The sequence below is a fragment of the Hyla sarda genome, chromosome 9 (genome assembly GCF_029499605.1).
Source record: "Hyla sarda isolate aHylSar1 chromosome 9, aHylSar1.hap1, whole genome shotgun sequence".
Lineage (NCBI taxonomy): Eukaryota > Metazoa > Chordata > Amphibia > Anura > Hylidae > Hyla > Hyla sarda.
In genome coordinates this window covers 163289434-163361522 of record NC_079197.1, presented here as the reverse complement: position 1 = coordinate 163361522, position 72089 = coordinate 163289434, and the positions used below count along the sequence as shown (strand labels likewise).

General features: G+C 45.8%; 2 protein-coding genes and 1 pseudogene across 10 annotated transcripts in view; 2 read left to right on the top strand and 1 right to left on the bottom strand.

The window, feature by feature from the left end:
* The first annotated feature begins 13163 nt into the window (after positions 1–13163).
* LOC130290585 (heat shock 70 kDa protein-like) lies at positions 13164–15785 on the top strand (annotated as a pseudogene).
* An 11381-nt stretch (positions 15786–27166) lies between these two features.
* On the top strand, positions 27167–57366 carry LOC130291285 (neural proliferation differentiation and control protein 1-like). 9 transcript variants are annotated; one of them, XM_056539869.1, is made up of 10 exons: positions 30424–30869; positions 36613–36886; positions 45071–45202; positions 47557–47655; positions 48880–49089; positions 53018–53084; positions 53693–53771; positions 56766–56836; positions 56910–57003; positions 57088–57366. In XM_056539869.1, exons 1-10 carry the CDS (start codon positions 30816–30818, stop codon positions 57142–57144), a joined length of 1137 nt encoding a protein of 378 aa, XP_056395844.1. In that variant the 5' UTR covers positions 30424–30815; the 3' UTR covers positions 57145–57366. The 9 variants fall into 9 exon arrangements, with proteins under 9 accessions (XP_056395847.1, XP_056395844.1, XP_056395845.1 ...); XM_056539870.1 differs by having other exon boundaries at positions 30425–30869; positions 56913–57003; positions 57088–57365; XM_056539872.1 differs by lacking the exons at positions 30424–30869; positions 36613–36886 and adding an exon at positions 27167–27272 and having other exon boundaries at positions 57088–57362.
* Positions 57367–69510: 12144 nt separating this feature from the next.
* The window catches only part of TCF19 (transcription factor 19), a 12996-nt gene continuing 10417 nt past the window's right edge, over positions 69511–72089 (bottom strand). Inside the window, exon 3 of the mRNA XM_056541278.1 lies at positions 69511–70407. Within this exon, the coding sequence (XP_056397253.1) occupies positions 70185–70407 (223 nt within the window). The 3' untranslated portion in view covers positions 69511–70184. The remainder of the gene's footprint in view (positions 70408–72089) is intronic.

The following is a 72089-nucleotide window of genomic DNA, read 5'->3' as shown; positions in this document are numbered from 1 at the left end:
CCATCTTCTCGCTCTCTTGTTCCTGGGCAAGCAAGACCTGCACAGCAATTATCGCAGTGAGTTAGGCCCGAGCCTTGCGGTAACGGCTGTACAATCTAACTATAGAGTGTATCAATTCCCAGACACTCTGCAGCATCACCGGACCTAATAATTCCCCTAAATCCGGACAGATCTGCAAATCCCTCCCTAAATTCAGAGACTTTATATCTAGCTCAAGGTCCACTACAACTGCCAGTCACTAAGCAACCTAAGGACTGTTTGTATGAGACTGTTACTGTGCCGTGGATATTGCAAGCACTTCAGTAAAAAGTTGTTCAAGTTCAAGGTAAATCTCTTTGTGGACCTTCAGTTATTTTATGCACCTATCGTTACTGGGAAGGGTGGCGATAGGCCGGAACATTGATTCAGCATACCAGCCCTCAGCCTGGCGTCACAAACTCTAGGGTTAACATTAACCCCTTATATACCTATACCATACCACCACTACCATACACCCCCCAAGGGCTACCACAAAGCCTTTTTGGCGTTGCACGAACAGGATTCGGGTGTGTGCCTACTATTGCCACTAGTGAAAGTGTATTCCCCCCCCAGAAAGCGAACTTTATTCATGTGTTGCTGTGTACAAGAACGGTGCTTGTGGTGCACCATACAAGGGGGCCAAGAGAAAAGTAAGGGGGAGGCGAAGATTTGTCTACAGTTGAAATGTGTAAACTGCGTAATGAGCTCATGCTGCGATCTTCTGGTCCGGTCAGCACAGGCGGTGCCGAACTGTTGCCGGAAAAGCGCTCGAAGAAAGCCCGCGCCACGCACCTGGGCGTGGCGCCAAGTTGCTGTATCCCAGCTGAAAGGGAACTCAGAGATGCAGGAGTCGTTTCTGGAGGGACCGGAAGTCGGGGCTGCACCGATAGCGTCCTTCCTGCCCAACGCCATTTTGGAGAAGCCTACTATAAAAGATGCCATGCAAAACAACCTCTTCAGTCTGCAGAGAGAGCCGGAGAGAACAGACATGGCGGAGAGCAGCGTTCCACGTGGTCAAGTTGGCAAAATGGCGCCGGAAACATGTAAAGTTCTGGCAGTCGCAGCCCAATTTTTTCAAGAGCTTGCTGACCGTCTGCAGCGGTTGTTATTAGAAGAAGAGGGGGCCTGCAATCTTCCCCCACTGCCTGATGATGACGACGATTGGCCAGACAATGTTTGCCTCCAGCGAACAATGCAGGGACACCTGGAGGTGCATCATCGGTGAGATTGTCCCCTCACCATAGGACCTGGGGCTCATGGGCCGAGATCCCGTCGGAGGAATCTGCTGTGAGTACCCCGCCAGAGGCGGCCTATTCTTCCTCCTCCAGCCCTGAGGTCATTCCTCGATCAAGCTTGCCAAGTGCACAACCGTGCTCACCAAAACTGCCGCAATGGGTGTTCGCAGATGAGCCGGAGCTGATCGAGTACATGCACAGAGTACTTCAACCGTTACCTGGGAAGACACTCCCACCAATCCCAACTGCAGAAAGGGAAAGGGCCCATCAAGAAGCCGAGCTGGCCAAATTGATGGAAAAGTTAAAGGCCCGATACAAAGAACTGTACGCTCCAAAGCACGTACACTTGCCCTATGAAGAAAGAGTGCGGTATCAAGAAAATACCAAAGAAATGGAGGCATTGTACATCTGTAAATGGGATTACCCCCGAGAAGGGGAGGAGCCATTAGAAAGGAGAAGAGCAAATGTGGCCAAGTTCGACAAGGTCAGAGGTTATGGGACACTCCTTGACTGCCACACTGGGCACACCATCCTCGTAAACCGGCGAGCAATGCAAAGGCCATATCTCCATAAGAAATTCAACACCCTGGAGGTGGGTGAAATTGTGGAGTACACCCCGTCCATAGCCTTCGTGGAGAATGGGCTGCAGCGGTCACCAGACCAACAGCCCCAACATAGCTTCCTTTCAAATATTTCCCGTCAACGGATTGAGAGTCCGATCCCTTCAACTTGAGGCCGAAAGGTCTGCTCCTAAAGCCTCCACCAGCGTACCCAAGGAGGAGGAGCCTAAAGAGTCAACTTCATCATCTTCTATGTACGGCAAAGAGTCAAGTGCATCATCTTCTGCGTACAGCAAAGAACCAAGTTCTTCATCTTCTTTATACCATCGAGAGTCAAGTTCTACACAGGGTGAAGAAAATAGGCCAAAGTTGCGGCCACCCAAGTCGGTACCTAGACCCTCTCGGAGCAGTGAGAGTTTGTCAGTTCATAAGGTACCAACGAAAGGGTCATGGGTTGCTCCTAATTTGGAGATGGTGCTCAAGCCCTATTGCCCCACTGTGATCTCGGCTAGTAAACCTATAACCCCTTCTCAAGCTGCTTTCCACCACTCTATCCTCACCAATGTGGTGTGGCAAAGCTATGTCAAGTCTGATCCTGCCCCTGATGTTGGCAGATATAGGGGAACCAAGAGAGGCACTACAAGAGTAAAGAAGAACATCTTCTAAAGAGACTCTAAAGTAATGTCATATTGTTTTCTGTCTAACCATTTTGTTTTACAGTAACCAAGTTCAAGAAGAGTGCCTAGCAGGACTGTGCTAAGTTTGTTTCAGTTTAAAGTTCAGCAATGTAACCACTAAGCTTGTGCCTGACTATTAAGTAAAGAGACTCCTAGCCTGTAGGAGATTCATCAAGGACTGTACCCGGCTGAGTTGTGGTTAAGGCCGTGTTCACTTTTCAATTGAACTCCTAGTGTAGGTGGACTGCTGATCCTTACACGCCAGCTTGTATATAGTCTTGGACTCCTAGTGTAGGTGGACTGCTGATCCTTACACGCCTGCTTCATGTATATACCACCAGCTTCATAAGAACCCTTATGATAAATGCTGCACTTATCCGGTGAATGCACCTGAAATATGTTAGAGTGTTGATAAATGTATAGTAAATTTGTATATGGTTCCGTACACAGAAAGATGTCCTTGTGTCTGTGTACATAAATAGTAAGGTTTGTACATAGAAAATATAGTCCAATGTCTATGTACATAAAAAGATAACTCAGAGTTGTACATGGAAAATATCAACGTACTGCACATGTACACTCAACACTAAACATATATATAATTCTTGTACATACAAATGTATAATAAACTAAAGGTGTTTAGTAGTAACTCAATAGGGGACACCTTGGCTCCTCCGAGGGTAGTATTATTGCTGTCGCCCATCGCTAGCACCTGTCTCAACCAAAAATGATAGGGAGGATTCCCTTTCAAATAGTACTTGCACATAGTACCCTAGATTACTCACTTAATGTACTACCTCTAAATTTCTCTAGTACATACACAAAAACAAATAAATATCTCACTGAAGAAAACACTTAAGGAATTGTAGCATATTTATACCCAATTCCTGCCACTGTTAGGTACACTTCTTTTCTTTATTCATTGCGTGTGTGAGATGCTCAGCCTGACCAGTAGATGCTCTTGCTAATACAAAAATAAACATGTAATTCTAGAAATAACCTGGATAGGTTGTTTTGGAAGTGCTCTAGGGGTAAGTAGCGTGTAGTCGATATACCCTAGCAGCCACCCTTACTGTGACCTAGCTTCCGGCTAGCCAGTATACCTTTCGTGTACTAACTAACAGGTAACTTATTGTTGGCGCATAGAATGTGTGAGATAATACAAATGTCTAGTCAGCTTAAAGCTAACTGTATAGAAAGCTGTACTAATGTCTGGTTAGCCTTATGTATAGAAGTATGTGCTAATGTTCAGTTTAGCCTCATAAAAATGTATAGAGAACGAATAAAAATGTCTTAGGCAGCTATCTAATTGTCTAGAGAGACCTAATTGTCTAGTAAGCCTCATAATGTATCATAAGTTTTATAAAGTTATATAGGAAGCTAGAAACTAAAGGAGATATAGCTTCTTCAAATGTCTAGATAGCATTCAAATGTCTGGATTGTATTCAAATGACTAGATAGCATTCAAATGTCTAGATAGCATCCAAATGTGTTTAGTCTGTTCTAGTCCTAGTCCCTCTGTCTCAGGGGACAGACGTCGAGGCCGACTTATCTTTAGTAAGGGGGTTTGTGGTGTCCCAGTACCGCATTCTATACAGTACTTATTTATGTATGGGTCCCCATAGCCAGAGTCCCTAGGACGTAGGGATCCCTGTCATCCAGTCTACCCCTAGTCGCCTCTATTCTAGTGTATAAATCAAAGTTATTCACAGGTTAATGTAAATAGAATAATATATGTAAATAAATGGTTAATTACTTGTTTCCATAGCGTTGCAGGACCTGCGGGTCATGTGACTAGGTGAACTCTATGGTATTAAGCTTAAGGACCTTTGGAGGCCCTGTGACGTAAGCAATCCCATTACACCATGTAATGGTGAATGGCAGATGTTCGGACCAATCAGATTCGCCCCGCCCCCAGCCCATATAAGGGAGCAGCGGCCATCTTCTCGCTCTCTTGTTCCTGGGCAAGCAAGCAAGACCTGCGCAGCAATTATCGCAGTGAGTTGGGCCTGAGCCTTGCGGCAATGGCTGAACAATCTAACTATAGAGTGTATCAATTTCCAGACACTCTGCAGCATCACCGGACCTAATAATTCCCCTAAATCCGGACAGATCTGCAAATCTCTCCCTAAATTCTGAGACTTTATATCTAGCTCAAGGTCCGTTACAACTGCCAGTCACTAAGCAACCTAAGGACTGTTTGTATGAGACTGTTACTGTGCCGTGGATATTGCAAGCACTTCAGTAAAAAGTTGTTCAAGGTAAATCTCTTTGTGGACCTTCAGTTATTTTATGCACCTATCGTTACTGGGAAGGGCGGCGATAAGCCGGAACATTGATTCAGCATACCAGCCCTCAGCCTGGCGTCACGAACTCTAGGGTTAACATTAACCCCTTATATACCTATACCATACCACCACTACCATATACCCCCCAAGGGCTACTACAGTGGGTATAACAGAGACTTGGTTGGACTGTGACTGGGCGGTCAACAAACAGGGTTGTAGTCTATTCAGGAAGGATCGGACAAAATGGAAAGGGGGAGGAGTTTGTCTGTATGTAAAGTCCAGTCTGCAGGCCGCACTGCGGGAGGATATGTGGGAGTGAAATGATAATGTGGAGTCATTATGGGTAGAAATATATGGAGATAAAAATAAATCCTGATAGGGGTTTGCTATAAGCCACCAAACATAATGGAAGAGGCAGAAGATCAAGTAATGAGGCAAATAAACAAGGCAGCAAATCAGAATGAGGTGATAATAATGGAGACTATAACTATCCTGATATATACTGGGAGACTGAGACCTGTGAATCTCATAAAAGAAACAGGTTTCTGACTATAACTAAAGTCAATCAGCTGAGAGGACGGCGGGAGGGCAGTAACCTACCTCCTCGCCATCTGATCGATTCTCCAAGGCTCCAGTCAGCCTCAGCAGACGGAAGCAATGGAGCACCGATAACACTGATCAATGTTATGCTATGGTATAGCATTGAACAGTGTATGCAATCTAATGATTGCATGTAATAGCCCCCTATGGGGACTAAAAAATTGTTAATAAATGTGAATCACCCCTTTTCTCATTAAAAAAAAATATATGTAAACAAAAATAAACATATGTGGTATCGCTGCATGCGTAAATGTCTGAACTATAAAAATATAATGTTAATTAAACCGTACGGTCAATGGCATATGCATAAAAAAATACTAAAATCCAGAATTGCCTATTTTTTTGGCACTCTGTATAGAAATAAAAAGCGATCAAAAAGTCCCATCAAAACAAAAATAGTACTGATAAAAACTACAGACCATGGCGTAAAAACTGAGCCTTTGTTACGCCTAGCGCTCCGGGTCCCCGCTCCTCCCCGGAGCGCTTACGGCGTCTCTCTCTCCGCAGCGCCCCGGTCGGTCCCGCTGACCGGGAGCGCTGCACTGTCATGGCCGTCGGGGATGCGATTCGCACAGCGGGACGCGCCCGCTCGCGAATCGCATCCCAGGTCACTTACCCGTCCCGGTCCCCTGCTGTCATGTGCTGGCGCGCGCGGCTCCGCTCTCTAGGGCGCGCGCGCGCCAGCTCCCTGAGACTTAAAGGGCCAGTGCACCAATGATTGGTGCCTGGTCCAATTAGCTTAATTGGCTTCCACCTGCTCCCAGACTATATCTGATCACTGCCCCTGCACTCCCCTGCCGGATCTTGTTGCCTTAGAGCCTAGTGAAAGCGTTACTGTGTTTGTCCATACTGTGTACTTGACCTCCTGCTATTGCCATATTGACTACGATTCTTGCTGCCTGCCCCGACCTTCTGCTACTTCCGACCTTGCTCTTGTCTTCTCCCTTGTACCGCGCCTTCTTCAGCAGTCAGAGAGGTTGAGCCGTTGCTAGTGGATACGACCTGGTTGCTACCGCCGCTGCAAGACCATCCCGCTTTGCGGCGGGCTCTGGTGAAAACCAGTAGCAGCTTAGAACCGGTCCACCAGCACGGTCCACGCCAATCCCTCTCTGGCACAGAGGATCCACCTCCAGCCTGCCGAATCGTGACAGCCTTCATGCCGCTCCGTATATGGGAAAATAAAAAAAGTTATAGGGATCAGAAGAGGACATTTCTAAACATGCTCATTTTCATCCAAAAATAATTTTTTCAACAGAAGAAAAACAAAATAAAACCTTTATAAGTTTGGTATCATTTTAATCGTATGGACCTACAGAACAAATATAAGATTTCATTTTTACCAAAAAGTGCACTGCGTAGAATTAGAAGCCTCCAAAATGTACTAAATATAGTTTTTTATTTCAATTTTGTCCCCCCAAATTTATATATTTTTTTGTTTCGCCAAAGATTTTGAGGTGAAATGATTGATGTCATTATAAAGTACAAAAAAAACAAACCATCATATAGGTCTGTACGTGGAAAATGAAAAGCTTTATAATTTTTAGAAGGTGAGGTGGAAAAAACGAAAAAGCGAAAAAGAAAAAACCTGTGTCCTTAACACCTTAAGGACCCTTGACGTACGCGTATCTCATGACACCCAGGTACTTAAGGACCCATGACGTACACGTACGTCATGGAGAATTCCACTCCCCGCCACGTGCCGGGCGGGGATCGGACCGGGATGCCTGCTGAAATCATTCAGCAGGCATCCTGTGCAAATGCCCAGGGGGTAATCAGACCCCCCCATGTTGGCGATCGCCGCAAATCGCAGGTGAATTCACACCTGCGATTTGCTGCGATTCCGGTGATGCGGGTCACATGTGCCCGCTGACCCGGAGATACATGGTGATCGGGGGTGTAGGATACACCCCCAATCACCCACTGTATCTATGGTGAGGTGGCGATTTCGCCCCCCCAGGAGCGCTGCTATTGGCTGGACGATGGTCCAGCCAATAGCAGCCGGCCGGGGAGGGGTTAACAGCATCTTCCCACAGCTCTGCCGGCTGGCTGAGTTCAGTCAGCGGTCAGAGCTGCAGGAGGAAGCCAGGGACCCCCCTCTGCCAAGATCGGAGCCTCCTCAGAAGACAAGAAGCCCTTATAGAGCAGGGACAGAATAAAACCAAGGGAAAGGTAGGAGTAAAAAGTTAAAAAAAATATTTCCCCCCCGACCCCCTAATAGGTCCCCAAGGTTCCGCCGTAATTTTTCAGCGTGACCCAGGCCCTATTAGGGTTTCAGGGTGCTGCATTTGGCCCCCCTTTTTTTTGGCCACATTTTCCCCCCCCATACAGTTACAGTCACACCAAGCTAGGGATCGACCGATTATCGGTATGGCCGATATTATCGGCCGATAATCACGATTTTGGGCATTATCGGTATCGGCAATTACCTTGCCGATAAGCCGATAATGCCCCGCCCCACGCACCGCGACCACCCCCCCCTGACCCGCCGCACCGCACCCCCCACTGCCCCGGCCCCATTGCCTTCCCCATCCCCGGTTTTATAATTACCTGTTCCCGGAGCCCACGCTACTTCTTGCTCCTGCTGCGTCCTGCGTTACGCTGTGCGCAATGACGAGTGACGTGACGTGCGCGACGTGACGTCACCGTCAGTGCGCACAGTGACAGTTCAGGAGGACGCCACCGGAGCCAGCTGTGGAGTGGACCCCGGGAACAGGTAATTATAAAACCAGGATGGGGGAGGCAATGGGGCCGGTGCGGTGCGGGGGGTTGGTTGCGGTGCGGCGGGTCGGGGGGACGGTTGCGGGTGCGGTGCGGCGGCGGTCGCGGTGCGGCGAGCGGTGGTGGTGATAGGTCTCAGGACCCCCGGACAGGCAGGGGGAGAGAAGCCGGTGGCGGCGGACGCGGCCTATGGCACCGCAAAAGCCACTGCAGTGCATTGATTTAAAGCGCCCGCTTTAAATCAATGATCTGCAGCGGTGTCACAGGGGGATAAATAGCCGATAACTTATACCGGAATATCGGTATAAGTTATCGGCTATCGGCCCTAACTTCCACCGATTATCGGTATCGGCCCTAAAAAAACGATATCGGTCGATTCCTACACCAAGCACACACACTACATACTCCCCCCCCCCCCCAAACACACACACACTCCCCCCCCCCCGACACCCCTCTGTTCACATCCCTTGCCGCCAGATCCACGTCCGCTTGTGGGACCATGCGGAAAAACCAGAGGGCCTCCCTCTAAATTTGATACAGACACCTATTCCCAAACCTGTCGTTGGTCAAGTATAAAGATAAGAGGGATATCCTTATGCTGACCACTATTGATGTTAACGGCAGCTCACCTGTCCCTGTGCGAGGTACCAGAACACCGGTCCTCAAGCCTGATTGTATTCTGGACTACAATCGGTATATGGGGGGAATTGATGTTTCTGATCAAGTCCTCAAGCCATACATGGCCATGCGCAAAACACAGGTATGGTACAAAAAAGTTGAGGTCTACTTGGTACAGGTTGCCATGTAAAACTCTTTTGTACTGTCCCAGACGCTGGCACCACAGTGACATTCCTCCAGTACCAAGAAGAAGTCCTAAAGGTCCTGATCTTTGGCGACCAGGAAAGAGCAGGCCGGACTTCCCAAGGAACTGAAGTAATAGGTGCCAGGATCGTCCCAGGCCAACACTTTCCAGGTGAAGTCCCCCACACTGGAAAGAAGGGACAAACCCAGAAAAGATGCAGAGTGTGTTACAAGAGGGGGATTCGGAAGGACACAGCCTATCAATGTGACACTTGCCCCGATCATCCGGGCCTCTGCATTAAGGACTGCTTCAGGTATCACACTTCCATGCAGTGCTAAATTTTCCCTTCTCATTTTAATTTTCCATAATTTGACCGCAATGTACCAAGTACAGAGTACATTCCAAGTTGTAACCCCATAAACCACTAAATTGACCAAAATAATGTTTCATATAAAAAAATTAAAATCTGATAAGACCTCTGGGGGTATTTAAAAAAAAAAAATGGGTCACTGATTCACTATCATCGGAGACTTTTTATGTTGCCTCAAATATCCACACATGGGGTATTTCCATACTCGGAAGAGATGGTGTTACAAATTTTGGGGGCATTTTCTTCTATTACCCCTTGTAAAAATGTCAAATTTGGGGGAAACCAGCATTTTAGTTGAAAAAATAAATAATAATTTACACATCCAACTTTAACGAAAAGTCGTCAAACACCTGTGGGGTATTAAGGCTCACTATACCCCTTGTTACGTTCCTTGAAGGGTGTAGTTTCCAAAATAGTATGCCATGTGTTTTTTTTTTTTTTTTGCTGTCCTGGCACCATAGGGGCTTCCTAAATGGGACTTGCCCCCCAAAAACCATTTCAGCAAAATTTGCTTTGCAAAAGCCAAATGTGACTCCTTCTCTTCTGAGCATTGTAGTGCGCCAACAGATCACTTGACATCCACACATGGGGTGTTTCCATACTCGGAAGAGATGGGGTTACACATTATGGGGGGCATTTCTCCTATTACCCCTTGTAAAAATGTAAAATTTGGGGGAAAAAATGCATTTTAGTGAATAAAAAAAAAATTACACATTCAAAGTCGTTAAAACACCTGTGGGGGTTAAGGGTCACTGTACCCCTTGTTACGTTCCTTGAGGGGTGTAGTTTCCAAAATAGTATGCCATTTTTTTTGCTGTCCTGGCACCATCAGGGCTTCCCAAATGGGACATGCCCCCAATAAACCATTTCAGCAAAATTTGCTTTGCAAAAGCCAAATGTGACTCCTTCTCTTCTGAGCATTGTAGTGCAGAGCACTTGAAATTCTAACATGGGGTATTTCCATACTCAGAAAAGATGGGGTTACAAATTTTGGGGGGAATTTTCTCCTATTACCCCTTGTAAAAATTTTACATTTGGGGGAAAACTAGCATATTAGTGAAAAAAAAAATCATTTACACATCCAACTTTAACAAAAAGTCGTGAAACACCTGTGGGGGTTAAGGGTCACTGGACCCCTTGTTATGTGCCTTTAGGGGTGTAGTGTCCAAAATAGTATGCCATGTGTTTGTTTGTTTTTTTGCTGTTCTGGCACCATAGGGGCTTCCTAAATGCGACATGCCCCCCAAAAACCATTTCAGAAAAACTCACTCTCCAAAATCCCACTGTCGCTCCTTCTCTTCTGAGCCTTCTACTGCGCCCGCCGAACACTTAACATACACATATAGGGTATTTCCTTACTCGAGAGAAATTGGGTTACATATTTTAGGAATATTTGTCTCCTTTTACCCCTTGTAAAAATTCAAAAACTGGGTCTACAAGAACATGCGAGTGTAAAAAATGAAGATTGTGAATTTTCTCCTTCAAATTGCTGCTATTCCTGTGAAACACCTAAAGGGTTAACAACCCTTTTGAATGTCATTTTGAATACTTTGGGGGGTGCAGTTTTTATAATGAGGTCATTTGTGGGGTATTTCTAATATGAAGACCCTTCAAATCCACTTCAAAACTGAACTGGTCCCTGAAAATTTTGATTTTGAAAGTTTTGTGAAAAATTGGAAAATTGTTGCTGAACTTTGAAGCCCTCTGGTGTCTTCCAAAAGTAGAAACTCATAAATTTTCTGATGCCAACATAAAGTAGACATATTGTATATGTGAATCAATGTGTAATTTATTTGGAATGTCTATTTTCCTTACAAGCAGAGAGCTTCAAAGTAAAAAAAATGCTAAATTTTTTCATCAAATTTTGGAATTTTCACCAAGAAATGATGCAAGTATTGACAACATTTTACCACTAACATAAACTAGAATATGTCACGAAAAAACAACCTCGGAGTCAGAATGAAAGGTAAAAATATCCCAGAGTTATTAATGCTTAAAGTGACAGTGGTCAAATGTGCAATGGCCGGGTCCTTAAGGGGTTAAGTGGTTAAAAGAAATACAGTTAAATAAAAGAAAAACTGTAAAAAATGTATCATTTTGACCCACATAATAAAGAGTACATCTTTCTCTTACGTAAAGTGCATTACAAAAAAAACAAAACAGCCCCAAAGTTGCAAAAACAACAACTCCCAGCATGCCATTGACAGTTTTGCAACAGCTGGAGGCACAGTGTCTGAAAAACATTGTTTTATGGCAATTGGTTATGCAAAAAAAAAGAGAGAGAAACCGTCATGTGACCAGAGGCAAAACGTAAAAATTTTAATTAGCTGTGTGCTCAAAGGGTTAAGTTTCTAACTAAATATATACATATACATAGATATATTATGAACCTATAACACACCAGGTATAGACGTGTGTGACTGTTCTGCTGATTGCCATTACTATTATACCACAGCGCCCCCTACTGACATCACTATTATACCACAGCACCCCCTACTGACATCACTATTATACCACAGCGCCCCCTACTGACATCACTATTATACCACAGCGCCCCCTACTGACATCACTATTATACCACAGCACCCCCTACTGACATCACTATTATACCACAGTGCCCCCCTACTGACATCACTATTATACCACAGCGCCCCCTACTGACATCATTATTATACCACAGAGCCCCCTACTGACATCACTATTATACCACAGCGCCCCCTACTGACATCACTATTATACCACAGCACCCCCTACTGACATCACTATTATACCACAGCGCCCCCTACTGACATCACTATTAAACCACAGCGCCCCCTACTGACATCACTATTATACCACAGCGCCCCCTACTGACATCACTATTATACCACAGCGCCCCCTACTGACATCACTATTATACCACAGCGCCCCCTACTGACATCATTATTATACCACAGAGCCCCCTACTGACATCACTATTATACCACAGCGCCCCCTACTGACATCACTATTATACCACAGCGCCCCCTACTGACATCATTATTATACCACAGAGCCCCCTACTGACATCACTATTATACAACAGCGCCCCCTACTGACATCACTATTATACCACAGCACCCCCTACTGACATCACTATTATACCACAGCGCCCCCTACTGACATCACTATTATACCACAGCGCCCCCTACTGACATCACTAATATACCACAGCGCCCCCTACTGACATCACTATTATACCACAGCGCCCCCTACTGACATCACTATTATACCACAGCGCCCCCTACTGACATCACTATTATACCACAGCACCCCCTACTGACATCACTATTATACCACAGCGCCCCCTACTGACATCACTATTATACCACAGCGCCCCCTACTGACATCACTATTATACCACAGCGCCCCCTACTGACATCACTATTATACCACAGCGCCCCCTACTGACATCACTATTATACCACAGCGCCCCCTACTGACATCACTATTATACCACAGCGCCCCCTACTGACATCACTATTATACCCACAGCGCCCCCTACTGACATCACTATTATACCACAGCGCCCCCTACTGACATCACTTACAGTTTTCATGTCGCTGTCTCCTAAACGTCTCATTCACGAGAACTGAGAAGTTGATAACTACTACTCCTATCAGAGAAACTGTCCCCAGCATCCTCCAGACTCTTCCCGAACTCTCTCACACGCCCCGCCCCTATCCCGCGCTAATTGGCTGAGCAGTTCTCTGACTGACAGCTCTGCCTGGAATTGTCCCGAAATTTCTCTCACACCCGTGACGTCACTGACAGCCGCCGCCGCCGCTGATTGGAGGAATCTGACGGCTCGCTAGGACACTCGCGAATATTCCCGCCCTTTAGGTGTAATACTCGTCAGTGATTGGCTGGTTCTGTAGGGAACACTCGGGAATGTTCGGGATGTTGCTAGGCGATGCAGGGAGCGTGGTGAGGAGGGCGCTGTGATTGGTTAGGAGGCCGGTGAGGTGTCTGCACTGTACACAGATATATAGAGACCGTGCAGTGCGGAGGAGCAGTCACTGATAACACTCGCTATCTGACACACGAGCTGCAAAGAGCAACTTCAGGAGAAGCTCCACACGGCTGAGCCGATCACCGAGAAGCCGATCACTGCACTCATTCCCGATCACTGCACTCATTCCCGATCACTGCACTCATTCCCGATCACTGCACTCATTCCCGATCACTGCACTCATTCCCCGATCACTTCCAGCACACTTATCCTGAGAGAAGATGGCATCTAAAGGAGTGGCCATTGGCATTGACCTGGGCACCACCTACTCCTGTGTGGGGGTCTTCCAGCACGGCAAGGTGGAGATCATCGCCAACGACCAGGGAAACCGCACCACCCCCAGCTACGTGGCCTTCACCGACACCGAGAGACTGATCGGAGACGCCGCCAAAAACCAGGTGGCCCTCAACCCCCAGAACACCGTCTTTGATGCCAAGAGGCTGATTGGCAGGAAGTTTGATGACCCCGTTGTGCAGAGTGACATGAAGCACTGGCCCTTCCAGGTGGTGAGCGATGGGGGAAAGCCCAAGGTGAAGGTGGAGTATAAAGGAGAGCAGAAGACTTTCTCCCCTGAGGAGATCTCCTCTATGGTGCTGCTGAAGATGAAGGAGATCGCAGAGGCTTACCTGGGCCATCCCGTCACCAATGCCGTCATCACCGTGCCAGCCTACTTCAACGACTCCCAGCGACAGGCCACCAAAGACGCCGGGGTCATCGCTGGACTCAACGTGCTGAGGATCATCAATGAGCCTACAGCAGCCGCCATCGCATATGGCCTGGACAAGGGATCCCACGGGGAGCACAACGTACTCATCTTCGACCTGGGAGGTGGGACCTTTGATGTCTCCATCCTCACCATCGATGATGGCATCTTTGAGGTGAAGGCCACAGCGGGTGACACTCATCTGGGTGGAGAGGACTTTGATAACAGAATGGTTAATCACTTTGTGGAAGAATTCAAACGCAAACATAAGAAGGACATTACCCAAAACAAGCGGGCCCTGAGGAGACTGAGGACGGCCTGCGAGAGAGCCAAGCGCACCCTGTCCTCCAGCACCCAGGCAAGCATCTAGATCGACTCCTTGTATGAGGGCATTGACTTCTACACCTCCATCACTAGAGCCCGCTTTGAGGAGCTGTGTTCTGACCTCTTCCGTGGTACCCTGGAGCCTGTGGAGAAAGCCCTGCGAGATGCCAAGCTAGACAAGTCACAGATCCATGAAATTGTCCTAGTGGGGGGCTCCACACGTATCCCCAAGGTGCAGAAGCTGCTGCAGGACTTCTTCAATGGCCGAGAACTGAACAAGAGCATCAATCCAGATGAAGCTGTGGCCTTTGGGGCTGCAGTCCAGGCCGCCATCCTAATGGGAGACAAGTCTGAGAATGTGCAGGACCTTCTCCTACTAGATGTGGCTCCTTTGTCTTTGGGTCTGGAGACAGCTGGAGGTGTCATGACCGTCCTCATCAAACGCAACACCACCATCCCCACCAAACAGACCCAAGTATTCAGCACATACTCCGACAACCAGCCAGGTGTCCTCATTCAGGCGTATGAGGGTGAGAGAGCCATGACCAAGGACAATAATCTGTTGGGTAAATTTGACCTTAGTGGAATCCCCCCTGCTCCCCGAATTGTTCCCCAAATTGAGGTGACCTTTGATATAGATGCCAATGGTATCCTCAATGTGTCTGCTGTGGACAAGAGCTCAGGCAAACAGAACAAGATCACAATAACCAACGACAAAGGCCGACTGAGCAAAGAGGAGATCGAAAAGATGGTGCAAGATGCAGAAAAGTACAAAGCAGATGATGATGCACAGAGAGAGAAAGTTGCTGCCAAAAACGCCCTGGAGTCCTATACCTTCAGCATTAAGAGTATGGTGGAAGACGAGAACATGAAGGGGAAGGTTAGTGATGAAGACAAGAGGATCATCTCCGACAAGTGTAAGGAAACCATCACCTGGCTGGAGAGCAACCAACTGGCTGAGAAAGAGGAGTATACCCATAAGCAGAAGGAGCTGGAGAAGGTGTGCCAACCCATCATCACCAAGCTGTACCAGGGAGGTATGCCAGGGGGAATGCCAGGAGGTATGCCCGGTGATAGCTGTGGTGGACAGGCCAGACAAGGTGGCAGTTCTGGGCCCACCATTGAGGAGGTGGATTAAGAATGTTGAACTGTTTTTCTTTTTTTCTCATTATAAGAGACTTTTGACAATTCCTTTTTTGTTGTATGTTCTGTAAAAGTTACTGATCTAAAAGGACATTACCAAAATGTTTCTCTTGTCACAAAGGACATTACCAAAGTGTTTCTCTTGTCACAAAGGACAGTGCCAAAGTGTTTTTCCTGGAGGAAAGCCGAGATAAATATTTTATTTTCACATTTGTGTTCTGTTATTTATGGAGATGTTTTGTCTTCAGTTTTTTGTCACTCTTTATTAGTGACTTTGTGTTATTAGTTAAAGGCATTAATAAATTTATTTTGAGATGTTTCTGCAACAGTTATTTGTCTTGGTTTTGGTATTTATCATAAATGCATAGCATAGTCTTCAGATTAAAGCTGTACTCTGGTGGAAAACTTTTTTTAAAATCAGTAGGTGCCAAAAAGTTAAACAGATTTGTAAATGGAGGCCGGAAGAAGGACGTTCCTACGTCCGAAACAGCCGGCGTAGCCTCTGAGCGCCCCTTACTGTCTCTGTCTATGCCGTGGTGATCCCGGACCTCGGGCCTGCAGCTGTTTACCCGCGGTGAGTGCACGCTACCTCTTTGTATTGTATTGTTTGATACTTCATCTTGTGTGTGCACCCCGCAGGTGCTGCGTTGTTACTTATCGGGTCAGGAGGCTGCCAGTTTACACCAGCGGTATCGTATATCTGCATGTCTAGCTGCACGGTGTGCTCTCTCCCCCTCTAGTGGCTTTAGATTTGTAAATTACTTCTATTAAAAAAATCTTAATCCTTCCAGCTATTAGCTGCTGAATACTACAGAGGAAAGTCTTTTCTTTTTGGATTTTTTTTTCTGTCTGTCCATAGTGCTCTCTGCTGACACCTCTGTCCATTTCAGTAACTGTCCAAAGCAGCATATGTTTGCTATGGGGATTTTCTCCTGCTCTGGACAGTTACTGAAATGGACAGAGGTGTCAGCAGAGAGCACTGTGGACAGACAGAAAATAAATCCAAAAAGAAAAGAATGTCCTCTGCAGTATTCAGCAGCTAATACGTACTGGAAGCATTAAGACTTTTTAATAGTAAAGTAATTTACAAATCTATGCAATAAAGAAAGCACGTACATGCACTCACCGGTCAGCGGAGACAGCTCGGTGTGGGAGTCCGGTTCACGGAAAGCTGGGTCTCAGCATCGGTGCAGGTGAATGGGCACTCGGAGGCGAGTGCCCATTTACCTGCGCCAAGGCTGAGACCAAGCTTTCCGTGAACTGGACTCCCACACCGAGCTGTCTCTGCCGAGCGGTGAGAGCACGTATGTGCTTTCTTTATTGCATATATTGATACTTCATGCATTTCGTATGTGCACCCCGCAGGAGACGTTGTTATAGGCCGCTGATAATACACTGTATCTCTACTACAGGTGAAGTAACCCTTTTGTGTGCCCTCTCCTTTTCCTGCATTTCCACGTTTATTAATTTACAAATCTGTTTAACTTTCTGGCACCAGTTGATTTAAAAAAAGTTTTTCACTGGAGTACCCCTTTAATTAATAATCTTTTTCTCCTGTACATGGCCTTTATGCGCAATACCTGGCCGCATAGGCACAGGTATTGCTGACTGCAGGGCCAGGGTTAGCTTTAGGGGTTTTGGTGTCAGGGGGGGTTAATGACCTGAGTTGGGTTTGTGGGCGGTCTCAGGTGGCCTGGGGGGGGGGGCGAGGAGTAGGGGGCAGACAGACCTCTGAACTTATATGTTTTCCTCCCCTTCCTCCTTATCTCTCACCGGCCCCTGTAAAGCTTGCAGCAGATAGTTAGCTTACCTTCTCCTGGAGATGGCCAATGAGTTTTTGGAGTTCCTCCAAGAGCAGGAGCGGGCAGAGGAGGGCTTTGTCACCCGCTTCTTGGCACAGTTAGTTTCCCCCTGTTCTTCCTCCCCTGCAACAGGCAGCGCGTCATCAGTGCCCGGTAGCCGGTGGTCCACCCTTCACTCTAGGCCTCTTTACAGGCTTAGCCCCAGCCCCCCTGCTTCTAATCTACACCAGCGGCACACAGCAGGCAGTGGTACAGTGCACGGGGAGGGGTTGCGAGGTATCTGGGGGCCTCGTGCTGTGCTGGCTCCTTCCCCTTGCTCGCGCGCTCCTGGAGCTGTGTTGCCTGAGCGGGTCTCCAAAGCCGCTGCTCCTCATCCCACATACTCCCCTCCATTATGGGCAATGCCCCTGCTGCTATGTCCAGCTCCTTGGCAGCCAAGGACGCTGCTCCCTCTGGGTCAGCGTGCAGACCCCTGGGGCTTCGGCTGCTGACCCCCCTTTTATGGATGCTTTAGATTGTGTCCCCCCCCCCCTGTGGAGCAGTGGTGTGGTGCTTTTTGTCCCCTTGATGTTCATCATGTATGGAGGTCCCTGGGCTGTGATTGCCTCCCGGGGTTCAGGCCGTGGTCAGCGTGGCGGATCATCCACTCACTTGGGCCTTTGACGCAGGAGGCATCGTGGACATCGTGATGCTCGTAGCTGGGGAAGTTCCAGGCTGTCCAGGTCCTCCCGCTGAAGGTCCTCTTCCTCCTCGGGCAGCAGTTCTTGGACTTCTTCCAGCCCCAATCGCCATTACAGGAGGAGCAGAGTGAGGCGGGAGCCTTCTCAGTTGGCTGGCCGGTCCTCCCGCGCAGGCAGTTGGCCTGGCGCGGTTGCGGTTCCCCCTCTGGCGGTGGCTTTGCTGGGAGCAGCCGTTGAGGCGGGTGTTTCGGCTGAAGTTTCCCCTTTCATGTCTGCGCAGGTTTCGCCCGGTAAGTTTGATTTTGTTGGGGATTGGGTGAGGGGCAGGGAGAGTTGTTGCCCACCCTTAAGGCGTTGTTGGCTCACTTGGAGCCTGGTCTCTCCACCCCTTCTGTTAGCGTGGGTCCTGCTAAGCAGGTTCCCACCCCCTGGGCTGGTGTTTATAGGATGCCTTTTTCTGCGGTATTCACCCCTGGGTGCACATGTGGATGATTAGATCAAGCGAAAAATTTGGGGTAAGCAGTATGTTGACCTTTGGTCTTTGTTGTCCATGGATCAACATACCATAGACAAGGAACGTAGGCCTTTTTCCGAAAAGCCTGCGGACAGGAAGCCCAAGATTGCTAAGACCATGGGCAATTGGCTACAGGCTTTTGCGGTTTTGAGATCCATTATGGGCCAGCAGCATCCGGAGCGCTGTTTGGAGCTGTTTGTCTATATGGACTCCATTTACAGCACCCATAAGTCCCACGGGGGTATTGCTTGATGGTGATATGATGAAGAATTTTGTTGCCGTTTTTCTCTTCAGCCTGAGGTGGGTTGGGGGTTAAGGCCACTGATGTGTGACTGCGCCTTATGATGGTGCAGAAGTCGACCCCTTTCAGTCTGGGGACACTTCCTCACAGTCCGGCTCCACCGGGGCAATGGCCGTGTGACCTCCAGGAGCATGCTGGCTCTTTATTGAGGGCCACTGCAAGTTTTTTGGCTTGTGTAAGTACAAGCATGAAAGCTCATCCTGTGGAGGGGCCCATGCCGCTGTTAGATGCTCCAGGAGGCCGCGTCAGACCCCTAGACCTTTGAGTTCGGGTGATGGAAAAGACGCTGGTGGACGTGGATGAGATATCCCCATGGTTAGACAGGTACCCCAATAGGGAAGCCATTGAGTTGTTGGACTGTTTTGGTTATGGTTTTTATATCCCCTTTTTTCCTTCCCCTTTTCCCCAATTGTCTCCTAATTTGAAATCTGCCTCTGAGTTTCCGGAGGCTTTGCGGGAGAAGGTCCGGAAGGAAGTTGAGTTGGGTAGGTTTGCAGCTCCTTTTGATCCCCCCCCCCCCCTTTTCGGAACTTGCATGTCTCTCCGCTGGGTGTTGTACCTAAGAGGGAGCCGGGCAAATTCTGTCTGATTCACCATTTGTCGTACTTGCGCGGTTCATCGGTAAATTATGGCATCTCCAAGGAGGACGACTCAGTGTCCTATGTTTCGTTTGACAGGGCGGTTCCCTTGGTCCGCCAGGCTGGCAGGGGCGTCCTTATGGCTAAGACTGATGTTGAGTCAGCCTTCCGTCTCCTCCCACTTCATCCAGAATATAATTTGCTGGGGTGCTGTGTCGATGGTCTTTTTTTTTCTACGACTCCTGTTTGCCGATGGGTTGTTCGATATCCTGTTATTTCTTTGAGTTATTTAGCACTTTTCTAGAGTGGGTTGTTCGTTTTGTAACAGGCTGTCAGTTCATTATTCATTACTTGGACAGTTTTTTGTTTGTTGCTCCTGGGGGTTCTGATCGTTGTGGCTTCCGTCTTTATATGTTTTGTTACTTCATGCAAAAGTTTGGTGATCCACTGTCTCCTGAGAAGATGGAGGGGCCCGACATGGTCATTTCCTTCTTGGGCATCGAGATTGACTCTTATTGTATGGTTTTCCGTTTACCGGCGGATAAGCTTACTAGGCTTTTGGACCTGGTTGAGGGTTTTTGTGGGGTCAAGAAGGTTACCCTTAGACAGCTTCAATCTCTACTTGATCTTTTGGTGTTTGCCTGCAGGGTCATGCCTATGGGCAGGGTCTTCTCACGGCGCCTTTCCTTGGCATATAATGTATTATGTTGCTATAATGAGTGTACTTTATGACAGCTGAAGAGGCGCACAATGGTGAGTTGTCCCTGTTCACTGATGCATACGGGTCTTGAGGTTTTGGAGCCATTCTGGGTTCGGACTGGTGTTTAGTGGCTTGGCCTTCTGAGTGGTGGGAAAAAGGTTGGAGTAAGAACCTTACTTTGCTTGAGCTGTTCCCCGTTTTGGTGGCCTTTGAGCTGTGGGGTTCACATTTGGGCAACCATTAGGTTTGTTTTTGGACCGACAACGGCAGCGTGGTTCATTGTATCAATAATCTCACCTCCTCCTCTCTGCCGGTGTTGGCCCTCCTTTGTCATTTGGTCTTTCATTGCTTGGAGTTTAACATTCCGGAGGCTGCAGAGCTGAGCTGTCCATGCCCTTGTTTGATATGCGACGTGGTGAACAACTGCTGATGCCCCTCATCTGGGGGTGAATGGCTTGGGGTGAATGACTGGGATTTGTTGGTGACCGGGCTGTTGATGTTGATGATGTTTTCATCCGGCTGGAGGTTACTGTCTCTTATCTGTTGTGGTTGTGGGGCCTGGGTTTGTCTGCTGTGGTGGCCCGGCGATGGCCAGCCATTGTTTCCATTTTAAGCTCAGGGGTTGGCTGGACATGACTAAGAGGTTTAGTATTCAGCAGGCGCTGAAGGGTTGGCAGCATAGCTATGTTTGGCGGGAGTGTAGGCGCCCTGTTACCTGTGACCTTCTAGGGTCCTTTTTGTCTGTTACTGGTTCCCTGTTTTGCTCGTTATTTGAGGCTCGACTGTTTGATGCTGCTTTTTTGTTTGGCATTCTTTGGGGCTTTGAGAATTGGTGAGTTGGTTCCGGTTTCTGGGCAGGGTTTGGGTGGTGTTTTCTGGGAGGATGTTATTTGTGCTAACAGGGTTGGTCAGGTTTGGGTGCGTCGGTCTAAGACTGATCTCCTGGGTATGGGTCATTGGCTTCAGTTTAGGGAAGTGGGTGGTTTGGTCTGTCCGGTCCAGGCTGTGTCTAGTTATTTGGAGGTTAGAGCTGGTGATAAAAATGTTCTGTCTCATTCTGGTGGCTCCCCCCTTACCCGTTTCCAGTTTCAATAGTTTTTTAAGTCTTGTCTGGTTGAGGTTGGGGCCCTCAATCCATTCTATCTGGATTGGTGCTGCTACTGAGGCAGCTAGGGTGGGCCTTCCCCCTTCTAAGATTCAGAGAATCGGGAGGTTAAAGTCCGCGTGTTATGCTGGCTGCGTTCGTCCTGAGTTAGTTTTGTGACTGTTTTTTCTTTTTCAGGTTCTTGTGCTCCTGTGGTGTACCTGCTGGGCCATTCTTATATTTATCAGGCGGCCCAGAGGTCGTTCCCTTTGCTTCCACAAAATTGAACTGCATTGCAGTGGCCTGGGGTTTTGTCTGAAGCTATCTCCATTAGCAGGTCTGTCCGTTCCTTAGTTATTTTGGTGCTGCATGCGGGCGGCAACAACATTTGTTTTGTTCCCATGGTTGAGCTTATCGCTTTGATGTGAGCCGATTTGAAGCGTATTGCTGGGTTTTTCTCTGATTTAGTGGTGGTCTGGTGAGAGATTGTCCCCAGGGTGTTCTGGCAAGGCACCCGTAATGCGGATGCTGTGGAGTGTGCTCATAGAATGGCCAACTCGTGCATGTCGTGCTTTGTTCTTTCTAAGGGTTTGGTGGTGGTTTGTCGTCGCCAATTGGAGGGCGACAATGGCCGCCTCAGGTCCCCGAATGATACTCATCTCAACGATATCGGGACGGATATCTTCCTCTCCGGTCTGCAGGATGGGGTGGAGCAGGCGCTCCTACCACCAATATCACAAAGAGCAAGAGTTATACGGGTTTTTGTGGTTAATACAGTTTACAGTGTTAGATAAATACTTCAATAAAAGCTGTGACCGACCCCTACAGTCCAGCAAAGAAACCTGGTTGTACTTGTCTTTATTGGTAGCATACTGGGAGGGTTGCCCTGCTCCCCCCTCCTCCCCTTTACAGGTTAGGTGGGTCCGTGCAGTCTCTGATATTGCTATTTTTACTTAAATGGGACTTAGCTGCAGTATCAGATATAGGCCATGGACAGGAGTGAGGACTTGCAAAGAGTAAAGTCACTGCAAAGTGATTTCCAAATATGTTTGTACATTTTACAAACATGCATTTCCATAATGCAGCTTAGTTACATGTTTTTACTAGTGGTATTACCATACTATAATGTGGCATAACACTATTATGACAGGGACAATTGCAACTTAATAACAGGCAATCATCTAAGGCTGTGTTCACACAATGCATTTTTTGTTGTGATTTACCAAAATCAGAGTAAAAATGCAGTGTTACGACAGTCTTAAATGGGTTATCCAGGAAAAAACTTTTTTTATATATATCAACTGGCTCCAGAAAGTTAAACAGATTTGTAAATTACTTTTATTAAAAAAATCTTAATCCTTTCATTACTTATGAGCTTCTGAAGTTAAGGTTGTTCTTTTCTGTCTATGTCCTCTCTGATGACACCTGTCTTGGGAAACGCCCAGTTTAGAAGCAATTCCCCATAGCAAACCTCTTCTAAACTGGGCGTTTCCCGAGACAGGTGTCATCAGAGAGGACAACCTTAATTTCAGAAGCTTATAAGTAATGAAAGGATTAAGATTTTTTTATAGAAGTAATTTACAAATCTGTTTAACTTTCTGGAGCCAGTTGATATGTAAAAAAAGGTTTTTTCCTGGATAACCCCTTTAACCCCTTAACGAACAAGGACGTATATTTTAGTGGTGACCCCGTGTCATATCGGGTCGGTCCCGGCATGTATCTGATGCCGGGACCCGGGGCCGCGCGCTATTAACCCTTTAGACGCGGCGTTCAAAGTTGAACGCTGCGTCTAAACCGAAAGTGAAAGCTGCCCGGCTGCTCAACGGGGCTGATCGGGACTACTGCAGTGAAAATGCGGTGTCCCGATCAGCTGGGACACGAGCGGAGGTCCTCTTACCTGCCTCCGGCGTGTCCCCTCAGCGATTGGGTGGTTCCCAAGACACGTGTCATCAGAGAGCACTTAGACAGAAAAATACAACAATCTACACTTCAAAAGCTCATAAGTACTGAAAGGATTAAGATTTTTTAATAGAAGTCATTTACAAATCTGTTTAACTTTCTGGAGCCAGTTGCTATATATATATATATATATATATATATATATATATCCATGTTTATATAAAACTCAATGTGTGTGTGTATGTATATATGTATGTATGTATGTATGTATGTGTGTATGTTCCAGCATCACGTCCAAATGGCTAAAGATATTGACATGAAACTCGGCACACATGTTACTTATATGTTAACAACAAACATAGGATAGGTGATTTAACCCTTACTCACCCCCATTTGCCAGGGGCAGGGTTTATGTTTAAAGTCCCATACAAGTCAATGGGAAATATATGTTACTGCATAACTTCTAAACGGCTGGAGATATTTCTATAATACTTGGTCACATGTTACTTATATGTCCACTTAAAATATAGGATAGTTAATTTAACCCTTAACTACCCCTATTTGTGAGGGTCGGGGGTTTTGTTTAAAGTCCCATGCAAATCAATGGGAAATGTATGCTCCCACATAACTTCCGTACGGCTGGAGATATTTCAATAACTGGTACACATATTACGGGTCGGGATAGGAGGTCGACATAGGAGGTCGGGATAGGAGGTCGGGATAGGAGGTCGTGAAGGAGGTCTGGATAGGAGGTCGGGATAGGAGGATGGGATAGGAGGACGCGATAGGAGGACCGGGATAGGAGGACCGGGATAGGAGGTCGGGATAGGAGGTCGAGATAGGAGGACGGGATAGGAGGTCGAGATATGAGGACGGGATTGGAGGACGGGATTGGAGGACGGGATAGGAGGACGGGATAGGGGTTCTGGATAGGAGGATGGGATAGATGGACTGGATAGGAGGACAGGAAAGGAGGACAGGAAAGGAGGTTGAGATATGAGGACGGGAAAGGAGGATGGGATAGGAGGACGGGAAAGGAGGACGGGAAAGGAAGTCGAGATAGGACGGGAAAGGAGGTAGAGATATGAGGATGGGAAAGGAGGACGGGATAGGAGGTCGGGATATGACAACAATATATGAGGACGAGATATGGAGCCAAAAGCTTCCTCCTTTGTTTGTTTTCCTCCCCAACAAGGATTAGGAAGGAAAAACTGGGCTAGTTTTATATATAAAACTCAACGTGTGTGTGTATGTTCCAAAAAACTTCCAAACGGCTAAAGATATTAACATGAAACTTGGCACACGTTACTTATATGTCAACAACAAACATAGGATAGGTGATTTAACCCTTACTCACCCCCATTATGTTTAAAGTCCCATACAAGTCAATGGGAAATATATGTTACTGCATAATTTCCAAACTGCTGGAGATATTTCGATAATACTTGGTCACATGTTACTTATACGTCCACTTAAAATATAGGATAGTTAATTTAACCCTTAACTACCCCCATTTGTGAGGGTCGGGGTTTTTGTTTAAAGTCCCATGCAAATCAATGGGAAATGTATGTTCCCTCATAACTTCTGTATGGCTGGAGATATTTCAATACCTGGTACACATATTACGGGTCGTGATATGAGGACGGGATATGAAGTTGGGATAGGAGGAAGAGATAGGAGGTCAAGATAGGAGGACGGGATAGGAGGACAGGATAGGAGGACGGGATAGGAGGTCGGGATAGGAGGACGGGTTAGGAGGATGGTTAGGAGGACAGGATAGGAGGTCGAGATAGGAGGATGGGATAGGAGGTCAGGATAGGAGGATGGGATAGGAGGACAGGATAGGAGGTCGTGATATGAGGACGGGATATGGGGTTGAGATATGACAACAATATATGGGGATGGGATAGGAGGACAGGATAGGAGGTCGAGATAGGAGAATGGGATAGGAGGTCGGGATAGGGAGTCGGGATAGAAGGTCGGGATAGGAGGTCGAGATAGGAGGACGGGATATGAGGACGGGATAGGAGGATGGGATAGGAGGACGGGATAGGAGGTCGGGATAGGAGGACTGGATAGGAGGACTGGATAGGAGGATGGGATAGGAGGTCGTGGTATGAGGACGGGATATGAGGACGGGATATGGGGTTGGGATATGACAACAATATATGGGGATGGGATATGAATTCAAAACCTTCCTCCTTTGTTGATTTTCCTCCCCAACAAGGATTAGGAAGAAAAAAACGGGCAACGCCGGGTACTCAGCTAGTGTATATATATATATATATATATATTTAAAAAAAAGTTTTTTCCTGGATAACCCCTTTAACACTCTGGCAGTAATGCAGTGTTTCCCAACCAGTGTGCCTTCATCTATAGTAAAATTACAACTCCCAGCATGCCCGGACAGTCTTTGGTTGGTTGGGAAACACTGGCATGTGGATTCTTTTAGATGGGCAGACCTATTATTACTACTAACATGCAGAATTCAATTGCATCATTGTTGGCTACACATCCTCTGTTTACACAAATTGTGCGGCACACCAATGATAATTTTTAGGGCTGCACTATCTTTAGCAAATAAATTATTGACTGCTTGCTCAGTGGATAATCCTTGGGTTTTTTACCCTGGACAATAATTGACTGATGTGTAGCCGATTTAAAAAAAAAAAAGTTTGACATTTAAATTTTTTTTTTTGAGTGGTCTGGGTCTCATTGCTTAGGCCCCTTTCTCCGGCAAATTTTTCTGTCAAACTCACTTTCTTTTTGCAGTTTGCCAGACGTAATTATGCAGGAGCATACCGGCAAATAACGGGTCCCGATGGACCCCATTGTATTATATAGCCGCCGTTATTTACGGGGGGAAAAGCCGGAGAAAAAGATGGTGCAAGCACTATTTTTTCTCTGTCTTTTCTCGATCCTAAAATAACGGGCTTCACACTGCCGGATACAGCCGGCAGTGTGAGTGTAGACTTAGTCACTTATTCAACAAAGAAAAGGGAGAAGCACACTTGAAGAGGACCTGTGGCAAACCCCTAAAATTCATTATAATTATATAGTGTACACACATTTTTACAGTTTCCTGATACAAGCTTCTGTTCCTGAGATATGTGCGTTTATAGTTTGACAATTCAGACAATTCAATTCAAATCGGTCAGAAGGACGTGAACTTAAATGGGTACGCCGCCGGAAAACATCTTATCTCCAATCCAAAAGATAGGGGATAAGATGCCAAATACTGGTGGTCCCGCCGCTGGGGACCCCCGCAATCCACGCTGCGGCACCCCAGTCATCTGGTGCACGGAACACATTATTAAAATACATTTTACGCCTATCTGACTAATTTCTTTGAATTTTCAGACAAATTATAAACCCTCATATCTCAGGAACAGAACGGGGTATCAAGAAACTGTAAAAGGTGTGTGATCAGGGCACCCTAAGCTATTTAATGATATTAAAGTGCTACTTTTTGGGGGGCTGGCTACAGGTCCTCTTTAAGCACTTCACTCCTCGTCCTTTAGTGATCTCCATCCAGCTTCACTGGATGTCCCATAGATTTATAATTACCATATATTCTCGAGTATAAGCCGACCCGAATATAAGCCGATGCCCCAGGAAAAGTTATTTACTCGACTATAAGCCTAGGGTGGGAAATACATCATCCCCCCATGTAATCATCCAGCCCCCCATCATCATTCCCCCCCTTCATCATCATCTGTCAATCCTTTTATCAGTGGTCTTCAACCTGCAGACCTCCAGATGTTGCCATTGGCTGTCCAGGCATGCTGGGAGTTGTAGTTTTGAAACCTCTGGTGGTCCGCAGGTTGAAGACCACTGCGGCCTTCGTCATCATCCCCCCCCCCTTTTGTTTTGTACTCACCTCCCCTCGGCGGGAAGTTAGGGTGAGCTGGTCCGGGCCATCTATGCTGCAGGGACCGTCCGTTGGGAAGGATTAGTCGTTGCGGGCTGTCCATTTTTACCAGGGGACCTCTTTTCCGCACTTGGGGCCCGGCCCAGGACTAGTGACGTTGCCTTGACAACGACGCACAGGGACGTTGCGCATGAACGTCCCTGTGCGTCGTTGTCAAGGCAACGTCACTAGTCCGGGGTGGGGCCCGAAGCGTGGAGAAGAGGCCCCCCCCGGTGAAAATGGACAGCCCGCAACGACTAATCCTTCCCACCGGACGGTATACCCTGCAGCATAGATGGCCCGGACCAGCTCACCCTAACTTCCCACCGAGGGGAGGTGAGCACAAAACAAAAGGGGGGGGGGGGGTTCACTCGAGTATAAGCCGAGGGGGGCGTTTTCAGCATGAAATATCGTGCTGAAAAACTGTCCAGAGAAGCTGGATGGAGATTGCTGCAAACAGGGAGTGAAGCGCTTGATTGTGCACTTTTCTTTGATTTTTCTACTCATCGGTGGCGTCTCAGCAATACGTTTTTTTTTTTTTGACAGGGACACTTTAAGACACAATTGTGCTGAATATCAGGTAAATAATTGGTTTCTATATACTCTAAAAACCCTTAATGTGTTGCAATTGGGGGACGCGTCTAGGGGTCTTGCAGGGTTTGGCCCATAATAATAAATATTCATCTGCACCAGGTTTGTAACAATTGAACACAAAGTGAAATTTATCAAGACCGGTGTTTCACGCTCTGGGCTTAAATCAAATTGTGCTGGTTTTCTATTGGTGCATGTCTTTCAGTAAATCTAGTTCTTCTGCAGCTAACTCATGCGCCACACTTTGAAACTGACGTAGATTTAATCAACAACTTATTAGTGCTATCTCAAAATTGGCCGGTGACATATCTGCGTCCGGATTGGCAAGGGTCCTGCTTTATTCAATGATGCAATTTTTCTAGTCATATAATTGAATAGGGAACGGGCAATCCGAGCACAGACACATCGGCAGGCGGTTTAGAGTTTCCGACAATTTTTCCGTGCCTCGGAGACACTAATGGTTCTGTGAACCTAGTTTTATTAAAGGGGTTATCTCTGCAGTAAGGTTTTTATGCATTTGCTCAGGAATTGGGTAGTAAAAAAAACACCCCAAAAAAAGACACACACTTACTTTTCTGCCTCCTGTGCCTTTGTCGGTATTACAGAGCTTCCTGGATTGGGGATGTGATGTCACAGGCCTGCCAGGATGAGAAAAACGCTGCTTCTTTCACACAAAAACAGCACCACTCCGGTTCACAGGTTGCGTCTGGCATTGCAGCTCGGCTCTATTGAAGTGAATGGGATTCAGTTGCAGTACTACACACAACCTGCGGACAGGAGTGGTGTTGTTTCTGCAAGAAAAAGCAGTGTTTTTCTAATCCTGGACAATCCCTGAAAGGCTGTGTTCACACGTTGTGGTTTTTGGTGCATTTTTGCAGTGATTTCGCCAAAATCGTGTCAAAATGCAGTAAAACAACAAAGTATGAACACAGCCTTACATTGGGCAAAAATAATTACCCAGTAATCTTCTCTATGTAAAAGGCCCTTCAGTTTGGCTGTAATTATGCGGCTCTGGGTAACTAAAAAGTATCCCCTATCCATAAAATAGGGGATAAGTGTTTGATCACGGAAGGTCTGACAACTGGGCCCCCCCAAAATCAGACACTGCAGATATGTGCCGCCCACATGGCGTATACGCAGCGTATTTGACGCTGCGCAAAATTTACGGTAGCAGCGGGAAATACGCTGTGTATTTCTTGCTCACTATACACACAGGGCTTTCCGGCAGCAGCCCTATGCGTGCAGTGAGTTTTGGAGGCGGAGCCGCGCGTCACAGTCAAGCCGGCGCACAGCTCCGCCTCTAAAACTCACTACATGCATAGGGCTGCCGGCAGAAAGCCCTGTGTGTATAGTGAGCAAGGAATACGCAGTGTATTTCCCGCTGCTGCCGTAAAATTTGCGCAACATCAAATACGCTGCGTATACGCCGTATGGGAACGCACCCTAAAGGAAAACGTCCCTCCAGTTCACCCACACTAAATCCAATACACTAGGTTATAGTGTGGGTGAACAGGAGACCGATGAGGGGTCACTGACTAATTTACATACCTGCACTCCGGAGATCTGTCCCTCCGAAGATCTGCTTCCATCTTCCGTGAATTGCACGCAAGAGGCGGGCCTGCTGGCTCAATTTTAATATTCATTGTTGCGGGTCACGTGAGCGTTGCGCTGACTGAGCACTCACGTGTCCTGTGACAATGAATATTCAAATCTAGCCGGCGGGCCCGCCTACTGCGCAATTCACAGAAGATGAAAGCTGATATTTGGAGGGACAGGTACGTATTTTAGTCAGTGGCCCCTCATTGGTCTCCTGTTCACCCACACTATAACACAGTGGGGTTTATTTACTAAGAGTGGAGTGGAGTTTTCTTTGTGGGTTTTGATTTCCGACAGGTATTTTCCCAGGTATTTACTAAGGTTTCCCTACATTTTTTTTTTTTTTGCAACTGTTCTGATCTGTCGGGTTTTCCTCAGCTCAAATCCACCACATTTTTTGTGGAGACCTTAGTAAATATGTTGAGATTTTTCAAAACTGTCGGGGACATGTCCCTTTTGTCTGGACCTCACCCACTTTCTCCCGTGGCCACGCCCCTTTCTGGATTTTTCTTGTAAGATAGAGGTTTGTTTTTTTGTCGCAAAAAGTGTGTCGCATGGAACGTGCGCAAAACCCCACAAAAAAGAGTCAGAATTATGTTAGTAAATAAACCCCAGTGTAGTATTTAGTGTGGGTGAAAAGGAGGACCCGTTTTCATTTAACGCCACTGCAGTCGGTGCAGAATTACGCCAAAAGAATGAACACATTCATTCTTTTGGTGTAGCCCGAAATTCGGACTTTGACGGCGAATATTCCGGCATCAAAATTCTGCAGTGTGCACAGTGCTGCAAAATCCCATTGAAAACAAAGGGGAGGCTGCTGCGCTGGAATTTTTCCGATTGTAATTTCTCCACTTGGAAATTCTGCAGTGTGAACGGGCCCTGACTCTGTAGCTCTTGGCCGTGAGGGGATGATGAGGGTTGTACTGCCTCCACAAAGATTTGAGAAAATCCATGACCCCCTATACCAGTGGTCTTCAACCTGCGGACCTCCAGATGTTGGAAAACTACAACTCCAAGCATGCCCGGACAGCCAACGGCTGTCCGGGCATGCTGGGAGTTGTAGTTTTGCAACATCTGGAGGTCCGCAGGTTGAAGACCACTGCCCTATACGCTTCACCTCCAGACCCCATACTACAAACAACACAGGGGAAGATTTATCAAAAGCTGTGTAGAGGAAATGATGACCAGTTGCCCATAGCAACCAATCAGATTGCTTCTTTCATTTTAACAAGGCCTCTGCAAAATGAAAGAAGCGATCTGATTGGTTGCTATAGGCAACTGGTCAACTCTTCCTCTGCACAGGTTTTGATAAATCCCCCACAGTGCTTCAGTTTTACCTGGAGTATCCCTTTAAGTATCCTTTACCAGTTTAGCTAAACTGTTTCTTTTCTAGTCACACATATTTTTACAATTTCGTTGCCCTCTCAGCCGAGGCCTATTATTTCGTTTGTTATTGTTCTGCAGTATTATTTGACAGGATTCCCCCCCACTGAGTTGTTACAATGTGCCAGCTCATACCCTGCGTCTTTATTCTCCGGTGACCGCCGCGCACACAGTACGACGCCAGATTTCCCCTTTTCACTGCTCTATTTATACCCTAATCTCACCCCCCTGCCCTGTTTACATTCTGCCATTCTTCTACACACCAAGCCAGTGTTTCCCAACCAGGGTTGCAAAACTACAACTCCCAGCATGCCCGGACAGCCTTTGAAATTTGGGATTTCAAAGTGGACAACCACTATTGAGGTATGATGGTTGTAGATATAGATATGTTTAAATGAAGAAGGAAAGATGCCAGTGGTTAGGTTTAGAGATGAGCGAACTTACAGTAAATTCGATTCGTCACGAACTTCTCGGCTCGGCAGTTGATGACTTATCCTGCGTGAATTAGTTCAGCCTTCAGGTGCTCCGGTGGGCTGGAAAAGGTGGATACAGTTCTAGAAGACTCTTTCCTAGGACTGTATCCACCTTTTCCAGCCCACCGGAGCACCGGAAAGCTGAACTAATTTATGCAGGAAAAGTCATCAACTGCCGAGCCGAGAAGTTCGTGACGAATCGAATTTACTGTAAGTTCGCTCATCTCTAGTTAGGTTGAATAGATGTGGACAGGGTTGGCATACACACAGTAGTAAGATTGGGGATAAGCTGGGATAGGATTGGGTGTACAGGCGGTAAGGGGAAGTGGAGTTTGGAGAATGTTTTATCAGTAAGGGCTTATTCACACGGGCGGATTTGATTGTGAACGGGGTGGGCTCTCCACTGCAGAAAACTCATCACAGACCCCATTGACTTCAGTGGGGTCTGCGGCTTATTTTCGGCAGCAGAAACTTCGGTGTCAAAATCTGCCATGGAGAGCATGTCGGTTGGCCTCCCCCATTCAAACTTACAGCGGGAAACTCTCTGCAAGTTCACTATCAAATCCGCCTGTGTGAACGCACGCTTATAGTGGAAAAGGGAGTTATGTGTGGAAAGCCCTGAGCAGTAATGAGTGAGCGTTGGGGCGACTGATAGCTTCCTTTGATATTGTCGATCTACCGTTTGAATCATATTTCTCAAATGTATAATTTTTTTTTTGTGTGCAGGACAGCCGACTACTCTTTTGAGTTTGACTGATGACAGAAAGTTAAACAGATTTGTAAATTACTTCTATTAAAAAATCTTAATCCTTCTAGTACTTATAAGCTTCTGTATGCTACAGAGGAAGTTATTTTCTTTTTTAGTTTTCTTTCTGTCTGACCACAGTGCTCTCTGCTGACACCTCTGTCCATGTCAGGAACTGTCCAGAGCAGGAGAGGTTTGCTATGGGGATTTGCTCCTACTCTGGACAGTTCCTGACATGGACAGAGGTGTCAGCAGAGAGCACTGTGGTCAGACAGAAAGGAAATTCAAAAAGAAAATAACTTCCTGTGGAGCATACATCATCTGATAAGTAATGGAAGGATTAAGATTTTTTAAAAGAAGTAATTTACAAATCTGTTTAACTTTCTGGCACCAGTTGATTAACCCCTACAGGATCCATGACATACCGGTACGTCGTGAGTCCGCTCCCGTTCTATAACGCGGGGCTACAGCCGGGACAAGGGGCAAATAGCACGCGGCACTGATTGCGGTGCAGCGCGCTATTAACCCTTTAGACGCAGCGTTCAAAGTATGAAAGTAAATTAATGCCAGTTAGCTCAGGGAGCTGTTCGGGATATCGCAATGAAATCGCGGCATCCCGAACAGCTTACAGGACAGCCGGAGGGTCCCTACCTGCCGCCATGCTGTCTGATCGCCAAATGACTGCTCAGTGCCTGAGATCCAGGCATGAGCAGTCAAGCAGCAGAATCATTGATCAATGGTTTCCTATGAGAAACCACTGAACAATGTAAAAGATCAGTGTGTGCAGTGTTATAGCCCCCTATGGGAGCTATTACACTGAAAAAAGTCCCTAATAAAAGTGAATCACCCCCGTTTTCCCAATTTAAAAAAAAACTGTGTAAATAAAAGTAAAAATAAACATATATGGTATCACTGCGTGCGGAAATGTCCAAATTATAAAAATATATAATTAATTAAACCGCACGGTCAATGGCTTGCGCGCAAAAAAATTCAAAAGTCCAAAATAGTGCATTTTTGGTCACTTTTTATATCATGAAAAAATGAATACATTTTCAATAAGTCCTATCAATGCAAAAATGGTACCGCTAAAAACTTCAGATCACGGCGCAAAAAATGAGCCCTCATACCTCCCCATACACGGAAAATTGAAAAAGTTATAGGGGTCAGAAGATGACAATTTTAAACGTATTAATTTTCCTGCATTCTAGTAATGATTTTTTCCAGAAGTCCGACAAAATCAAATCTATATAAGTAGGGCAGGGGTCTGCAACCTTTAAGACAAAAAGAGCCACTTGGACCCATTTCCGAAGAAAAAAAAAAACTGGGAGCCGCAAAAACCCCCTCCCCTCTGATGCCCTGGTTGGGATACACTGGCATACACACACAAAAGGGACTACAACTCCCAGCATGTGTTATTCAGGAGTCTTCAGTCTGTGGTATAACACCAGCGTGCTGCCTCTGTAGTCTCCTGGGAGTTGTAGTTCACCAACACCTATATTGTATCAGTATTCTCCTAGGAGTTGTAGTTCACCAACACCTCTATTGTATCTCAGTAGTGTCCTGGGAGTTGTAGTTCACCAACACCTCTATTGTATCTCAGTAGTCTCCTGGGGGTTGTAGTTCACCAACACCTCTATTGTATCTCAGTAGTCTCCTGGGAGTTGTAGTTCACCAACACCTCTATTGTATCTCTGTAGTCTCCTGGGAGTTGTAGTTCACCAACACCTCTATTGTATCTCAGTAGTCTCCTGGGAGTTGTAGTTCACCAACACCTCTATTGTATCTCTGTAGTCTCCTGGGAGTTGTAGTTCACCAACACCTCTATTGTATCTTAGTAGTCTCCTGGGAGTTGTAGTTCACCAACACCTCTATTGTATCTTAGTAGTCTCCTGGGAGTTGTAGTTCACCAACACCTCTATTGTATCTTAGTAGTCTCCTGGGAGTTGTAGTTCACCAACACCTCTATTGTAACAATATTCTCCTGGGAGTTGTAGTTCACCAACACCTCTATTTTATCTCAGTAGTTTCATGGGAGTTGTAGTTCACCAACACCTATATTGTATCTGAGTGGTCTCCTGGGAGTTGTAGTTCACCAACACCTCTATTATACCAGTAATCTCCTGGGAGTTGTAGTTCATACACCAGTGTTTCCCAACCAGGGTGCCTCCAGATGTTGCAAAACTACTACTCCCAGCATTCCCTGGTTGGGAAACACTGGCATACACACACATAAGAGGGACTACAACTCCCAGCATGTGTCATTCAGCAGTCCCCGTCCCCCCATCATTCCCAGTATGATATTTATTCCCCTGCAGTCTTTACATCCCCAGCCTGTGTAATATGTCTCCTCACACATAGAAATCTTCCCCAGCAGTGCAGTCTCCTCTCCCCTCACCCGCTCTGTGTTTCCCCTGTGCAGACATGAAACCTCCCCGTGAAAAATGAGGTCCTGTCTGTACAGAGCTGAGGGAGGAGCTTTTCCCCCGTGAAAACATGAAACCTCCCCGTGATGAATGAGGTCCTGTGTGTACAGAGAAGGGGGAGGGAGGAGCTGTGTCCGTCCTCACTCTCTCACTGTCTCCTTGTATTATGCAGAGCTGCGCTCTTGCGCTCTTCATCCTCCATGAGGGGGCGTGGCTTAATTATCTACAGACGTGCGGTGAAAAAATCAAACCCATGGCTCTGCCCTCGATCCTCCCCGCTGTAGCTTCGGAAAACTTGCCCCTCCCTTATTCACCTCACACCGGAGCCGCGGCAAAGGTGTAAAAGAGCCACATGCGGCTCCGGAGCCGCGGGTTGCCGACCCCTGAAGTAGGGGATCATTTTAATCGTATGGACCTATAGAATAAAGTCATGTTTGCAGAAAAATGTACTGTGTAGAAACGGGAGCCCCCAAAAATTACAAAATTGTGTTTGTTTTTTTTTATATTTTGTCGCACAATGATTTTTTTTTTCCGTTTCACCGTACATTTTTGGGTAAAATGACTGATGTCATTCCAAAGTAGAATTGGTGGCGCAAAAAATAAGCCATCATATGGATTTTGAGGTGCAAAATTGAAAGAGTTATGATTTTTTTTAAACGTAAGGAGGAAAAAATGAAAATGCAAAAACGGAGAAACCCCCGGTCCTTAACCCCTTAAGGACTCAGCCCATTTTGGCCTTAAGGACAATTTAATTTTTACGTTTTCATTTTTTCCTCCTCGCCTTCTAAAAATCATAACTCTTTTATATTTCCATCCACAGACTAGTATGAGGGCTTGTTTTTTGCGCGACCAGTTGTCCTTTGTAATGACATCACTCATTATATCATAAAATGTATGGCGCAACCAAAAAACACTATTTTTGTGGGGAAATTAAAACGAAAAACGCAATTTTGCTAATTTTGGAAGGTTTTGTTTTCACGCCGTACAATTTATGGTAAAAATGACGTGTGTTCTTTATTCTGAGGGTCAATATGATTAAAATGATACCCATTATTATATACTTTTATATTATTGTTGCGCTTAAAAAAAATCACAAACATTTTAACCAAATTAGTACGTTTATAATCCCTTTATTTTGATGACCTATAACTTTTTTATTTTTCCGTATAAGCGGCGGTATGGGGGCTCATTTTTTGCGCCATGATCTGTACTTTTTTTTGATACCACATTTGCATATAAAAAACTTTTAATACATTTTTTATAAATTTTTTTTAATAAAATGTATTAAAAAAGTAGGAATTTTGGACTTTTTAAAAATTTTTTCGTTCACGCCGTTCACCGTACGGGATCATTAACATTTTATTTTAATAGTTCGGACATTTACGCACGCGGCGATACCAAATATGTCTATAAAAAATGTTTTTTACGCTTTTTGGGGGTAAAATAGGAAAAAACAGACGTTTTACTTTTTTATTGGGGTAGGGGATTTTTCACTTTTTTTTTTACTTTTACTTTTACATTTTTTTACATTTTTTTTTACACTTGAATAGTCCCCATAGGGGACTATTCATAGCAATACCATGATTGCTAATACTGATCTGTTCTATGTATAGGACATAGAACAGATCAGTATTATCGGTCATCTCCTGCTCTGGTCTGCTCGATCACAGACCAGAGCAGGAGATGCCGGGAGCCGCACGGAGGAAGGAGAGGGGACCTCCGTGCGGCGTTATGAATGATCGGATCCCCGCAGCAGCACTGCGGGCGATCCGATCGTTCATTTTAATCGCGAACTCCCGCAGATGCCGGGATCTGTATTGATCCCGGCACCTGAGGGGTTAATGGCGGACGCCCGCGAGATCGCGGGCGTCGGCCATTGCCGGCGGGTCCCTGGCTGCGATCAGCAGCCGGGATCAGCCGCGCATGACACGGGCATCGCTCCGATGCCCGCGGTTATGCTTAGGACGTAAATGTACGTCCTGGTGCGTTAAGTACCACCTCACCAGGACGTACATTTACGTCCTGCGTCCTTAAGGGGTTAAAGGGGTATTCCAGGCAAAAACTTTATATATATATATATATATATATATATATATATATATATATATATATATATTGGCTCCAGAAAGTTAAACAGATTTGTAAATTAATAGAAAAATATATATAATGAAGAAATTATATGTCCAGTCCTCAAGGATAGTGAAATACAGAAAAAATAGAAAAAAGGAAAAAGAAAAAAGAAAAAAGCAAAAGGATGAAGATTAAAGATATGAACATAATTGACAGATGGTAGGTCACAAATGTAGGTGTGAGGTAAATGGAGATGAAACTAATAATAGCTAAAATAATCCTATCTTGATTATAATAATAATAAAAATACCTGCAAAATAAAATTTCAACAATAATGTGCATTTAATTAGCCTCAATCTATCAGTATTGCCACAACCATCTTTTGTTCATATCAGCCACTAAACCAGCCGATACCGCCTTGCCAGCGCTGCAGTACCCAAACCTGCGGCCCACCATTGAATAGCGCGCTATTCCCACCACGAGGACGCCGGCTTACAGCTGATTGCTGCTCCTTAGGCCGTCGGGCGAACAGTGTTCAGCAAAACTTCACTCACCCACCGCTTCATATTGGATGCCGGCTCTCTGCATTACAGAGGACAACATCTCATCATTTGGGACCAGCGCACCTTCATACACGCCTTCTCGGAGGGACCCCTACACCCATGCCAGGTTGGTGGTTGCCCTCGTTCTAGTCCGTGCGGGCGCTGATCTCTTACAGTCTCCAGGAGTCTGCCGCTCCGGAGACGGTCAGCTGCCGTGGCACACGGTGAAGACTTTAAATAAGGTACCGCTCTGAATGTCCAAATACAGTGGTCCCTCAAGTTACAATATTAATTGGTTCCAGGACGACCATTGTATGTTGAAACCATTGTATGTTGAGACCAGAACTCTATGGAAACCTGATAATTGGTTCTGAAGCCACCAAAATGTCATCCAAAAATAGGAAAAAATGAGGATTAAAGATAAATAAGTAGATAACTAATACAGATAAAGCAAATCCTTACATATAAAAGTAATAAAGATCTGCTGGGAGCTGTAATCACTGTCTAGGTCAGTGTTTTCCAACCAGGGAGCCTCCAGCTGTTGCAAAACTACAACTTCCAGCATGCCCGGACAGCCAACGGCTGTCCGGGCATGCTGGAAGTTGTAGTTTTGCAACAGCTGGAGGCACCCTGGTTTGGAAACAATGGTTTATGTAGAGGACAGGAGCTTCTTCAGGGTCCTATACAGTACAAACAGTGTCACAAATGGAGCCGCCCTTACTTGGTGTCCAAAAGGAGCAGCTAACCCCGGCACAGGTAAGGAGTAGTACAGAACTTGTAGTTCCTCCCTGTACTGTAGGGGGCGCTACATGACAGCCAGTCAGTGCATGCACTTCAGTAATACAGGTGATTTACCAGTAAAATGCCCATTCTGATTGGTCAGTTCCTCCAGTTGTGACAGGTATCACAGATCTGGACTGTCCGTAGCATTGTATGTTGAGTCTGGTTTCAAGTTACGATGGTTCAGAAAAAAACATTGTATGTTGAAACTATTGTATGTTGAGGCCATTGTAAGTTGAGGGATCACTGTATTGTAGTGTGTAGTGTGAAGTGAAGTGGAAGTTATAACTGTATCGCTCATCTGATCACAGATACGCCGGCACACGGCCCCGCCTCCAAAACTCACTGCACACATAGGGCTGCCGCCGGAAAGCCCTGTGTGTATAGTGAGCAAGGGATACGCAGCGTATTTCCCGCTGCTGCCATACATTTTGCGCAGCGTCAAATACGCTGCGTGTACGCCCTGTGGGAACGCACCCTTAGGGTACATTCCCACACAGCGTATTTGCTGCGCATTTGCTGCTGCGTATTTTATTTTCTCTGTTGAAGTCAATGGGTAGGAAAATACGCAGCACCAAATACGCAGCAAAATACGCCGTGTGGGAACGTACCCTTAACAGACACTTTGTATCTACTTTGCTCCCAATACAGTACATTGGCTTTATTTGATGAACAGTTCTAACCACTGTGGCTGCTAAACTAGATTACAATCATTATATTGACTTTGGACATTGGCTGCTAAATATTTTATGAACATCTATATATCTATTTTTATAAGAAGGTTGGCAATCTACATTTTTTTTTATTTTTTTTTAACAAGCATATTTTTCCTAATACCTGGGCAAGGGCCCTGCCCAGGTGTTTTAATACCATTTTACTTAATAAATGCACATTATTGTTTAAATTTTATTTTGCAGGTATTTTTATTATTATTATTATTATTATAATAATAATCAAGATAGGATTATTTTAGCTATTATTAGTTTCATCTCCATTTATCTCACACCTACATTTGTGACCTACCATTTGTCAATTATTTTCATATCTTTAATCTTCATCTTTTTGCTTTTTCCTTTTTTTCTATTTTTTCTGTATTCCACTATCCTTGAGGACTGGACACAGTAATTTCTTCACTATATATATATTTTTCTATAGATTTTTTTGGTCTTGGGGTAATTAGACCATACCAGTTAACCTCAGGCTAGTTATTGATTGAGCTGCACTGCCCTTGATTTTATTCTACAGATTTGTAAATTACTTCTATTAAAAAAATCTTAATCCTTTTAGTACTTATGAGCTTCTGAAGCTAAGGTTGTTCTTTTCTGTCTAAGTCCTCTCTGATGACAACTGTCTCGGGAACCGCCCAGTTTAGAAGCAAATCCCCATAGCAAACCTCTTCTAAACTGGGCGTTTCCCGAGACAGGTGTCATCAGACAGCACTTAGACAGAAAAGAACAACCTTAACTTCAGAAGCTCATAAGTACTGAAAGGATTTTTAATAGAAGTAATTTACAAATCTGTTTAACTTTCTGGAGCCAGTTGATATATATATAAAAACTTTTTGCCTGGAATACCCCTTTAAGGGGGTTAAAAAAAAAAAAAAAAAAAAAAAAAAATATATATATATATATATATATATATATATGTATACTGTATATATATATATATATATATATATATATATATATATATATATATATATATATATATCTTTTCCAGCAGAGTACCCCTTTAAGGATCTATTCACATGGCAGAATTTCCGCCTCAAATTAAAATCCATAGACTTCTATGGGATTCCTAACTCCCATTTAGACTAGGTTCAGACTACGGAATTTCCGACAGAAATTCAGTCGTAAAATTTTCGTCCGAAATTCCGCTTGCTAAAATGTCTAGTGTAGTAAATGGGTTTCCGTTGACAAATTCACACTTCGGAATTTGTGAAGCGGAAAATCCGCTTTTAAAATCTGCTTAGAAATTTCCGTCCTGAAGAATGGCGTTGCTCTTTCTTCAGGCGGAAATCCGCGCGGAACACATTGCAGTCTATTGGAGACTGCAGTGTCCATGCGGTCCTAGCGCCGACTGATTCAGCCGCACTCGGAATCTCCAGGCGGAAATTTTCTGCCTGGAGATTCCGTAGTCTGAACCTAGCCTTAGGCTAGGTTCACACTGTGGAATTTCTGGGCAGAATATCTGCCGGAGATCAAGCCGGCGGTACCAGGACCGCGCAGACTGCATTGCCGTTCCCATAGATGTCAATGCATTTCTGAGCAGACCTCCCAATAGATCCACCCAGAAATGCATTGCCGTCTATGAGGACGGCAATGCAGTCCATACGGTCTTAGTACCGCCGGCTAAATCTCCGGCAGAAATTCTGCCCAGAGATTCCGTAGTGTGAACCTAGCCTTACACTCCTTAAATTCCGCTTGCGCTTCTGTGAATGGGAGTGCAGAATTCCATAGAAGTCTATGGGCTTTAATTTGAGGCTGAATTCCGCCATGTGAATAGACCCTAAGGATAGATCCACAACGTTCGTACTTTTACCAGACATATCTGTTAACATCTCGTCAAAAATGAGATCCCGACATATCTTGTAACAGGAGACAGCAGATGTAGTCGCTCCATTCAGGACATACTGTATGCGCTATTTTAAGCAGCTGGACAACGCAGCCGACTGCGCTTTTGACTCCGCTTAAAATAGCGCATATGTACCAAATTGAAGTATGTTTAGGCCATTGAAATAAATCGCATCCGTTGCCCCTCATTACAGTATACGTTGGCAATAGCTTTTCGGCGTGATGACGGCTGATACGTCTGACAAAAAGCACTAACGCAGTGTGCACCTATCCTAAACTCAACACGCCTGCCGCCATCACACTGTACTGGAAAAATTAGATATGAACCCATCCTTAAACCCACACCAAATTCGACGCATGTCAATGATTTTTTAGGGTGAATTCGCACGCGTCAGATTTGTTACAGAAAGTTCTGCCACTGAAAGTCTGTTCAAAGGAGCTGCTTTCTAAGGATGCGTTCACACTGAGGAAGAGGAGAGGAATCCGCACGTAAAAATTCTGCGGCGAAATTTATGTTTTTTTGTGCAAATTTTGCCTGAAAATCATGCAGAATTAACGCGGAATTCCACGCAGATCTTCCATGCGGAATATAGGAGGAAACAGTTTTTTATTTGCTGGAATACAACCACCAATTGGAATTTCCCTTTTTCATTGATTTATTTTTTGGCGTGCAGAATTTATGCGCGAATTCCGCATGAATTTCACACAAAATTTTGCGCAAATTCCGTGCGGAAACAATTTCAAGTGGAAACATTTTTTACCATTGACTTCAATGGACTTCTGCTCGCGTATTCCGCAAGAAGAATGAACATGTTCTTCCTTCTAGCAGAACGGAATTCCGCAGCGGAATTCCACGGCGGAATTTACGCAGTGTAAACAGTGCAAAGTAAAATACAGTGGTCCCTCAACATACGATGGTAATCCGTTCCAAACGGACCATCGTTTGTTGAAACCATCGTATGTTGAGGGATCCGTGCAAAGTATAGGACAGTGTTCTACAACCTGCGGACCTCCAGATGTTGCAAAACTACAACACCCAGCATGCCCGGACAGCCAACGGCTGTCCGGGCATGCTGGGAGTTGTAGTTTTGCAACATCTGGAGGTCCACAGGTTGAAGACCACTGTTAGAGGAAGTTGTCCCCGCCGCTCCCGCTGCCTGGCATGTCCCCGACGATCCGGCAAGGCCTCTGCTTCCCCGGCATCCTCGCTCTCCGTCGCCGCCATCACGTCGCTACGCACGCCGCTCCTATTGGATGACGGGACGACGTGATGACTTCGATGGAGAGCGCCGACGATGCAGGGGATCCCGAAGAGGACGCGCCGGAGCCCCGAGGACAGGTAAGTGATCATCACCGGAGCTCACGGGGCACCGTAAACGGCTATCCGGTGGCAGCTGAAGCAGTCTGCGCTGCCGGATAGCCGTTTATGCGATGGCCCCGACATACAAAAGCATCGTATGTTGACGCTGCCTTCAACATGCGATGGCCTCTGAGAGGCCATCACATATTGAAATGATCGTATGTCGGGGCCATCGTAGGTCGAGGGGTCACTGTACATTGAAGTCAATGGCAAAGCAGATGTTAATTATTTCTAAGCGGAGAATTAAAGAGGAATTACTCAAGTAAATTCCTCTTGAATTACTCAGTGTGATCGCACCCTAAGTCTGTACAGCAGAGCGGCCACAGGGTCTCTATCCACTCTGCTACATCCCGGTGTCTCCCATTGGTCTGTCTCATGGATGACACAAGGCTCTGCACACAGACACTCAGCCCCCTCCCACGCATCGCTCCATTCATAAAGAAATATCAGTGCGCAGAGACCGGGGATAAATAAACACTCCTCACCAGGACTCCATAGACAGACGAGAGACCCACACAGCGAGGGAGAGGATAGCAAAGAGGGGCGGCAGGGGACACAAAGAGTAGACATGAGTATGTCACCTGGATAGAGACTTTTAGGGAGAAGAACAGGTAGCCACCTAAATAGTGTCATAATTGTGTTTTATGGACATCCATAATACTTCCACCCCGTAGGGATCTCACTTTATGCAATTACATGTATTAGCCCTTAAAGTGCACGCACACCTATCTGCTGCAGCGCATCGCGTAGCCTTGCGGACAACCACTGCCCACCTGTTGCATGAACCCGTAGGTCTCCTATATATAAGTGTATGCATGTAGGTGTGAAGGTGGTCTCCTAGTATTGCCGGGGGGACTTATGCAGCGTCGTATTGTAGACTGATGCGACTGCTGCACTGCGTTGGTGTATCATCGAGAGGTCATCTTCATGTGTTAGTCGAAGGACAGGATGGTGATTGCCGGACTTCATGTTATTCTACTCCTGGTTATTGTCACAGGTAAGTCTGCCGTGTATACTTTGTCACAGGTAAGTCTGCCTTGTATACTTATTTTTTTTTCCTATTTATTACCTGTTAGCTCCTTTTTTCCACCCCCCCCCCCCTTCTCTGACCTCACTAACCATTTCCTGTATTTAGACTGTGATACTGTTGCCAAGGTAACGTAAAAAACGTCATCCCCCGGGCAGAATCTAATAAGTAAAGTACATTATCTTCTCTTTCGTACATGTGGAGTGACAGCATTCACATGAAAGAAGTCATGTTACATTAACAAAGGGCAAAACTACACGCAACACCATGGAAACTGAAGGGGGTTGACGGATTACATCTCCTAACATGCAATGAGGCGGGGGAAAAAACGCCCATATGTCGTGTTTATCCCCATCAATGCCTGGTCCTGTGTGTTGAGCCCAAAAAAAAACGGGCTATTAGGGTACAATGAACTTTCTATGAGTCTTCATTGGACCATACTGCACCATATTGTACACTATCTGCAATTTCACAGATTCTGAAGGTGGGACATTGGTCGAGGGCAGTGTTTCTCAACCAACTGGTACCAACCCGTACTGGTTGCCTAGCTGTAAATCCATTGTAAATGAATCCTTAGGATGCACACGCAATTGAGTTATCAGTGGCCAGTGGTGCTCCCGGCACCATTGCTTGGTACCCCCTGAAGTACGGAAGTAGTGTAATCATGTAATCACGTTACCTGCATCCTTACCTAGGTGCCAGGCCTGGCAAGCTAAGGCCAGAATGGCACATAGTGAGGACGGCACAGGAGGGGACACTGAAGAGGTGAGTATGTTATATTTAGTAGGGGACACAGTGTATATGTAATTCATATATGGGGCACAGTATATAAGTAATTCATATATGGGGGCATGGTGTATAATATATTTATGGAGGCAAAGTATATTAATTTATATATGGGACACAATATATAAGTAATTCATATGTGGAGCATAGTATATTAAATCATTCATGGGGGCACAGCGTATTAGATAATTTATATATGCGGCACAGTGTATAAGCAATTCATTTAATGGGGACTAGTATATTACTAATTAATTTATGGGGCACAGAATATAATTAATTTAGGGGACATGGTATATAACAAAATTAATTTGTGGGGCACAGTATATAATTAACTTATGGGACACGGTATATAATATATGGGAAATGGTAAACAATTAATTCATTTATGGGGCACTGTGTATTATAATGGTATTCCGGGGCACAGTGTGTATTGCATTTCAGGTGCATGGTGTATATTATAAGGAATTTCTGGTGGGGGGGTCACAGTTGAAGAGGCAACATTATGCATGGTGCATACTGTGTCAAGCTGTTGTTTTTAGAGGTTATAGTGAGCGTCAGTGTTCTGTTAAGAGAGTACAGTGTGTGGTGGTGTTCTATTCAGAGTGTACAGTATATGGTAGTGTTCTATTCAGAGGGTACAGTGTGTGGTAGTGTTCTATTCAGAGGGTACAGTGTGTGGTGGTGTTCTATTCAGAGGGTACAGTATATGGTAGTGTTATATTCAGAGGGTACAGTGTGTGGTAGTGTTCTATTCAGAGGGTACAGTATATGGTAGTGTTCTATTAAGAGGGTACAGTGTGTGGTAGTGTTCTATTCAGAGGGTACAGTGTGTGGCAGGGTTATACTCAGGGGTACAGTGTATAGCAGTCTTCTATTCAGAGGGTACAGTGTGTTGCAGGGTTATATTCAGGGGACATGGTGTGTTGCAGGGTTATTCAGGGGTACATAATGAGGCTCAGTTATATGTAGAGGGTACATTGTGATGCAAGGTTGTATTCAGAAAGTGCAGTGTGCAGCAGGGTTATATTCAGAGGGTACAGTGTGTGACAGACTTGTATTCAGGGAGAAGGGTGTGTGACAGTATTATATTTAGTAGGCACAGTGTCTGGCAGAGTTATATTAATTATTGTCAAACTCTGCGAAGGGAAGATGTAGCTGGAAGAAGTCATGGTGGTCTTGTCTCGATGAAGAAAGAAAGGAAAGACTACAGAGAAGACATCATACATGAGTCACTGAAATCATTGTGTATTCTGTGCCCCATCAGTGCTGTAGTCAATTGTAAGTTCATACCACTGCTTGGGTCATTAACATGGTAAAACCTCTTTAGATCCTACTTGGCAATGGGTACATTTGATTATTACAGTAAAAAAAAAGTTTTTCTGTCATGCCAAGTAGGGAACCTGTTTGAATAAAATGTAATTTCCCTCTCCTGGCCATCAATATCTCCCCTGGGGTCCAACTCCTAGCATCTCTACCCATCAGAGGATTGAAGGGCACACTGCACTTTTGCTAACTCTTCAAATCCTACCAGGCATAGTTGTGTATAGCTTGGTAGTGGCCGTACTTGGTATTGCAGCTTGACTACTTACTTCAGTTGGAGAGCCGCAATACTAGATTCATAGAATAGACCAATGTTTCCCAACCATTGTGCCTCCAGTTGTTGAAAACTACAACTCCCTGTATGCCCTGACTGGAATAGACTTTGACCAAACGTACGTATTTATCTCCTGATATAGAGGGATGGAGTGAAGTGTTCACCATATTATAAAGTGTGTCTATTTGCAGTGAACAGTCGCTGTCTTTCCAACTTGGATTGTGTGATGAAGAACAGAGAAATGTGTCCCCCAGGCAGCCAGCAATGTGGCCCTTGCGTGCCCAACTTTGAAGAATCAAAATTTGGAACATGTAAATTAAAAGGTATGACCAGTTTACGTTTTCTTTTCAATAGGGGGCAATGCTATAGCAGTTTTATTCTGGTCCATAGGAGGCAGTAGCTTTATTGGGTCCATAGGTGGCAGAGTGGCAGAAGGACATTATTTATATGTCCCGTTGGATGCAAATATTAGAACCAATCAATATGACTAGTAGGACAAGAATTATTTTGTCCTCATGATAACCTCTGTAAAATACAGGGTGCAGGATAGATTAAAGGGTAACTCTGATAAACCTTCAGCGACAGGATATCTCCCTAGACTACAGCGATCAGGAAGTGGTTTTGCCGAGAGTCCCGTGAAGGTCTATCGGACTTCTGGCAAATCCGCATTCTGATTAATTAGTTTAATCTAGTTCAAGTTTCAGGCTATGAAGTTGCCAGAAGATTTAAACACATATCCTGCCTCTGGAGCATCATCAGAGTTACGGTTTAGCCTCTTATGTTATTGGCTTTGTTGCCCACAACAAAACATGTGGACTCGGATTGAATGTTATGGACAACAAGGCCACTTGTTTCAGTTCATACACTGAAAATATTATATTTAGGTTTATCAATAAGGGATATTTACATACCGAAACCTACCCAACATCCCTATTGCATGTTACTGCGCATGACCAGAGGTAGTTTAGTATCAGTGCCAGGCTTGGACTTCCAGTGTTCCACATAAAGTTCCCCATAAGGTTCCATAGCAATCTAAGTAACAGGTACCGTACTTCTTAATTGAAAAAGTTTTAAATCAACAAAGCCTTATTGCAATATCAAGGACAAAATGCAGAAATGCAGTGGACCAATGTAACTCATAGCATGAGTAAGGACCTAATGCTTCAAAACGCTTTAGTTCACTGAAAGCATGAGTATGAGTAAGGACCTAATGCTTCAAAACGCTTTAGTTCACTGATAGCATGACTATGAGTAAGGACCTAATGGCTCAAAACATGTAAGGCTGCATTCACATTAAGTTTAGACACTACGACTGCCGTGTCCGGCTGGGGAATTTCGAAACAGGGACCAGCGCCAAAACCCATTCAGTTTAATGAGCCAACCGGAGTCAAATAGTGACTCCAATAGGCTCATTTTTGCACCTTATCCAGTTTTGTGACTGGACTTAAAACCGTGGTATAGTAAATAAAAAATAACGCAGCAGAAACCCAGTAAACTAACGTGTTTCAGACTTTTAGGTCCTTACTCATATTCATGCTATCAGTAAACTAAGGCTGCATTCATATTACTGTGGTATGAGGTGTGAGATGCAGGGCAGATGGAATTACCTTAGGGGCAGATGGCATTAACCCCTTGTATTCGTGACACCAGGCCGTGATTTATCCTCAATACCACCTGAAGGTAGACCGCTGGATCCTGGGCTAGGCACGAGAGCAATAATGACTCAGACGCCAAGTTACGGACAATGGTAGCTTTACTGAGTGACAGATGGAACAGTCTATACAGTGTAGCCGGGCCCACGGAGGTGACCAGTGACTTCACAGACCTTAAGGGCTTGCTGGGACTGTCAGTGGTTTTAGACAATTTAGTGCAGGCCATGTTGACTTGACAATAGATGACAGTGACTGACTTGACTTGACTGGAGACAGACTAAGCTGTGAACTAAGAGAGAGAGAGAGAGGAGACTCCTCCCAGGGCTTTTATGGGGACTCTGGTGGGGTCCCATTGGTCACCCTTAAGTCACCTGGTCACTGATACCTCCTGGGTAACAATCACATGACAACTCACATGACAACTGGTGATCACATGTTAACTTTTCTTAAAGATACAACATGCTTATATACATAACATAGGGGATACAGAGATACAGAAACCTGGAACTGCCGTGGCTCTGCGTGGCTAATGCTTGTGTTGTCGTCTTCACTAAGAGGTCAACAGACAGGCCCCCTCCATTTAGCTCTATGGGAGAGGCGTGGAAGCACGAACGCTGCATCTCCACCTCTCCCATAGAAATACATGGAGGGGACATGTAGGCCGCGGCCGAGGCGAGGCCCCGTACAGGAGATCGCTGGGGGTCCCAGTGTTCGGACCCCCCAGATCAGACAATTATAAGTTGTATAAGGCTGCAGTACTCTTTTAAGTAGGTGCTGCCATTGGAACCTCATTTTTTTGGTGGGAATTTGCCAGCACTACAATCCCCAGATCAATTTACTCGAAATCAAACTCGAACAATTTACTCGAGTCTTAGGCCTTATCCTTTGCCTCCATGTAAAAGCCACAGATATACTGCAGTCCAATCCCCTGGAGTCAAAATGCATTAGTGTGAATATAACCTAAACTCTTCACTTATAAATTATACTGGCACCGCTTAATATTTGCGCATTTGCTTCTTTTTTAGTGAGCAGGAGGCTGACCTTCAGGGATCCGGACTCAGTCATTGACTTTATCCAAGAATACAGGATGAGCAAAGGACAGAGAATAATTCCAACAGCGGCAGGTCAGTATAAAGGAATTAAAGGTAATTAAAGGGTAGCTCTTACCATCCCTTTTTTTCTTTCTGTCTCTGCCTATTGCCCATCTATCCCTAACCACCTCCCTGCCTTTACATTTTTTTTTTTACTATATTAAAAATGTTTTTTTTTCTGCCTGGTAGTGTGCTCACTACCAGGCAGACTTCCCCAGCAGGCGTGACGTCACTGATGCCTGCTGAGGGGTCCGACTTCCGCCCTTAGTTCAACTATACAGGGTGCCTCCAGCTGTTTCATCTATTGGCTGTCAGGGCATGCTGGGAGTTGTAGTGGGGAAACAACTGTAGGCACCCTGTGGTGAAAACAGTCTCAGCCGCAGCTGCCACACATCCCCCTCCCCCAGTTTTACATGTTAATAAATCTTTGTTATACATATATATATATATATATATATATATATATATATATATATATATAAATAAGAAGTAGTGCAGCACTCCATATAGTGAAAAAAGTAGTGGGTTTATTCCATCAAAAACAGTGTAAGAGCAGCGACGTTTCGATCCTCTCCAGGATCTTTTTCAAGCAGCAAATGACAAGACCAACGTGCATTTTATACACACAAACAGCAATTGTGTCAAATCAATCAATCATCATAAATAATAAAGTGCAGATACTGCAATTAAGGTACAGTATAATAATATAAGTGCATAGTGACACGTAATATCAGTATCCATCAGACCTCAAATACATTGTGCATTCATATGTGGCACAATATAGTGCAATATAAAAGCAAGTGAGTTTTAAAAACCTCATTCGTCACGCCCCCTCCCATAGACTTGCATTGAGGGGGCGGGGCGTGACATCACACGGGGACGGAGTCGTGACATCACGATACTCCGTCCCCATGGTCGGGAGGCTAAAGACTGCGAACCTCCAGCGCTTCCGGCAGTACTTACAGGTGGGTGCTGCATGCTAGATTGCGGGGGTCCCCAGTGGCGGGACCCCCGTGATCAGACATCTTATCCCCTATTCTTTGGATAGGGGATAAGATGTCTTGGGGCTGGAGTACCCCTTTAAGTTTTTTTATAAATAGAAGTAATTTACAAATCTGTTTAACTTTCTGGCACCAATTCATAAAAAAAAATAGTTTTCCACCGGAGTACCCCTTTAATGCCCTATGAACATACCTGTAGTTTCCTCTTCAGGCTTGTTTTGCTCTTTCATTCTCAATGACGCTTTCTTTCTTGCAGTGCCTACCACCATGACCACCATGACCACCACCACTACTGCTCCTGCTGCATCCCCGCATCTTCCGTCTACTGAAGATAAACCCAAACTTCTTCAGAGTAGCTCTGCTGCACACGCACCGTCACTGCTCAACTCAACATTCCCTCCCCAGATGAAGGATAGGAAACTGGGCCGGAGGAGGAAGAGCGAGATGAACCAGACCATGTCTCTAAGTAATTACTGCTCATTGCTGTTCCTTTACATGTACATTTTATTAAATGGAGTCTGTCACCAGAGAGAGCCAAAAAGAGAAGGTGGCCCCGTCACCTGGGGCAGAGATTCAGTTTATTTGCCCCAGCTCTGTATCTGATTGCCCTGGTTAAGGCGACGGGGCTTGTTGGCACCTCCTCTAGGCACCTAGAACACATGCTTCTCCACATGCCCCCTAGCTACACCCTTTTTAGGTGTTGTATACATTTTAATCCTAATTCCAAAAGAATGGATTTGCGGAAGGACCCGACAGATGGTCCTTTTAGCCCGTCCTATTGGTTGATATAGTTCATAGTTTTCGCCATCTCATTGCGGATGGAATACACCCACAGGATTTTACTTATTAATGTAAAAGAACCTATCTATTGACATATACTCCATTGTGTGGGGCTCATAACATGGTTTCTGTCCCCAGGGGAATATGCACTCAATTGACAAAAACATAGAAGGCACCGAAAAGGAGTTGTTGGAATCAAAAACTTTGTGCGAATGTAATAATTATATATGTGATCATAATATTAGAGCGATAGGATAAGTGTAGTGGCCCAGTACAGGAGTGGCCCTGTACCCTTGCTGGCCTGTCAGGCAGACTCCATTCAGTGACCCCTGCCCCCCCCCCATTCACCTCTGTGCCCTAACTAGTTAAGCAGTGCCTATGTTATGTAATTTAATGTACATATATTGTTATATACCTTTACGTAATGTTGCTATGCAATGTAACCAGGGAAGGTACCATTGACCATGTGACCTACAGGGTGACCTATGGGACCCCTTCAGAGTCTCCCCCATTTAAGCCCTGGGAGGAGCTAGCTCAGTCTCTTTTCCTGCTTAGCTGAGTTGCAGTGAGGTCAAGTCCAGAAAGAGTCCTGAGAGAGAGTGTCTGTGTCCTGAGGAGGCCTGAAGCCTACCACGCAGCCACAAACCCACAAGTCCACTACCCCACAGGTGAAAGCCAAAACCTGGTAAGCTACAAACGGAGTTAAGTGTGTCTAGTCAGTCCCAGTCAAGTCAGTCAAGATAAATCTGTGTTAAGTCAGCGTGGCCCTGCATCAAATTGTTCAAGCCCACTACAAGTCCCAGCAAGCCCTGAGGTCTCTGGTCATCTCCTTGGGCCTAGCCAAGCTGTATAGATTGTTACATCTGTCTGACTCAGTAAAGCTTCCGTTGTTCTGTAACTTGGCATCAAAGTCATTATTTGCCCCCGCGCCTGGCCCAGGATCCAGCGGTATACCTTCGGGTGGTGTAGAGTTAAAACCACGCCCTGGTGTCACGAACACAAAGGGTTAATGCCATCTGCCCCTAGGGTAATTCCATCTGCCCTCATCACACCCTCGCCACAGTTTTTGGCGTCATGAACAGGATATGGGTGTGCGCCTTATGCGAAAAGTGCCCCCCCAGTCTGAACTGTGTCCAGTATTGCCAAAAATTTGCATGCAGATGCAAAAAGAAATTGCGCCAGAAAGTGTACGGGACTATATCAGTGAAAAGTGTCTATTCCGAGGTGCTTGTGAAATAGAGGGGGAGGTGAAGAAAAGTCTGTTATCTGCATTGTGAACTGTCCAAGAATTGTGCTGACCATGTGTAAAATTCGGTGCCGGAGTAAAAATTATGTGCTGGAGAAGCGCGCGAAAATGTCCCCCGCTGGTCAGTGTCCTGCACCTGGTCGTGGAAACCATAGCATCTCCATTAGGGCCAAAGAGGCCAAAGTCCTGCTGCCCGAGGACAATGGAGAGTGGCCAGCAACTCTGGCAGGAGGAACACCGGCATCTTCCAGAGGAGCGTCGCCGGTGAGGCTGTCCCCTCATCACCGGACCTGGGGATCCTGGCCAGAGATCCCTACAGAGGAGTCAGAAGTGAGTACCCCTGCTAAGGCCCCTTTCTCTACCTCTCCTTCTACCCCCAACCCAGAGCAAATCCCCCAGGTCCAGAAGTCTGCAGCATGCCCCTTGTCACCACCCCCGTGGCTATTTGGCGATGAGCCTGGTCTGATCCAATACATGAGAGAGCACCTTCTACCCTTGCCAGGGAAGCCCCTTCCCCCAGTTCCGATGGCCCAGTCCGAGAGGGCTAAGCAAGAAGCCCAGGTGGCCGAAATAATGGACGAGATGAGGGCACAAAGGAGGAAAGAGTATAGGCCAAAACCGTTACCATTTGAAGTGAGTCAAGCGCAACAGCTGGACACTAAAACCCTTGAGGCCCTTTACATCAGGATGCTAGACCACCCTTGAGAGGGAGAGCCACCCCTGGAAAGCCACAGAGCTACAGTCGTGAAGTTTGACAAAGTAAAGGGGTTTGGCACCCTCAGGACTGTCGTCATGGTGGAGCCATGGGGAGATTGTGGAATACATTCCAGTTCAAAGTGTGAGAGGAGAGTGGGCGACAGCGGTGACCCGTCCGAAGAATCCTACGCAGATTCCCTTTGGTTTATTGGCTCCCAAAACAAAGAGCCTTGTCAAGAAGAAGAGGAAACCTATTTGCCCAAGGCACCTGTCATGGCACCGAAGTATCTACACAAGTTGTCTACGGATGTGCCCAGGCCTACTCCTGTTGCCGAGGAGGTTTGGCCGAACACTGGGCTTAGCTCATATCACTACTAGGGGTGACCAATTGTCATATATATGACTCATCAGATGATCATACCAGCAGGGGGCAGTGTCTCAGTCCACAGCAATGGCAGTATAGCGCTCTTCATGAGGCATCCATACTCCAAGCATCATCGGATCCAATACAGAACCTGGATTTCCATTCTATTGCAGTCCAAGTTTCTTATTCACAATACCACTGCAAATGGAGACAGTGGCTGGCTGTCAATGGCAGGGTATATAATGGAAGCTGTGACAATAAATTTCCTACTGCTAAAAATACCTGAAAATGTTTTGGGCATAGACAGGGGTGAGTAATGAATGAGCCACCTGTGTCTAACTGGTGGTCAAGAAAACTGTGGTAGCTTCTTGTGTTTGTTGGTGGATCAAACAATCCTCTCATAGTGCTGTCTGGGCCGTCCGGAGCCTTTTTACAATGTGTGCCCTCATGTAACCACTGTTTCCAACACCTCTTAACGGCTTGGTCAGAACAGCCTAGATGGTGGAATTCATCAAAATGACTATCCTTTCAGTCCAATGATAGACTGGACATAATGTCTTAAAGTGCATTGTAAAGGCATGTCTAGCTGTTAAAAATGTATCACCAAGTGGGACACTACCCAAAAGTAGCCTCTGAGAGACTCTTTATAGGACAGCAGGGGAAGCACTTTTACTCCCTCTTGTGGGAAGACCCAGTGTCTAATCATACCACACCTGTAATCATTTACATAACCAATGGGGGGCTGTACATCACCTTGGTGTCATACTTCATAAATAAGGCTAAGTTCAGACTAAGAAAGTGGTGTGTGTGTGTGTGTGTGTGTGTGTGTACGGCTGGGTTCACACTACGGTTTGTCATTACGGTTCCCGTATACGGCTGGGAGGAGGGGTGGGCGGGGCTTAATCGCGGCGCCCGCACTCAGCCGTATAGGGAACCGTAGTTAATGTATGTCTATGAGCCGACCAGAGTGAACCGCAGCCTCTGGTCGGCTGCTTTTTCGGCCGTATGCGGTTTCCCAACCGCAGGCAAAAACGTGGTCGACCACGTTTTTGCCTGCAGTAGGGAAACCGCATACGGCCGAAAAAGCAGGAGGCTGCGGTTCACTCTGGTCGGCTCATAGACATACATTAACTATGGTTCCCGAATACGGCTGAGTGCGGGCGCCACGATTAAGCCCCGCCCACCCCTCCTCCCAGCCTTATACGGGAACCGTAATTACAAACCGTAGTGTGAACCCAGCCTAAATCAGGATACCAGCAGAGAGGTGTGCCATGATTGTAAATTGATGCGTATTTCTTATTATTTCAGCTCTGATAGTCATCTGCAGTCTGACCGCTTTCTCTGGAATACTTGTGGTGGCGATGTGTTGGTACAGGTACGTAACGCAAAGGTACAAAAGCTAAAATATCGCTAATAGTAGTTAATATAGTAAAAAAAACATAAAGTCTTACAACAAATATTAACATGAATGAGGTCGTCAACAAAAGCATCAGGACTTATCGGCCAGCAGTTATTTAAAGGGGTTATCCAGCAAAAAACTTTTTTTTATATATCAACTGGCTCCAGGAAGTTAAACAGATTTGTAAATGACTTCTATTAAAAAATCTTTTCAGTACTTATGAGCTTCTGAAGTTAAGGTTGTTCTTTTCTGTCTAAGTCCTCTCTGATGACACCTGTCTCGGGAAACGCCCAGTTTAGAAGCAAATCCCCATAGCAAACCTCTTCTAAACTGGGCGTTTCCCGAGACACGTGTCATCAGAGATCACTTAGACAGAAAAGAACAACCTTAACTTCAGAAGCTCATAAGTACTGAAAGGATTAAGATTTTTTAATAGAAGTAATTTACAAATCTGTTTAACTTTCTGGAGCCAGTTGATATATATAAAAAAGTTTTTTCCTGGAATACCCCTTTAACATCTATGTTCAATATGGATTCTATACAGTTCGTTTTATAATGCCCATTAATTTGTATTCTCTATTCAGATTACAAAAAGAAGTGCGTCTGGCACAAGAGATGGCATATACAGCATGTAAAGGCAGCAGGCAGCACCCATGCCAAAGGGTAAGACATAGTCCTAGCTGAGCAGTAGTACCGGAGAAGTCCTTAGTAAACGAAGATTTATCTAAGAGGAAATGTTGTTGATTTGCCCATAGCAACCAATCAGATCGCTTCTTTCATTTTTCACAGGCCTTTTCAAAAAAATGAAAGAAGCGATCTGATTGGTTCCTATGGGCAACTCAGCAAGTTTTCTTCTGGACAGATTTTAAAGCGCAACTGTCATGACATTTTGGTGCAATAACCTGCACACAGCCTTTGTGTCATCCAGCCGCCGTCTTCCTCCTCAGTGCGCCTGCGCAGAGCAGCGCGTAATCAGGTTAGTTCTCAATACTAGGTGCAGAGAGGAAACACGCTCTCTGCACCTAGCACTGCGCAGGCGCACTGAGGAGGAAGACGGCGGCGGGAGCGAGCGCTTGCTGCATGACACGCAGCGGCGCGCAGTTTAGATCAGCTGAAGGGGGCATGCGCTGGGACCTGTGTGCCAATCACACAGTGGTCCCATCGCGGACATACGGGGTAGGCGTGGGGGTGGGCGTGGCGGCGGCAGGGCATCGCATACCTCGCGCCACGCCTAGCCGACCGTCAGTGGCTTTGAATAAAAGCCTTTTTTGCAGTCCTGAAAGCCTGCAAATTTCAGGTAAAAATATTGCTATACCTACCTACCACCTGCACACAGTACAAAGGCTGTGTGCAGGTTATTGCACCAAAATTTCATGACAGTTGCGCTTTAAAGAGTACCTTTCATCAAAAAAAAAAAGTTTTTATATATTATAAATTAATATATGCAGAATAACTTTTCAATTGCATGTTATAAAAAAATATGCTTCTATTTAATTTTCCACTTTGAAAAAAAATGACCACTAGAGGTCTCCCTACCAGTCCTGTCCGCAAGCCCTTTTCTTTTTTTTTTTTTTTATTTCAGACTCATGCTGGAGTCCTAAATCTCAGACTGCAGCCAGGACACAGACAAGCTCAGCTGGCAGCTCTGAATCTTCTCCTCTCTGTTTGCAACTGCATATGCAGAGAAAAGACAGATCGGAGCTCAGATAGTAAAATGAATGAGGGCATGCAGTAAGGCGGAGTCAGGAGTATGCCCTGCTGTGCTATGAGCACAGTGCTGGCTCCTGCCTGTCTGATTGACAGGCAGGGAGCAGTGCTGAGCTTGTCTGTGTCCCAGTTGCAGTCTGAGATTTAGGACTCTAGTATGAGTCTGAAATCTATAAAAAGGAAAATTAAATAGAAAGAGTTGAGCGAATCTACAATAGGATTCACTGAACCCGGATCTTATGATTCGTTGGTCGTTCTGCTTGCATAGTGTTAGAATATGTTCACACGGCAAAATTTCCATGCGGAAGTCCGCAGAGTTTCTGACGGAAATTTCCATGCAATTTACTACAAATGGATCTGAATGGGATTCTGCTTTCCGCAGACTAGTCTTATATTTTGCGGAATTCTGAGCCGGAATCCCATTGAAATTAATGGGGCTTGAATTTTTTTTCCCAAACCAACTGGTGCCAGAAAGTTAAACAGATTTGTAAATTACTTCTATATAAAAATCATAATCCTTCCAGTACTTATCAGCTGCTGTATGTTCCAGAGAAATGTGTGTAGTTCTTTCCAGTCTGGCCACAGTGCTCTCTCTTGACACCTCTGTCCATGTCAGGAACTGTCCAGAGCAGGAGAGGTTTGCTATGGGAATTTGCTTCTACTCTGGACAGTTCCTGACGTGGACAGAAGTGGCAGCAGAGAGCACTGTGGTCAGATTGGAAAGAACTACACAACTTACTCTGTAGCATACAGCAGCTGATAAGTACTGGAATTTTCTGCCACCAGTTAATTTGAAAAATTTTTTTTTCCATATGAGTACCCCTTTAAGAGAGTCTTTAAAGGGGTACTCCGGTGGAATTTTTTTTTTTTTTTTTTTTAAATCAACTGGTGCCAGAAAGTTAAACAGTTTTGTAAATTAAAAGAAAAAGGATAAGTGCAGCTCACAATTAATACACTGATCCGATGTTAAATTGGGTAGGCACCTATACCCTAGGTGCAAGAGGAAAAAGTTCAGTAGCAAAAATGTTTACCCAAAACCTCAAGGAGAGTGTATATAGTATTTATAATGAAGCCTATGGGAGGGGGCGTGACAGCTATCACGCCCCCTCCCGTAGGCTTGCATTGAGGGGCGGAGCGTGACGTCACACGGGGGCGTAGCCGTGACGTCACACGCCGTCGGCCCTGTGATCGCCGGTAATCAGACCCGGAGCGAACACGCTCCGGGGACTGACTATAAACAGGGTGCCGCGTGCAAGATCACGGTGGGTCCCCAGCGGTGGGACTCCCACGATCAGGCATCTTATCCCCTATCCTTTGGATAGGGGATAAGATGTCTAAGCACCGGAGAACCCCTTTAACTTTCTGGCACCAGTTGATTTAAAAAAAATAAAATAAAGTTTTCCACCGGAGTACCTCTTTAAAATTGTCTCATATTGTTTCCCAATATGTAGCTCTTCAGAGATGGCAAAACTACAACTCCCAGCCTCCAGCTATCAGGGCATGAACATCATCCTAAACTTTTGAGGAGCTCTTTAGGACCAGATGTGGACATCTCGCTATGTATAAAGAATTTAAAGGGGTACTCCGCCCCTAGAATCTTATCCCCCTATCCAAAGGATAGGGGATAAGATGTCAGATCGCGGGGGTCCCGCCGCTGGGGACCCCCGGGATCTCCGCTGCAGCACTCCGCTATCATTACTGCACAGAACAAACTCACTCTGGGCGTAATGACCGGCGATACAGGGGCCAGAGCATCATTACGTCACGGCTCCGCCCGCCCCCTCAATACAAGTCTATGGGAGGGGGCGTGGCGGACGCCACGCCTCCTCCCATAGACTTGTATTGAGGAGGCGGGCCGTGACATCACGAAGGGGCGTAGCCGTGATAGGGGATAAGACGCTAGGGGTGGAGTTCCCCTTTAAGATCCTACATTTTGTTTCTTCCCTACAGTCAGCAGAGCAGATGTCTCACTATATGCAACATTACAGCGCCCAGAAGAAGCACTTCCAGGCCCAGGAGAGGTAAAGACCAGATAAATGGATGTCACCTACCTACATGGTTCCTTGTCTTATACCAAATCTGAATTGTTCCCAGCAGTTCTGAGAAGAAGCCCTGCAAGCAGCCGTCCACTGACTCCGAGGCAGATGGGGAGGAATTCGCCATCTATGAATGTCCTGGACTTGCCCCGGTGAGTAAAGAAAAGTTATCCGCCATGAACCCCACCACTACCCAAACTGTACCCTGACTGAACATGTCACTTCTTCCTCTACAGACGGGAGAGTTGGAAGTCCACAATCCTCTGTTTGACCCGTCACGGACCAAGCAGTGAGAGCGCAGCATGCCGACGCCATGTAATCTTATAAGCGACATATGTAATGTATCTGCACGTGTTCCTCAAGTGTGTGCATTAAAGTCTCAGTATAGTGGACAAGTAGTTCTTTTCATACCCCAATGATCCTAAAAAAATCTTCTCTCTCGCCAGTGTTTCCCAACCAGGGTGCCTATAGCTGTTGCAAAACTTCAACTCCCAGGACCCCTGCTTTGGAAACACTGATCTAGTCATTGCTTGAACTCATTAAATAAGATCAAGTGTTGTATATTCAACTCAGTACCTATTTCTGATCATATACATATATTTTTTTTAATGTGTCTAGCACCTATATTACTCTCACAAATACCTTCTATCTGTTGCTCACTCGGTTTGTCACTGTGCTCTGGAAGGGGCATGTCCTAATTCTGTATGACTCATGTTCCTGAGTCTGCTGTGCTGGGGCTCTTCATCCAATCACTGCAGGCTGCTCTGTAAGCCCCTCCTCTCTGTTTTCATGCTGCAGTTTGATAGGACAGGAGTGAGCACAGAGGAGTGTTAGTCCCACCTTCACTTACTGCCTCCATTCCCAACTGGAAACCTTGGGGTTCCGCGGGCTCAAACAGGCAAAAAATTTTTTAAAGATGTTCCGCCTCGGCCTGCGCGTCATGGCGGCGCAGGGGGGAAGGGAACCCTGCGTGCGCATTGCGTGTACAGTACACTGCACACACAGCGTTTCCCTCCCTCCTGCACCGCCATGAATGGGTCACAGGCACGCAGGCCGGGAGGGATTGAATGCAATGAGGATAGTGCACCGGATTGTTCCCGGCCCCCTGCAGAAGGACGGTTCAGCTTAATTAAGGTAGTGCAACCTCTCCCCCCTCTGTCACACATGTCCACCCACCTTTGTCACTCCTCTGTAACCCCTTTTAACCCTTGTCCACTTTCCTGTCATCCATGTCCACCTTTTCTGCTCCTGTCACCCATGTTCACCACCCCCAATCTACCCCCCTATCACCAATGTCCAACCCCCACTATTCACCCCTCTGTCCCTTTGTCACCCCTGTCCACCCCTCTGTTACCACCTTGTCACTCTTGTCCACCTCTTTAACCCCTACACCCCCGTCACCCATGTACACTCTTCTACACCCGTCACCCATGTACATTCCTCTACACCCCGCTGTCACCCATGTACACTCCTCTACACCCCTCTGTCACCCATGTACACTCCTCTATACCCCTCTGTCACCCATGTACACTCCTCTACACCCCTCTGTCACCCATGTACACTCCTCTACACCCCCCTGTCACCCATATACACTCCTCTACACCCCTCTGTCACCCATGTACATTCCTCTACACCCCTCTGTCACCCATGTACTGTCACCCATGTACACTCCTCTACACCCCTCTGTCACCCATGTACACTCCTCTACACCCCTCTGTCACCCATGTACACTCCTCTACACCCCTCTGTCACCCATGCACACTCCTCTACACCCCCTCTGTCATCCATGTACATTCCTCTACACCCCTCTGTCACCCATGTACATTCCTGTCACCCATGTACACTCCTCTACACCCCTCTGTCACCCATGTGCACTCCTCTACACCCCTGTCACCCATGTACACCCCTCTGTCACCCCTCTACACACCAGTCACCCATGTACACTCCTCTACACCCCTCTGTCACCCATGTACACTCCTCTACACCCCTGTCACCCATGTACACTCCTCTACACCCCTGTCACCCATGTACACTCCTCTACACCCCTATGTCACCCATGTACACTCCTCTACACCCCCTCTGTCATCCATGTACATTCCTCTACACCCCTCTGTCACCCATGTACATTCCTGTCACCCATGTACACTCCTCTACACCCCTCTGTCACCCATGTACACTCCTCTACACCCCTCTGTCACCCATGTACATTCCTGTCACCCATGTACACTCCTCTACACCCCTCTGTCACCCATGTACACTCCTCTACACCCCTATGTCACCCATGTACACTCCTCTACACCCCTATGTCACCCATGTACACTCCTCTTCACCCCTCTGTCACCCATGTACACTCCTCTACACCCCTCTGTCACCCATGTACACTCCTCTACACCTCACTGTCACCCATGTACACTTCTCTACACCCCTATGTCACCCATGTACACTCCTCTACTCCCCTCTGTCACCCATGTACATTCCTCTACACCCCTGTCACCCATGTACATTCCTCTACACCCCTCTGCCACCCATGTACACTCCTCTATACCCCTCTGTCATCCATGTACACTTCTCTACACCCCTCTGTCACCCATGTACATTCCTGTCACCCATGTACACTCCTCTACACCCCCCTGTCACCCATGTACACTCCTCTATACCCCTCTGTCATCCATGTACACTCCTCTACACCCCTCTGTCACCCATGTACATTCCTGTCACCCATGTACACTCCTCTACACCCCCCTGTCACCCATGTACACTCCTCTATACCCCTCTGTCACCCATGTACACTCCTCTACACCCCTCTGTCACCCATGTACACTCCTCTACACCCCTATGTCACCCATGTACACTCCTCTACACCCCTCTGTCACCCATGTACACTCCTCTATACCCCTCTGCCACCCATGTACACTCCTCTACACCCCTCTTTCACCCATGTACACTCCTCTACACCTCACTGTCACCCATGTACACTCCTCTACACCCCTGTCACCCATGTGCACTCCTCTACATCCCTCTGTCACCCATGTACATTCCTCTACACCCCTGTCACCCATATACACTCCTCTACACCCCTGTAACCCATGTACATTCCTCTACACCCATGTACACTCCTCTATACCCCTCTGTCATCCATGTACACTCCTCTACATCCCTCTGTCACCCATGTACATTCCTCTACACCCCTGTCACCCATGTACATTCCTCTACACCCCTCTGCCACCCATGTACACTCCTCTATACCCCTCTGTCACCCATGTACACTCCTCTACACCCCTCTGTCACCCATGTACACTCCTCTACACCCCTGTCACCCATGTACACTCCTCTACACCCCTGTCACCCATGTACACTCCTCTACACCCCTGTCACCCATATACACTCCTCTACACCCCTCTGTCACCCATGTACACTCCTATACACCCCTCTGTACACTCCTCTACACCCCTCTGTCACCCATGTACACTCCTCTACACCCCTCTGTCACCCATGTACACTCCTCTATACCCCTCTGTCACCCATGTACACTCCTCTATACCCCTCTGCCACCCATGTACACTCCTCTACACCTGTCACCCATGTACACTCCTCTACACCTGTCACCTATGTACACCTTTCTGCACCCCTCTGTTACCCCTTTACGCCCCTGTATTCTTCCTCACTTCTAAAAGGGGAATCTGGAGGCTGATGCTGGTAAAGTGCGGAGCCTAATAGGTTTGTTTTGCAGGTTTAATGGAGAAGTATTGTGGCTGGAAGAAATTGACGGCGCGGACCAGATGGAGAAGAGAAGGAAACAAAGCAGATTTTAGAAGACGTCACATGTGAGTTGCTGTATAAAGCAGCACTGTAATCTACATACCCACAGATACATTGATGTTGTACATTGCATTATGGCTTTTTTTTTTTTTTTGCTCGTCAACTTCGGTAGGGGTTCCCCGAGCCGAAAAAGGTTGGGAAACACTGACTTACTGTATTTTGTCCCAGCCTTTGCTTCAGCTGGGACAAAGATAAGGCAGCAGCCGGCCAGGATTCTGCTCTGGATGGTATCGGGACCCCTAGTTGTCTTTTTTTTTTGTATAAGCCATGATTTCTATAAAAACAAAATATCATTTTCTTATGAAGTATATTAGAAAGATTAATGTTTTACCAAGATGGTACAACGTATAAAACATTGAATCTGACAGTGTACGTTTAAATGTTACTTCCATCAAGTCTGGGGCAGAGTCCAGCAAATCTAGAGTAACGTTCACCAAATCAAATGGACCGGCTGTTGATTCATTTGAGTCTTGAAAAAGTAATTTCACTTTCTAAGTGTTCAGACAGGTCAGGGTCTTATTTTTGACTTCTCTGTAGAATCAAAATGACTTTAACAACATTAAATAAATCAATGGCCGATTTACTACATTTTGGGTGTTTATACAGTGCAGCATAGGCTATTAGAGAATAATGTGGAGGTTTTTGTGTATGCCATGTGCTTACCTATTCTGAAGTGGCAGGCATGAGTTTGGCTCCATACTGGACACATTTCAATTACTAAAATGTTTTCTTTACGCTGTCTACATTTCCCTGGAATCTTCTGGCTTTGCAGAGAAAAGATGTTCAATCGGCAGAATGTCCGCCTGGAACATGCTGGTGCTACGGCCACTTGAAAATGCGATGTGCCCAAAGACAGAGATGCATCGGAATTTCCGCAGCACATTTCTGTCGCAGAAATTCTGCCATGTGCACAGTGCAGCAGAACCTAATTGAAAACAATGGTACTCAATAGAGATGAGCGAACTTACAGTAAATTCGATTCGTCACAAACTTCTCGGCTTTTCCTGCATAAATTAGTTCAGCTTTCCGATGCTCCGGTGGGCTGGAAAAGGTGGATACAGTCCTAGGAAAGAGTCTCCTAGGACTGTATCAACCTTTTCCAGCCCACAGGAGCACCTGAAAGCTGAACTAATTTATGCAGGAAAAGTCATCAACTGCCGAGCCGAGAAGTTCGTGACGAATCGAAATTACTGTAAGTTCGCTCATCTCTAGTACTTAACTACAATAGAATTTCATGGCAGAATTTTTCTGCGGATTCCGCACAGAAATTCTGCCCCGTGAATCACACATTGAATTTTTTGTATTCACACATTGAATTTTTACTGTATTTTATCTGTCAAAATGGTGGTATAAATTGCACCTTTTTACCATAATTAGCACAAATTAAATAATGTTGCTTATCCCACGATGATGGGAAAATCACTTAAAAAAAAAAAAAAAGAGCAGCAAAAAACGTGTGAACACAGCCTCAGTTGAGATGTAGACCTATTCTATAGAAATAGCTGCAGCAGTATACAGATCTGGGAGGGAAAGTGTCTGGGAGCTAGCAGTATGGGAATCCGAACTGTGATGGTGTCATCCTGTAGTTCATGTAGTCAACCGACCCAGGGCTGACACTGTAACTCTGCAGAAGTCTGATGAACACATGACCCAGTTACAGTAATAGAACACAGATGCAGCTGCGCTGGAAAACAAATCGCGGTGTACGCCTAGTGACGGTGAGTGTGCATGATATGGACAAAAACAGTGCTTACTGATTAGTTGCTGCAAAACTACAACTCCCAGCATGCATGGACAGCCGTTAGCTGTCCGGGCATGCTGGGTGTTGTACTTTTGCAACATCTGGGGGCCACAGTTTGGGTGACCACTGCCTTAGAGGCCCAGTGTGTAGCTCTTTCTTGCACTGTGAGAATTTGTATACAGAAAACACGCACACAATAGGCAGTTTTAGTAAATAGTGCTTTGCGTTTATTGCAATTCATAGGAAGGGAATCTCTCACCCAAAATAAGGAACATATATTAATCTGAGCACGAAATAGTTACCCCCCCCCCCCCCGAATGTGACAAGAAAAAAAAGGGGAGCTCACAATGTACATAGCTATGTGCACCGCACCAGATACCTTAGTCTGCACCACCCAGAAGCTGGTGGACAGGTCAGTGCACGAAGCTGGGAGCACCACCCAGAAGCACCGTACTGGTGGACAGGTCAGTGCACGAAGCTGGGAGCACCACCCAGAAGCACCGTACTGGTGGACAGGTAAGTGCACGGAGCTGGGAGCACGACCCAGAAGCACCGTACTGGTGGACAGGTAAGTGCACGGAGCTGGGAGCACCACCCAGAAGCACCGTACTGGTGGACAGGTAAGTGCACGGAGCTGGGAGCACCACCCAGAAGCACCGTACTGGTGGACAGGTAAGTGCACGGAGCTGGGAGCACCACCCAGAAGCACCGTACTGGTGGACAGGTCAGTGCACGAAGCTGGGAGCACCACCCAGAAGCACCGTACTGGTGGACAGGTCAGTGCATGAAGCTGAGAGCACCACCCAGAAGCACCGTACTGGTGGACAGGTCAGTGCACGAAGCTGGGAGCACCACCCAGAAGCACCGTACTGGTGGACAGGTCAGTGCATGAAGCTGAGAGCACCACCCAGAAGCACCGTACTGGTGGACAGGTCAGTGCACGAAGCTGGGAGCACCACCCAGAAGCACCGTACTGGTGGACAGGTCAGTGCACGAAGCTGGGAGCACCACCCAGAAGCACCGTACTGGTGGACAGGTCAGCGCTCGAGGCTGAAAGATACACCGTACACCGATGTTCTGACCTTCACATCCGATATATTACAACAGAAAAAGCAAAAACAAACAAAAAGTGCATAATATATACAAGCACAAACAAAATATACTGCACCCTGCTACCATTATCTGCACAGGTCTTCACACTATCAAGGAGATCTCAACAGCCTTTGGCTGTCCAGGCATGCTGGGAGATGTAGTACTGCAACAGCTGGAGGCACACTGGTTGGAAAACACTGTACTTTGCCAAAACTCCTACGCATTGCTGCCCAATATAACACGCACCCGAAACTATAGCGCTGGGTGGTCCAGAGGACAGCAGCAGGGAATTCCATCAGTGTGCCCGTGAATTAAATGAACATTTGACATGTGAAATGTTTTGATAGGTGGGGGTGTCAGTGCTGAGACCCCCAGTGATCATTAGAACAAGCAAGGAGAAGGGCGCTTTATTTCCCCCTGAACAACCTTCGTCCTGTGGCCCCATTATAGGTCTTTGGGGCCATCCAGTGAAGCAGGAGAGCGGGGGGAGTAAAGTGCTCGTCTCCGCTCACACTTTTTAATGATTGGCGGGGTCTCAGCACTGACAGCTACACTCATGTAACCCATTCCTAAGAGAAATTTTATATATACATATATATATATACATACATACACACACACACACACACACACACACACACAGTGTGTGTGTGTGTATATATATATATATATATATATATATATATATATATATATATATATTTTTTTTTTTTTTATAGATAAAAGGTTTAAAGGGGTACTCCGGTGAAAACCTTTTTTCTTTTAAATCAACTGGTGCCAGAAAGTTAAACATATTTGTAAATTACTTCTATTAAAAAATCTTAATCCTTCCAGTACTTATTAGCTGCTGAATGCTACAGAGGAAATTCCTTTCTTTTTGGAACACTGATGACATAACGAGCACAGTGCTCTCTGCTGACATCTCTGTCCATTTTAGCAACCGTGCATAGCAGATGTATGCTAAGGGCAGCATGGTGGCTCAGTGGTTAGCACTGCTGCGTTTGGGTTTTGGGTTCAAATCCCACTAAGGATAACCATAAATAAAGAGTTATTATTATTATAATGACATCAGCAAAGAGCACTGTGCTCGTGATGTCATCAGAGAGGATTCCAAAAAGAAAAGCATTTCCTCTGTAGTATTCAGCAGCTAATAAGTACAGGAAGGATTAAGATTTTTTAATAGAAGTAATTTACAAATCTGTTTAACTTTCTGGCACTAGTTGATTTAAAAGAAAAAAGGTTTTCACTGGAGTACCCCTTTAATAACCCAGTACTGGTTTCCAGTACAAGATCGCAATGTTAGATAAGTAACTGGTAATAATAAAAAAAATAATAATATATATATATATATATATATGAAGAAAATTAAAACAGCTCAACCCAAAAAATGAAAAGATGATGCCAGGTGCCAGCAGGTCGTTGTCCCAGGTAACGGGTCAATTGTAGATACCAAGCAAAAAATTTGCAGAATTTTTTGCTTGGTGTGTATATATATATATTATATATATAAAATATATATTATAAAAATATATATATATGTGTGTGTGTGTGTATTTTTATAATATATATATATATTTTTTTTTAAATTACCAGTTAGCTATGTAACATATTGCAATCATGTACTGGAAACCAGTACGGGGTTATTAAACCTTTTAGGTGAAAGGATGACATATTTATGGAATTTACAGTATTGACAGGTTTTCCCCGATACCTTCACAGCCATGCTAGGAGTTTAGTGAAGTAGAATTTATAGAGCTCCCCCTAAACTGAATAAATATGTATGTAGTGGACTCTCCTAGCGGTGGCTGCTGGTGACATATTTACCATCTCCAACAGTGTTTCTCAACCAGGATGCCTCCAGCTGTTGCAAAACTACAACTCCCAGCATGCCCGGACAGCCGAAGGCTGTCCGGGCATGCTGGGAGTTGCAGTTTTGCAACAGCTGGAGACACCCTTAGTTGGGAAACACTGCTGTATACAGAGTAGCAGGGAATTTTTTTAAGATAATCATGGTAAGACTGTGTTCACACGTTGCATTTTGGTCAGTAGTCAAAACCAGGAATAGGCCCGAATCCTTCCCTTATAGGTTTCTCCATGTTGGTTCCGCTCCTAGTTTTGATTACACATAAGTAAAAAAAAATAATAATAATTTTTTTAAAACTACCGGTAGTGACCATGTGAACCCGGCCTAAGGATATAAAAGGAATCATTTACTCAGTGCAGGATTATTATTTTTTTCAATCTATTTACATAAAATCAGAACAATAGTCGATTTGTTTAATACTTTCTGCAGACTGGGCCACAAGGATGGGGCCCCCCATTTATTTATTCATTCTCCATCGGCGGGCACCTCGTGTGCAATAAATTACAAAGGATTTCACCAGTCTGAGCTCCACTTCCAGTCATTCAAGGTACCTTCGACTATCTGGGCATGCTGGGAGTTGTAGTTTTGCAACAGCTGGAGGCACACTGGTTGGGATACACTGTTCTACCCAAATTTCTGGCCACCATTGGTTTAGTGCTAGTGCTTTATATTGGCAATTAGTAGGGGACCTCAGCACCCGGACACCACCAATACAAATCAGAGGTTTGACGAAATGATAGGTAGATTTTAAGGGTACGTTCAGACGAGCGGATTTGCAGATTATTTTATGCTGCGGATCCACCACTGAAGGACCCTCTGTATTCTGCCTTTACATGTGCCTGCTCGGAGCGGCAATACGCTGCGATGTGCGAGTCGCCGCGCACATGCGCAGTATACTCGCACATCACGGCAGCTCCCAGCCTAGCTCATTGAGTAGGGGGAGCGGCCACGATGTGTGTGTGTGAGTACACCGCGCATGCGCGGCGACCCACACATCGTTTCAGTGTGTCTGGACATAGCGGCGTATTACCGCTCCGAGCAGGCACACGTAAAGGCAGAAAACAGAGGTCCTTCAGCGTCTGAACGTACCCCTAAGGGGGAGATTTATCAAAACCCGTCCAGAGGAAAAGTTGCTGAGTTGCCCATAGCAACCAATCAGATCGCTTCTTTCATTTTTGAAAAGTCCTGTGGAAAAATGAAAGTAGCGATCTGATTGGTTGCCATGGGCAACTGGACAACTTTTCCTCTGCACAGGTCTTGATAAATCTCCCCCCTAAATGTTATTCAGGAGTAAAAGATATAATCTCTTGCAGGCAGCTTTTGGATCAGATGTGGACAACATGGTGGTCATGCAACTTAAAGGGGCATTCCGCGATTTTTCTTTCTTCAGCCTACGATGCCAAGTTATAATACTGTGTAATCATCTTCTATTACCTCAGCGTATCGGGTTTTCATGCACAGGACCCACACCTAGAAGTGTAGAGCAAGGAGGGGGGGAGATTTATCAAAACCCGTCCAGAGGTAAAGTTGCCGAGTTGCCCATAGCAACCAATCAGATCGCTTCTTTCATTTTGCAGAGGCCTTTTCAAAAATGAAAGAAGCGATCTGATTGGTTGCTATGGGCAACTCAGCAACTTTTCCTCTGGACAGGTTTTGAGAAAATTTCCCCCCTCAAGTCTTTGTCTCTAACCTTTCCCAGAATTCCATGCGGCCAGAGACAATGGCCCTCATTTACTATTCTAAACCAGACTTCTTTTGTCGGGTTTTTTTGGCGCATCTTTGTCTGCGACATGTCGCAGACATCGTGCGCCAGTCTGCGACATTTTTTCCCCGATGTGGATTCTCCCAAACCCGACATTTCTGAGCTTTCCCACGTATTTATAAAGGTTTCCAACCCGAATTTGTTGAATTGTTGTGGATTTTTTCCCGACAACTCAGAGGAGTTGGAAACCAAAACCAACAAAACCCACGTGCGACAAACAAGATGCGACATAATAATAAATACCAGGGTAAAAAAGCAAGATAGACTTACAACCCGATTTTCTAAGTAAATGAGGGCCAATAATGTCACATGGTCTCCAGGCGGTGTGGCTATGCTGCCATTGGTGGGCAGATATCATTACTCTAATAAAACCTTTTCACCCTGCTACCACCCGCCTACCCATTGCAGGATAGTCGCGCCCCCTGGAGACCATGTGACTTATGACAAATTGTTTCTGGCTGCATGGAATGCTGGGAAAATTCTGAGAAAACAGTAAAATAAAAAGACTTGTACTACAGCACTTTCGGGCGTGGGGGCTGTGCTTGAAAACGGAACAAAGCATCGCACTGAGGTAATGGAAGAAAATGACACAGTATTATAACTTGGCAGCACAGGATAAGATTTCTTCCTTACCTATATAGGACAGATAAGACCCATTGTAACGGTGGTCTCCAAACTGTGAACCTCCAGATGTTGCAAAACTACAACTCCCAGCATGCCCGGACAGCCAACGGCTGTCCGGGCATGCTGGGAGTTGTAGTTTTGCAACATCTGGAGGTTTGCAGTTTGGAGACCACCGTTAAAATGAGTCTTATCCATAGCACAAACATCATGACATTTTCCCAGGGTTAGGTCAGGGGGTGTGTCTTCAGAGGTCAAAGATCGCCCCCAGCTTCTCAGTCACCTAGTGTTGGACCCAGCTGATGTCGCTGGTGGGCGCTTCGTGCCCGCGTTCTCCACCTATTGCTGGACTGAGCTGGTGTCGCTGGCGGGCATTTCCTCCCTTCGTGTCTAGTCCTGTACAAACCTTTCACAACAGGCGTATCGTCAGCTTTTACATCAGGGATCTCTTCAACAAATGGTAAAAAAAAAAAAAATATATATTATATTATAATTATATATATATATATATATATATATATATATATATATATATATATATATATATATATATATTTTAGTTTTTTTTTTCCTGCCCAAAGTTTGATCTCAAACTAGAGAAACCTTTTAAAAAACCAGAAAATGTCAACTTTATAAAGAGAGTTGCTGTCGCGGATCAATCCAGTATAAGAAGCTTCGTATGGGTTCGGTGCGGTCATGTAGGTAAAGAGAGAATGACCTGGACTGGGCCCAGTTAAACGGGTTAAATAATGAAGGGAATTGAGTATAGGGTGCAAAGAGGTCCCTATAGTGCACGTCTAAAAACCCGATCTGACCGCTTCAGTCTAATGCCTTGAATGATGCACAAAACCGTCGACGCGTAGGTCGCAATGTGCGATATGCTGTAGCCAAGAAGGATCACAGCTCTTGTTATACATACAGAAGTGGTAGAGATAGATATTTTAAAAAGGGGTACCCCGTTGGGGGGAAGGGAAAAAATAAAATAAAAAAAGTTTTGAAAAAAGTTTTCCAGTATTTAAAAATCTTAATCCTTCCAGTACTTAGCAGCTGCTGTATGCTCCAGATGAAGTTGTGTTGTCCTTTCCAGTCTGATCACAGTGCTCTCTGGTGCCACCTCTGTCCGTGTCAGGAACTGTTCAGAGCAGGAGCAAATCCCTATAAGGCTGGGTTTCCACACAGTTTTTTTTCTGGTGTTTTTTTTTTTAGATATCTGCCACTGCAGTTTTTGGGACAAAGTCAGAAATGGATCCAGTTATAAGTATTAGGAAACCTAGCCTAACAGACCTATCCTGCTCTGGACAGTTCCTGACAGAGGTGGCAGCAGAGAGCACTGCGGTCAGACTGAAAAGAACTACATAGCTTCCTCTGGAGCATACAGCAGCTGATAAGTACTGAAGGGATTAAGATTTTTAAATAGAAGTAATTTATAAGGGTACATTCACACTGGGCCGATTTTCGCAGCGTATTTTGCTGCGGGTCCGCCGCTGAATGACCTCCTATATGCTGCCTTTATATGTGCCTGCTTGGAGCAGCAATACGCCGCTCCGAGCAGACACACTGCAGCCGCTCCCCCTGCTCCATGAGCTAGGTCGAGAGCTGCCGCCATGTGCGAGTATACTGTGCATGCGCGCAGCAACTCGCACATCGCAGTGTGTCTGCTCAGAGCGGCGTATTACCGCTCCAAGCAGGCACATGTAAAGGCAGCATATAGGTGTCCTTCAATGGCGGTTCCGCCTCGAAATACGCTGTGAAAATCCGCACACGTGAGAACATACCCTAAATCTGTATAACTTTCTGCCACCAGTTGATTTGAAAAAAAAAATTCCCCTTCAGGGTACCCCTTTAAAGCATTAGTGCCATTAATATAAACTTGTAACATGTTGTCTAGACACATCAACAGTTTATATTGCGTCAGGTCTTATGCCCGATACATGCTGTGATCATGAGTAATGGCCAACTGAAGTGCACAACAGGGCGCGTGACCCCATCCAACTCATTCACTCCACAGACTAATGCAGTGAAAGAATCGGCTTTGATTAACAGCCAGGGAGTGTAGCGCGCGCTGCCTCGTATTGCTGACAGCTATTACTCGCTTTAGCAGCTAGTGTCAGGACTAAGACTCGCCGCAATTTAAACTTTAGCTGAGTAAAGATCAGCTAAAGCACGCAGCAGGGGGCTTGACTCGATCCAACTCATTTACTCCACATAATTATTTAGTGAAAGGATTGGATCTGATTGACAGCCAAGGAAAGTAGCGCGCGCTACCTCTCACTTCTGCCAGCTATTACTCACTATCACAGCCAGTATCAGGACGAAGACCTGATGCGATCTAAACTTTTCACATGTCAACATGTCAGAAGTTTATAACAACACTAATGCTGGAGAGGAGAGGTGGAAAAAAAGAGCATCAGAAATGAAGGATTCCCAGGCCGGGTCACGTGCAGCCACAATGGAAGTCTGTGTCTTGTAGGGAGGTCAGGCTGCGGCCGATGCACACAACGTGGTACCAGGAATCGCAATGGTCGCACTGCACCCAGCTGACTGTGTCTTCCTGCGGGAGGCGGCAAGAACGCGAGGCACAAGGCTCGGCACTGGAGATCGTCTGGGACACCACCAGAGGAGGAGCGGGGTTCTTTCTTGGACGACCACGAGGCTTCCTGCAAAAGGAATCAAGTGAAATGAGCGACTATACCCTCATGAGGCATCAAGGGAAAGAGGCAGATAAGAGGACGACTACTGATACATAGAAATATAACTGTGCAGGGTGAAAGAGGTAACTTTACATGTGGTCTTAAAGGGGTACTCCGGTGCTTAGACATCTTATCCCCTATCCAAAGGATAGGGGATAAGATGCCTGATCGCGGGGGTCCCACCGCTGGGGACCCCCGTGATCTTGCACGCCGCACACTGTTTATAATCAGTCCCCGGAGCGCGTTCGCTCCGGGTCTGATTACCAACGACCACAGGGCCGGCGGTGTGTAACGTCACGCTCCGCCCCTCAATGCAAGCCTATGGGAGGGGGGGGGGGGGGGGTTGATAGCTGTCACGCCACCTCTCATAGGCTTGCATTGAGGGGCGGAGGCGTGACATCACACACTGCCGGGCCCTGTGGTCGTTGATAATCAGACCCGGAGCGAACACACTCCAGGGACTGATTATAAACGGGGAGCGGCGTTCAAGATCCTTTGGATAGGAGATAAGATGTCTAAGCGCCGGAGTACCCCTTTAAAGGGATTATCCACCGTAAGGTGATTTTAGTAGGTACCTGGCAGACCGTAATGGACATGCTTAGGAAGGATCTGCTCTTGTCTTGGGGCTAAATGGCTATGTTGTGAGATTACCATAACACTGTGGCTAGCTTTTTGTGAACTGGTATTTCCTGTTTGAGTTTTCTTTTTTTGGACTACAAATCCCACAATTCCATTTTCCTCCCTCCCACACATCAGACACTCCACTCATTGAAACATAAATGAGCTGCATACATTCAAAAGACCTGTGGTTCTCAATCAGGGTGCCTACAGCTGTTGCATTAGTTGCAGATTGATCCCTCTCCCACCAAGCGATCGCTCCACCTATTGAAGCAGACAGGCTCCCTGTCATCAGCTGACTAGTGAGTCAGGTCTTGGCCGCATTGCAACCTGGGAAAAATCTGAGACAACAGTCATTTTGTATGCTATTAAAAATAAATATTGGAGTGAAAATCACATAAGAATTGTGAGAAAACCGTCACACACAGGTACAGCCACTATATTATGAACTACACTAACATTACAGCCCCTGTAGCATAGTCAAGTAAAAAAAATTCCCCGAATACCTCTTTTAAGAGGTATTCCTGGTATTAGAAAATGTTTTTTAAATAAACTCATCAGCACAATATATTCATAAATTACTAGTGCAGTGTTGTCACAAATTGTACTGGCTCCAACATGAGCTACCCCCCACAGGAAGTTGTTTAGTCCGCTCATATCAGTGTGGTGTTGTCTCCAGCTCCTCCCGAGTCAACTGTTGTCTGAGAAGGTGTGGCTAAATCTTGTCTCATCGCCTGAGTAATGTCATCACCTCTGACAAGCAATAATATACACAGTAATATACATATAGCTTTAATGGGACATTTAGGGAAAAATGGTTAGTGCTTTCACCATGCCGGCTCGTGCCAAACATTTTCTTAGACAAAGGAGCAGACGGGATGAATACAGCAGCTTTTTTTTTTTTAGACTTGTTGTGTGGACAAATACTCTGCATTGTAGAGCAATGTTCTATAACAGCCCAGGAGGGAGGGGTATGATAAAGAGCTGAGGGAAACCATTGCATTCTGGGAATAGTAGTATTGAGCAACTGC

Coding starts and splice junctions, on each gene's coding strand:
- LOC130291285 (XM_056539869.1), top strand. CDS start 30,816: ATGCCCGGACAGCCTTTGAAATTTGGGATTTCAAAGTGGACAACCACT. Junction 47,656..48,879: donor AATAATTCCAACAGCGGCAG/GTCAGTATAAAG, acceptor TCTTTCTTGCAG/TGCCTACCACCATGACCACC. Junction 53,772..56,765: donor GGCAGCACCCATGCCAAAGG/GTAAGACATAGT, acceptor TCTTCCCTACAG/TCAGCAGAGCAGATGTCTCA.